Below are 64,247 nucleotides of genomic sequence, written 5' to 3'. Positions count from 1 at the left end.
CATCCGTGTCGTGTTTAAGCTGGTTGCTAAGCAGCATTCCAGACAGACACTGCACAGACCCCCCCAGGAAGCCTTCCCTAGGAAGAACTACTATGGTTTAAGGATGGCAAGATGTTAAAATCAAATCTGCCCTTGCAAATGAGGTACCAAATCTGTCCGGTTTTCCCCTCCAATTTCTTAGAGCTCTCCTCTCTCCCCTGCCTTCAGCGTCAGGACCAAGCTGGACCATCATGGCGGCTTTGGACATTCATTCTTTTTTCTTTAAATAAGTTTATTTGTTTATTTTTGGCTGCGTTGGGTCTTTGTTGCCACGCACAGGCTTTCTCTAGTTGCAGCACGCGGGGGCTACTCTTCGTTGCAGTGCGCAGCCTTCTCATTGCAGTGGCTTCTCTTGTTGTGGAGCACGGCTCTAGGCACGTGGGCTTCAGTAGTTGTGGCTCACGGGCTCTAGAGCGCAGCCTCAGTAGTTGTGGCTTGTGGGCTCTAGAGCGCAGGTTCAGTAGTTGTGGCGCACAGGCTTAGTTGCTCCGCGGCATGTGGGATCTTCCCGGACCAGGGCTTGAACCCGTGTCCCCTGCATTGGCAGGCAGATTCTTAACCACTGCGCCACCAGGGAAGTCCCTGGACATTCATTCTTGACTTCCGAATAAACACACTGAGGACAGAGTGATGACTGATTCCCTGCAGAGAAAATGCTCATCACTTTCTGTGGACCCTCCCCAGCTGTAGGCTTCACCCTAAGTAGCTGCTAAGACCAGTGAGCACAGAGCTGGGAGAGCACGCCAGGACTTGGGGGGCACCCAACGGGGTTGTTTCTGATAATGCTGGGGAGGGCCCCAGGCCTGAGCTAGCACACCTTCAACTAGCTGACTTGCAGGTTGCTGGTTGTCATGGCAACATGACTCCTCCCCCACCCCACAGGGTGGGGTCCCAAGAGGAGGAAGGCCTGGCAGCTGCTAAGCTTGCATGGGGTCAGGGTAGAGGGTATGGTGGGCCCAGCAGTTCCAAAGGACCTTCGAGCATCTGTAAGACTTACAGCATTTTTCTTCCTAATGAAGGGAAAAATCATAAAGTAGTGAGGATGAAAAATATTGCACAAATGGTGAAGAAAAGGAAAGCCAACAGGAAAACCTGAAAGGGACCAGGTGCCAGGCATTAAAAGCGAAGACCTGGGATAGTGAGAAAACCTCGGGGGCACAATTTAAATTCCTGCCCAAGGAGAAAAGGCAAAAGAAAAAAGGAACCTGGATCTCTTGGGCCAAAGGCAAAAGGAAATGAGAGTCCGAGGCAGCTCCCTCTGCCTGCAGCCCGGGGCAGCGTGTGACCGGGAGGGGCTGGAAGTGACCTTGGCGATGACAAAGCCAGGTCTGTGATGGAAATGAAAGGGCTGAGGCCACCGGCACCCAGGAGTTCGCCAACTGCTTTGTATCAGTGCTGGCGATGGCTGGAGATATTTGCACTGCCTTTAAACTTCAAGTATTGATATTTCTTCCTATGAAATCAGACCTTTCTTGCAATGTGAACATGGCTTTAATTTAAATGAAACTATTTAGTTTCAAATAGTCATCATAAATTATGCCAGGGTCAAAATGCAAAAAAAGGGTCAGACAATAAAGTTTTGCTTTATTGTCAGGTTAAGGCCAAATCTGCAGGAGTTCCTGTCTTTTATCAAATCTGTTCTCCAAGCCCTTATCCACCTGGTGAGAGATAAGATACTCCAGGGGGCCAACTGGGTGAGTAATTGGCTGTCACTGTTGAAGTAAGAGGACCCCTGGCCAGGCTGCTGGGCTTGCAGACCAGGCATTAGAGCCTGAGTGGGAAGGTCACCCCTGAGAAAGCCTCCAGCCTTCTTGACTCTCACACAGCCTAACCTGAAAGGCCTAACTCTTGAGTGACAATGGCCGGTAATTATAAATTCATCTGAGTGAACCCATGTGACTGTTTCCCAGACAGTGAGTCGATGCCAGGATTCTGCTTAGCGCCAGGTGGGGCTCATTTTAGAGCAAGTCGTTAGCCAGGTATGAAGCTTGCTTGTTTCGCCTATAGATCACGTGGACCACAGTTTGAGGGAATCCCTCATTCTAGAACTTGCTCTCAACACCGTGACTTTCTTTGGAAGATGAGACAAAAAAGTTTTCCAGTAAATCAGAGTCACATATTCCTTGGGTTGCTTTTAACTTACACCCTTGTTTCCTGGAAGTGACCCATACAATGGCGTTGGCACCTGAGGCTTTTTGAACCATAGTCCTGGGAAGGCCAGCTGCCGCTGAGTAAGAGCTTTACCATCTACGATTTTCTCCCTGAGGCTCTGTCTGCTCAAAGACATCGGTGTCTCTGGTATCAGGAGTTAGCATTTATAGCTTTACACGAATACTTCAGGAGAGTATCCAGGATATGTAGAGTGTCTACAAATCACTAAGTAAAAGGCGGACAACTTAATAGAAAAAATGGAAAAAAACCCATTAAAACCACAATGAAATAATACACCCATCAAAATGGACAAAATGAAAAAAGATGGGCAATTTCAAGTCGTTGGGCTGTACCTCACAGGCCTACAAACCCTCTGCTTGCCCAGCTTCAAGATCGAAGAAAGAGCCCAGAGTCAGTAAGACAGACGTAAGTGGTTTAATGGATGGGGGAGCTTACACATATGAAGCAGGGTCCTGGAGCGACACCCCACCGTGTGCAGTGGACAGGAGGCCGGACATAGTGGCAGTCTTCACTCCCGGGGGTGGGGGAAGGGGAGATTGCCAGTTACAGGGGAATTGACTCAGGTGGGCTCATTAGTTACCAGGGAAACCAGCAGAGGGGCACACCCCTCACCACCCACTTTGATAAGTATAATCACCTGCTGGGGCCTGGGGCAAGTACATAGGGAGGTCAGTCTTGTAAGTAGGGCGTAGGTGAAGCAGGCCCTGGTCGGGCAGGGGATGTCCAGAGAGCAAGAGAACAGCCATCTTGAGTGGCCTGACCATATACAATTGTTAAGAGATTCTATTAATATAATTATCATTAACAATTATATTTATTTATTTGATTATTTGAATAATCATAGTATTTTAAGATAATAGATTGTTATTATTACAGTAATATTAAATGCCAGTAGCTTAATTATAGAGCCACTGGTATTAAAATGGAGCAGAACCCTATGGTCCTTCCCCACCATGTCCTCCGCCTGCCTTTTGCCTGTAGAAAAACTTTAGTCAGAGAATAAGTTTAGGGACTTCCCTGGTGGTCCAGTGGGTAAGACTCTGGCTCCTAATGCAGGGGGCCTGGGTTTGATCCCTGGTCGGGGAACTAGATCCCACATGCATGCTGCAACTACAGATCCTGCATGCTGCAACTAAGACCCGGGTGCAGCCAAATAAATATTAAAAAAAAAAGAATAAGTTTAATTAGAGAAGTGGGAAAATGCAGAAGCAAAGGAAAACAGTCCCACAAGACTAAATAATAATAGTCATTAAGCACTGTCAAGGACCTTCAGTTCCTTCTCAAGGGCTATAGATAGATTCCGAGCCATCTCCTGTGAGCTGTCCTGTAGATACTGAAACCTCCACCAGGTGGAAGAAGTTAACTACATGATGACCAGACTGTAGCCATGACATAAGCTGCCACAATTCCGAGAACTGGCCTCAAGGAAGTGGGAACAAACCAACCCTGGAACTGAAGACTAACTGCACTTAAAACAATCAAGACGACGCTGGTCAGACCACCGATGGCCAATTTCAAGATGACGGTCAGAGCTGACTGTGCTGTTTCTGCATGTAGCCCCCTCCCTCCGACTATACACCCCTGAAACACCCCTCTGAAAGCTCTCGCCCACTGATGTCAGGGGGGAGTCAGCCTCTGGACAGGAGTCTGCCCTCTCTCTCAGTTGCCGGCCTCCGAAATGAAGCCAACTTTCCTTTCCACCAACCTTGCTCTTTATTGGCTTTTGAGCGGCGAGCAGCCAGACCCCACTTTCGGTAACAGGCTACACAGACACTGTAAATTGGTACCAGTCCTGTGGGAAACTTCTTCGTTGGTATCTATGAGTATATAAGCACACCCTATGACCCAGCAATCCTCCCCCTAGGTGTTCCCAACAGGGGTGCACACCTCTGTCCACCACATGACAGAGCGAGAATGTCCCTATCGGCCCTGTTCTGTGCAACAGAGCAACTCATTTACATACATTACAAACAACCCATTTACATAAAGTTCAACAGCCGCCAGACTAGGCTGTGGCGTTAGCAGTTAGGATGGTGCGTCAGAGGCAACTTCTGAGGTTTGGAGGCTACTCTTTCTTGTCCACTTTGAGAAAAACCTGTCCTCTGTACAACTTACGATTTGTGTCCTTTTCTTTATGTATACCGCCATAAAAATGACTGGAATAGCACAGAACAGAACCAAACCAGAAAATCTCCAGGAGAGCCTGCGGGCTGAGAAGCCCTGTTCCGGCCCAGTCCCCGGGACCCCCGCCCCCCTGGAACCCCCCTGGTCACCTGCTGCTGATGCCCTACTTTCAAAGAAACCAGGAGACAATGACCTTTCCTCAGCACCTGCTATTCCTCTCCTCTTTCTCCTGTTCACCCCTCCGTGGCCTCTCCAAGCACTCTCTCTGTCTAAACCCAACTGCCAAGGAGAGAAACCAGAGGGAAGTTCACATCCTCTGCTTACACTCTAAACTGAATCATTACCAAACACAATCCTGTAGCCAGAGGAGTCCTGTTTTACATCCTGCTGGTGTAAGTTAGATCATAACCCTCCAAAGGGATGCCGGCCAAGGGTTACATACTTACAAAATTCACGTTGGCGTCTCTTTTTCTCTTCCTCGGAGAAGATTTTGTACTTCTGGCCTCTTTGCTCCTCACGCTCTGACATTAATGTGTCCTCTTTAAACTCCTTCCCCAGGCTCACGGGGACTGTGCCGTGTGGCGGAAAACCGGTCCCTTGCTTCCCTCCCTTTCAGCCTTCTGTGGACTCCTTACCTGGCAGCACCCACTCCTTTCCTTAACTGGTCCTGCTATATATGCCCACAGCTGTGAGTCCTAATCTCTGAGTGTGGTCCGTGGTTACAATTTAAAAAGTAAACGCCAGGTAGATTTAGTGAATAAAATACATTTTTGTCTTCCTTCAGTGACAGATAAAAAGCAAACAATACATTTTACCAAAAGAATTATCTTTAAAACTCTTATTGTACTCTGTTTACCTCTAAAACATTTTTAGGCTTAAAAAAACTTCAGCGTTTGATTTAGGAAAATTCCCGAGTTCAAATCAAATTCATCAGGTCTGTTCAAAGTACTGTTAAAAAGTAGGGCGTAAGTTTTAAGATTCACATTCCCCTCCTAAATTATACCATATATTCAAATGATACCTTTAAATTATGTATGCCTTTTATACATAGGGGAAAACATGAAAATAATAAAGACTAATTGAGAAACAATTGTGCAATTTGCAAACGATGTTATTTTAACCTGCAGTATTTTTAGCATTAGTACTCTAGCTCCCCCTAATGGAAAGTTTGCATCATTGCAGAATTCCTTCAGAGATGATCCTTGCACCACTAAGATATTTCGTTGCATTATACAGTCCATGTGGCTTCCCAAGGGATTTTAGACGGGTTAATGAATACAGGCACTAGAGTAGAGTAAAAAAAAAAAAATAGAAATTCAGGCTAACAGTGCACTCAACCACATCCCTTCACTCAAGGTAAGCATGGGTTCCATGAGAGGTTTCCTGGGGTTGCTCCATGTTAGTTGAAGGCATGACATCAGGGCACAGTGCAGACAATTCCTGGAAGTGAAGACCACGGGTTCCTTACCCAGCTCTCCTATGAGCTGTCCCGACTTGGGGAATAACAAGAAAGAAGGGAATGGAGACTACGGCTTGTCCACTATGAGCTACGGCATTTTTGACAAAGTCGAGCAGCAGATATTTGAATTTAACAGCTTGGAGTATGGGTAACTGTGCAGCTGATGAAGCGCAGTCCGTATGTTTAAAAGCACCAAGCATATGGGAGGGGTGCCTTCAATCCTGATGGAAAATAAAAAGCCTAATGCAAGTGCTAGACCGACGGGGGGCTCCTCCAACATCGTTCTTGGCATCCAGTTTATGTGCAACCACTGCATCTTCTATCGGCTTTTCTAAAACAGGCTGCGGCAAGTTATTTTCGGATCAGTCCTGGGGGAGATGGAGAAGCGGTGACAAATAAGGGGGAGGGGCAGCCACCTTTGCTTTGCCATCTCGTTTATTAGTTCTAACAGTTTTCTTGTAAATTCTTTGTGAATTTCTATGTAGACAATCACACCATCTGCGAATAGAGAGCGTTTTGTTTATTTCCTTTTATTGTTTTTGCACTCTACTGCAGGCTAGGATCTCTAGTATGATGTTAAAGAACAAATATCCTTGCCTTATTCCTAATTTTAGAGGAAAAGTGATCATTCTTTCACCACCAAGTATGAGGTTAGCTGTGGGGTTTTGTAGGTGACCTTCAGCAGGTTGAGAAAATTTCCTGTTTCTTTCCTTTCCTAATGAGCTCTGGCAGTCTGTATTTTTCAAGACATTTGTTCATTTTATCTAGGCTGTTAAATTTATGTGCACAGAATAGTTTTATGGTGTTCCATGACCATTCTTTTGATGTCTTAAGTGCCTGTAATGATGTCCCTCTTTTATTCCAAATACGGGTAACTCGATCTTCTCTCTATATTCTTGATGAGCTTGGCTAGAGGTTTGTCAATTTTGTTGATCGTTTAAAAGATACCTTTCCCCCCACATTTCTTTAATGTTTTTTTTCATTGTGGTAAAATATACGTAACATAAAAGTTACCAGTTCAACCATTTGTAGATGTACAGCTCAGGGGCATCACATCCATTTCACATTACAGTGCAGCCATCACCACCATCCATTTCCAGAATTTTTCATCTTCCCAAATGGAAACTCTGCACCTGTTAAACACTTAACTCCCTATCCCCTGCCCCAGCCTCTGGCCACCATCGTTCTACTTTACGTCCCTGTGAGTTTGACTGCTCTAGGTCCCTCATACAAGTGGAATCACTCAGTATATCCTTTTGTGACTGACTTATCTCACCACAATGTCCCCAAGGTTCGTCCATTCTGTAGCACGTGGTGTCAGAATTTCCTTCCTTTTTAAGGCTAATACTCCATTGTAACTATATATCACAGAACACATTCTTTATTCATCCGTCAATAGGCACATGCGTTCCTTCCTTCCATCTTTCGGTTATTTTGAATAATGTTGCTACGAACATGGATGTACAAATATCGATTTGAACCTCTGCGCTCACTTCTTTGGGGCAGATACCCGGAAGCAGAATTGCCGCATCATACGGTAATTCTATGTTTAATATTTTGAGGAACTGCGTACCATTTTCCACAGTGGCTGTACCATTTTACATTCCCACCTTGCATAAAGGTTGCAAATTTTCCACGTCCCTGCCAACACTTATTTTGTTCTTTTGATAATAGCCATCCTCACCAGTGTGAAGTCATCTCATTTGTGGTTTTGAGTTGCATTTCCCTAATGACTAATTTTTACCCATTTAAAAATGAAGTCTTTCTTTAAATTGTTGTGTGGATACAGTTCTTGGTTTATTGACTATTATTTTTATGTTCTTAATTTCGTTTATTGATGCTTCATCTTTATTATTTCCTTCCTTCTGCTTGCATTGGACACATTTTCAATGGTCCCACGACAGGCCGCAGTAGGTGGCAACCACCCAAGAGCGCAGAGCGGCAGGGCCTGGGGGAGATGGTGGTGGGGTGAACGTCTGTAGTCTGTCCAGCCTGGCTGAGGAGAGAGCCAAATGGAAGTTGGCCCAGTTGCTTTTGGCCTCATTCTCTTTCTAAACCATTTTCTTACCTATTTTCATGATCCCCCTTCAGGTACCTAACACTCTCCTGCTCCATTCAACATCCAGTTATTGGTACTCGGCAACACCAGATTACTCTTTGATGGGGATTCAAACTAACAAGTTACTTATACTATAATCTTTTGGTTCGAATTATGGACTGAAAAGCTGTTTCCAGAGTTAAAGGGCATTTCAACAACTTGAGGTACATCTTTAATGGGCTGAGGGGCCCCTGAGCTAACCACGGGTTTAAGCAGCTGACCCTACAGGTAAAGATGATGACCCCCATAGGCCTGCTGGATCTGAGACACACCCTGAGGCCAGTCTCTTCCAGAGAGCTTTAGCCCCGGCAGCACCCCCTGTCTTTTAGAAAACGCACTCTTCCAATAAAATGCATTTTAATCGCAAGCATTTGCCGAGCTGTCTTTGGAAAGGTCTGCAATTTTTTTTAAAGAAAGAAACCCAGTACAATGTAGGGATTCTACTGTTGATCTTGCCCAACAGCCTTAAACCCCCAGGCCTGCATCAGTCAACAGGGGTGATGAAGTCCTCACTGCCCTGGGGCCCTGCTGTCTCTGCTAGGAGGGCACCTGGGAAATTCCACCCACTGGGCGTGTGCGCGGCTGAGTTCTCTGTCAATAGTGGGTGGATTGGGGCTGGTTTATCCTGTTCTCACATCGTCAAAAGGGTTACGGTTTAAGCCTATGGAAGAGCAGACCTGTTGGCAAATGGACCAAACTCATCAGCTCACAGGGGCAGATCTCCAGAACCATTTTCAGTAGTAACTGTCCATTTATGGGAATGAGACGTGCTCCAGGTTTTGCATGCAAACGGCTGGACTGCATTTCCAGTCACTGCCTCGTCTCTACCACGAGAACATTTCCAAGGAGCGGCCAAGTGTTCAGGAAGCGATAAGCCATGGGGATAGCAGTGCACGCTTTACTATGAGGTCTGCTTTTTCCAGAGGGTCCCTTTGGTTTCAAATCAACAGCTTGTGAATACACCATCCCTCTAGCCGCCGGTCAGTAGCCTACTCATTCCTGAAGGCCCAGGAAGAGCACCCCCACCTCCCTCCACCCCTTCTCCCCACACCGGCCATGCTTCTCCTCCTCCGCTTCCCAGACTCTGCACCCGTCCTTTCACGATGGAAGCTCTGCCCTGCATTCACTCCTGTTAGGGGTCCCTCTGTTGCACCTGATGAACTTATCCTTATGGGCAGGGTCTGTCTATGGTCTCTGTCATGTCCCTACAGCTCCAAGCACAGGGCCTGGCTTAACAGCAGCCATGCGATAAACATCACCTTTGTTCACCACGGGATCGTAGCATAAATACTAGCCCGTATATCATGTCCTGACCCACCCTTAGCTGCAGTCTGTGGCCTACTTACAACTTCTAGGCAATAAATAATCTGTAAGATAAGTACTTTCTCTCTCCCTGGTAACGCAAGTCATTTGTGGGGGGAAAATACCCACCAACTAAGTTTAGGTAGCTTTACAGCTTGAGACAAGCAAGACGAATCTCGTTTCATTGCGTCCTCAAACTCAGTGGCATGAGAGATCTTAGTTCCCCAACCAGGGATTGAATCCCCTGTGGCGCACGCGTGGAGTCCTAACCACTGGACCACCAGGGAAGTCCCACCCCTCAGTTTTAATAGTCAAAACTTTAATTAAAGTGTTAAATAAAACCACCTACCAACTTGAAACAGCACCTCAAGGATCCAGGAGGTAGAAAAAGGAAGACTTTGCAAGGAGCAGTGTAGCGGTGCCACTGCCCTGGCCTCTCTGGTGGGTGCAGCCAGGCTCAGCTGAGGGTCCGCAGGGAGCTGGAGCTGAAGGTCAGCTGTCTCTGCAGGGGAAAAGAGCGGGGGGGGGGGAAAATGGCAAGTCCCTTCCCCTCTCCTCCCATCCCCCCGAGTTCATCCCAGCAGCAGGTCTAACGGGAAGAGCAGGGGTGTTGGCAGGTGTCCTTCAGAGCTGGGGCCCTGGCATCACAGGGCAGAGCACAGGAGGGCCGTCGTGGAGGCGAGACAACAGGTAAATGATCGGCACGATCCGTGACTGGCTGTTGGACGGCAGAAGGCAGAGACATTAACCAGAACATTCTCTTGAGGATAAACAGAACGTTCTCTTGAGGACACTATCTGTAAACAGACATATATTTAACCATTTAAAGTGTGCAGCCCTGTGGCATGAAGTACATTGTTGTGCAACTATCACCACCGTCCACCTCCAAAAAGTTTTATCATCCTGCACTCAGACTCCGTATCCACTAAACAGTATCTCCTCATTCCTCTCTCCCCCCGGCCCCTGGCACCCACCAGGGCTGTGTCTGTGGATTGGACTAGCCTAGGCCCCTCGTGTGACTGGCTCATTTCACTCAGCATGACGTCCTCAAGGGCCATCCACGCTGCAGCCTGTGTCAGAATCCATCCCCCGCTGACGGACACTTGGGTTGCTTCCACTTTTTGGCTACTGCGAATAAAGTTGTGAACATTAGTGTATAGCATCTGTTTGTGCCCCAGCTTTTGATGTTTTGGGATGTAGACCCAGGAGTGGAATTGCTGGGTGGTATTGTAGTTCTATGCTTAAAACTCTTGAGAAACTATCAAAATGTTTTCCATGGAGGAGGAGGCTGCATTTTTCTTATCGAAGACACTCAAAAGATTAAGATGTGGAGTTTTGGAAGAATATTGTCAAACACGTAATTTGTAACTGCACAAATAAGTGTGGCAACTCAACTGTCATTCATAAATACAAAATTTTATTTGCATTTCATTAGTGTAGAAAGACCACAACGCTTCTCATATCACAACACTCAAGACACGCCAAGTTATTCAAATACATAATGACTTATTTACCTTGACTAAACAAACAGTGCAGTTTAAGAAAAGATATACCAAAGACAGAGTTCACAAATTCATTATCAGACCAGGGGGGAAAAAAAAGAACACAGTCTAGGCTTAATAGGAATAAGCTTCACCATCAAGGGGAGAAGTTTTATCATTACAAAGGTATATAGAATGTTTAGGCAAATACATGTACGTTCTTTGATATAGTAAAATGTATCTCTTTAAAACTCCTTTAAACAAGATTTGTTTAGGACAGCAGTGTTCTTTTTAAATCTTCTATAGTTTCAAAAACATTTCTTTATTGAATCTTTGTAGTTCTTAAAAGCACAGGGTATGTCCATCAGGAAACCAGAGAGATTCGGGCCTCGCGGCCAATTCAAGTCCTACCTTCTAACTAGTCATATTCTATCAGTAATACGTAATGTGAATAAATAACCTTCAAGACGGCTACGAATGGGCTTGCTTTGTGGGAAACACTCCAACACTTCAAAGATGCTACGGCTGGGAGAAATGTAAATAAAGAAAAAGCATTCAAGATCGCTTTCCCCCCTCCCCCAAAAGTCTTTAGTTTTGCAAATTTTCTTTAAAACAGTAAGCAAAGCACCACGTTCTTTCTTCTTATCAGAGTATCTCTGTCCTCATAATACAATTAACAAGGACAATTATTTATTTCAAGAAACATTATAGCTCTCATTTCTCCTGTTCTTCGTATTAGAAGTACTACGTTTCCCAGTGTACATACACTAGGCACCGGGATAATGCATGAAATATAACAATTTGGAGGGAAATATGTCATTTATAACCAAAACTTACCCAGGATTGCATATCTGCGTATTTACAAGTTAGTGTATAGCTCTGACTTGGATTACAAAGTGCGAAAGGAAATGGTCAAAATGATTGTAGTGCAGAATGGAAACTTTCCCCTCTCCAGGAATTGCTCCCACTTTGTCTCCAAAGTAGTGAATCAACAGCATCGGACGTGTGGTCTGGGTGGAGGCAGTTCTGGTGGGATCTCAGGCTCTGGTTGTAAGGAGAGGATGCTATTGGACAGCTCGTTCCTCAGCATGTCCAGAGGCATCTGAGGATAAAGAAAAAGACAAGTACCTTTTAACCCAACAATGTATATGTAAAGACTACAAATCATACCATTATAGAAGACCAAAGTATTTTGTATAGAAAGCTCTTCAATCATCAGAATTTAATTAGGCATGAAAACATTAAGCCAAAACCTAAGAACCAGGTTCAGGGAGCTTCAACCGTCACACAAATGCCGCGCAGCCTATTTCACACCCTACGGCAGAAGAGAGCCGACGGACCCCATAAACATTTATTTTCACAGTCCAGTATAATGGAAACTTAACGTACCAAAAAAGGAAAAAACAGTTCTGTGTTCTCCGGGGTTATACCATTACTAAAGAAAGAAGCACCTTCTCCTGGTAATTGTACAGACAGCCATTGTATTAGAAGCTTCTGAATTACGTTTGAACAGAGTCGATTATGTGTAACAGTAATACAAATACACTTAAAGATCTCACTAAGAAATCTTTGGATGCAAGTCCAAAGATGCCTGAACAAAGTGCTGCTGTCCAGTGAAGCCATCTTCCTGCCACCTGGCGCCACAAAAGGCCCCGGGACGGCCTCAGGTCCCGCCGGACAGCAGGGCCCCAAGGCGGGGCAAGACCTCCACTGTCTGTATCTAACTCAGTCCTTTGTCGGAAAACTCCGAGAGAGGAGCAAAAGTCAAATAACACAGCCCGCGGTCACACCCGCTCCCCAGACCACGTGTGAGGCTGAGCGAGGACGGGAACGTGGCACTAGGGACGTGGGGAGAGGCTGCCACGGCAGCGAGCTGGCTCCTTGGGCCGGGTCCTCGCCCCCTTGGTCTTCAGCCTGACGATGACCCCTGTGCTTCCCTTTCTACGTAAAAGTTTCCCAACCAAAAAATAGCAAAGGAAACAATGAACAGGTTTCAGATGAAACGCTTTCACGATGTACGATTCTCTCTTTTTACCTTTTTCAGGATGTCATCCACAAGCTTCAGGAATATTTCGTCCACGTTGAAGTTATCCTTGGCACTTGCTTCACAGAACCGCATCCCAGTTATCTGCTGTGCAAACTAAGGAAACAAATTATTTTTCTCTGCGGGGATGCAACACAATCTAATGTACGCGCACGGGGCCTGTGACGGGGGACGGACAGCTCTGGGGCTTCGGCTTTCAGGGAAGGGCTGGGACGAAAGGCCTGGAAAGTCCTGTTTACCCTCAAATGTAAAGTTCACAAGTGTAGCCAATTTCCTACATGACAAGAAAACAACAAAACAAAACCTGTAAGGTGACGCCAAGTCAAACTACATGCCCAAGTTTCTAAACTGTAGTGTATCTGACATTTAAAACGTGAGTATCACAGTTTCTCCACGGAAGGTCAGAGTGAGGGAAAAACCACGACGAAAGCGATTATATGGTTTAAAAGAATATTTCTCTGTATAAGATGTCAGGTGAGATACTAAATAATGCAGGATACACTAATGTGTGTTTCTCCCCTCCATTTCAAAATGAATTTAAAGGAGCAGGAAGTTAACAACAGCAAATGAATAAGAAGGATGCAACTGAGTGATTACTTTTTAAAAATTATGAAATAATTATAAAGTCATTTATTAAAAGGGAAAGCACACAGAGTGCTCACTGTACAGAGCGTGGGTGCTGACACCCCCTCTCTGCCCCCCTTTCCTCACCTTTTCACCTTGCTGTCTGCTGATTTCTCTGTCAGTTTCACAGTCCAACTTATTTCCAACTAAAAGAAGCTCTGCGTCTTCTGAAGCGTACTGTGGGATTGTAAAAGAAGCTGCATTTCAAAGACAGGCACATCACACACGACGGGAAACATCAACCAAGGCAACACGTCTCACCCTTCCGACCACCTGCTTCACGATCTCTGAGCATCTACTCTGTCCCGGGCAGGGTTCCTGCCGGGCTCACAGCACTGTGGTCACAGGCCTGACGAAGCACAATGTTCTCAACCCTTGACCCATGATTCCTAAGAATCTATCCTAGGGAAGTGACTCAAAATATAGGCAAAGTTTTACACTTAGTTGAAAAAAACCTAAAAATCCCACAAAGCAGGTGAAGAATGAAATAAAGTACACAAAAGAATGAAGCCATAAACAAAACAAAACAAAACAAAAACTTCGGAAGAACATTAAGCTGACACAGGAAGGCCCCTGTGACAATAGTTAGTTAAACAAGCAGGTGTAAAACGAAATAGAGCAGGGACCCAATCTAGTTTTTCTGGATGACAGAACTAAAGATTTTTAAAATTTACGTTTGTGCTTTTCTTGGTTTTCTAAATTTTCTATAATGGCAAGGTACCATTAATTTTAGAATGAGGAAAAGTTAAGCTCCATTTCTAAGTTTTAAAAGAACAGCAGCCCCTAACATGGAGGCCACTGCCTTCGGTTTTAGCTCCATCCCTCGGTTTCGTGCTGGCAGCTGGCAGCGAGGGCGCCCCTGTCTGAGGTCCTTAGGAGCACACTCCGGGGCTTCAGCAGGGGAGGACATCACATCCCGAGACTCGCCATCCCAGAGCCCAGACCCGCCCTGGGTCCCGACATCTCCGTAACCCTGGCAACCCTGGTCCCTAACACACTTTAAAGAGGCACGCGTTGAAAATGTGCTTAGTAAGACCTGCAAAGGAACATTCTCCAACATCATCTAACAGATGGGTTTAATACAATTTGTAAACAAAATCCAATTTATAATATACTAAGTGTGCTTGTTACACAAAGGAACATTCTCCAACATCATCTAACAGATGGGTTTAATACAATTTGTAAACAAAATCCAATTTATAATATACTAAGTGTGCTTGTTATACAAAGGAACTAAACATCAAATTACTGAATAAGGGGGAAAAAAACTCTCAAAATGTGGCCACTGTTGACCACCACATCTCACCCTCAGCGGCTGTGTCGTCTACATGTGTATTTTGGGTCCCCGTTTCTCAGAGGGGAACCCACAGATTACATGATTCATATAGACTTGGGTTGTCTCCATATAGTCAAGTGTGGTCCAAAGGATAAACTCTTCTTTAGTTCAAAGTGAGGAGGTGAAGGCCATCTCTCATTTGAGGGCAGAGGTCCCGTGGTGACCAAGGCCCTTGGCGTCTCCCACGGGCACAGTGGAGACGGCTGTCCCTGGGAGGCTGTCACTCTGTGGACACTCACAAAGTGCGCGTCCAAGTGAACTTTCTGCAGAAAAAAGGAGTCCTGAATCTGATTCCAGGGATGCAGCTGGACAGTGTGCAATGAGCGTGTCTGGGCTTTGAAGTCACACAGCCCAGGTACCAGAATAAAAATCCTGGCTCTATTATTTATAACGGGATCCTGGGGACATGTTAGTTCTTCTCTGCCTCATCTATGATGCAGGGCTATATACCTACTCTGAACGCTGTCATCTGGATTAAATGACATTCAGGATGGAAAAACATGCTCCATAAATGTTTCCCTTCTTCCTTTTGTAATGATTAACACCTACAAGCAAAGAGTTCACACCTGAGAGAGAAACGCAACACCTACCTTATCAATCATCTTCATCCATTTTGGCAAATCATCGAATGTCTCCTTCTTTGTGATATCATATACTAATATGATCCCCTTGGCACTTCTGTAATAAGCTGAGGTAATGCTGTTGAATCTCTCCTGACCTGCTGTGTCCCTAAGAAACAGCAGCAAAAATTAGTTCTGAACAACAACAGGGAGAGCCTCAGCCCAACTGTGAGCAACTCCTCACACATCTGTGCATATTCACTCTTAGTGGGGGTAGCTTTTCTGAGCTAAGTACATCCAAACAAAATCATAAGGAAGCCCCAATTTCTTTCAAACCAAGATTTTGAAGAGAAGCAAATGCCGTGTAAAATGGTGGAAAGTATAACACACCATAAACTAGGTGGTTATCAACAATGACAAAATGCATGGATGATAACTGAAAACATTTAAGCCTAGAACTCTTTTAACTGAACTCGACGGTGAATATCTGATTTTGCTGATGGAGTCCCCACTAATGAAAAACGCTACAGAATTGGTCTTGTTATCTTCTTAATCCCTCCAGAGTAGTGGTCAAAGGCAAAGGGAGAAGAGGTACCAAATGGCTTTGCAAACCACCAAGCTCATCACTCTCTGACTGCTGCCCTGAAATCTAAAGCTTTATTTCCCTCCAGGAAAAGTTGTCCGTTTCCACATGAAGATACACGCACACTAATAGTGCACAGAAGCTGGCTGAAACCCATTTTCTAAACCTAAGAAGCCAAGAAACTGCTTGAGAATCATCACAAATTTACAACCGAGGCTCAACAGAGCGGGCCTTCTGATCAGGAAAAGAATCTTTAGTTACAAACTACCGTTGTAGACAATCTATAATTAAAGACAATCTACAGACTGTCTTTAAAGACCACCTATAATTTAGTTTTTCCTGAAGAACCCTAACTCACGGCATACTCCCAGGGCCATGTGACATGGGTGGCTCGTGGCAGAGGAAGCGAAGGGGCGGTGGGGTACACAGAAAACGGGGTTCTCCCCTGCAAGGCATCCACAGCCTCTCACAGGACAGCATGTGAGCTTCTGAAATGGGGAGATGATGTGACACCTCTTCCCAACGCATTGGATGGGGTGAAACTTGTGGGGCCGTGTCCCTAGAACACATACGGCAAAGGTGCTGTAACTTACAGCTTTGATCAGACTAGACTTGCCACCAAATTAGCTCCGCTTAGGGATATGTCATCATGCCCAAACAAACGACGAAGCTCGCTGGCAAATTCATTTTCTGGTAAAACAAGGCTACTTGCTTTGCTCCAGAGGCTGTAAGACTGCCCTGTGCCCTTGGCTGGAAGGCCCAGGACCTGAGGCCGGTCTGTTTTGTCCACCAGGGTCCAGTGGGTGCCTGGCCCACTGCGGGCCCTCGATCCACAGGTGTTGAACAAAAGGTTACATGGGTAAAATACAGAAAGTGGATGTCACTTCAAGGCAAACAAACTTTATTTTATTTTTTTTAAGATTTTTTTTTTGATGTGGACCATTTTTTTTTTTTTTTTTGCGGTACGCGGGCCTCTCACTGTTGTGGCCTCTCCCGTTGCGGAGCACAGGCTCCGGACGCGCAGGCTCAGCGGCCACGGCTCACGGGCCCAGCCGCTCCATGGCATGTGGGATCTTCCCGGACCGGGGCACGAACCCGTGTCCCCTGCATCGGCAGGCAGACTCTCAACCACTGCACCACCAGGGAAGCCCCTGATGTGGACCATTTTTAAAGTCTTTATTGAATTGGTTACAATATTGCTTCTGTTTTTTGTTTTGGTTTTTTGGCTGCGAGGCATGTGGGGTCTTAGCTCCTCCACCAGGGATTGAACCCTCACCCCCTGCACTGGAAGGCGAGGTCTTAACCACTGGACCGCCAGGTAAGTCCCCTGAACTTTATTTTTTGACCCAGAACTGCCCCAAAATTGGAACACTGAAAATGATGGGAACTGCATTCTTCAGGATTCCTAAAACCAACTTAGAGACACAAAAATGCACCTTCAAATCAGGTGAGAAGGAATTGATTTAGATACCATTCATTTATATAAGGAATCATTGAACAATTTTATTTCCAGGATCCTAGACATTTAGGGGCATAATTAATACTTTCAAACCAAAAAAGAGTGAAATCTTTCAGACTGTGGTTTCTCTTCCTATCACAAGTGCTGGCTTGTTCAAGTTGGGATTTGATAAAACATTTCTCACTCATTTCTTTAAAAAGCAAAAATAGGGCTTCCCTGGTGGCGCAATGGTTGAGAGTCCGCCTGCCGATGCAGGGGACGCGTGTTCGTGCCCCGGTCCGGGAAGATCCCACATGCCGTGGAGCGGTTGGGCCCGTAAGCCATGGCTGCTGGGCCTGCGCGTCTGGAGCCTGTTGCTCCGCAGTGGGAGAGGCCACAACAGTGAGAGGCCCACGTATTGCAAAAAAAAAAAAAAAAAAAGCAAACATAACACACATTTTTCTACTCTGAAATCTGTGGTTAGCACATGATAGCTGCACCACAAATTCAAACGGCAATCGGATACAAGGTCTTCACTGAGCATTTTGGGAATTACGGACTTTCATGAATCTTTATGTTAAGTAGTTTTAAGCTGACTTTTAGCTTAAATCAATTTCACATTCGTTTCTATACATATTCACTGAATCAGGATCAGAAACTGGGGGCACAGGAACAGAGAAATTAGAAATAATACAAGTTTTTGAAAAATTATTTTGATTGTATTGTGGTAAGAACACTTAACATGAGATCTGCCCTCTGAAGGCAGACTTTTTTGAGTGTACAATACAGCACTGTAACCTACAGGCACGACATGCGACAGCAGATCCCTAGAAGTTCTAATAAAAACCCAACAATCAAGGAATCAAGATAGTAACGGGCATTTTCTTTTTTTTTCTTTTGCGGTACGCGGGCCTCTCACTGTTGTGGCCTCTCCCGTTGCGGAGCACAGGCTCCGGACGCGCAGGCTCAGCGGCCATGGCTCACGGGTCCAGCCGTTCTGCGGCATGTGGAATCTTCCCGGACCGGGGCACGAACCCGTGTCCTCTGCATCGGCAGGCGGACTCTCAACCACTGCGCCACCAGGGGAGCCCGTAACGGGCATTTTTGATACAGTTTCAAAAAACCCGCTACATGAGTAGCACACTTAGGGATCTTAGAAACATTGTGAAGTTAGCTGACTCTCTCCGCTTTAAGTCAGACACACAGAAAGAGGGCGGAGACCTCGAGAGGCAAACTCTGAGGCGACCTGTAACACAAATAAGTCCAAATAAGGCCAGCTCACAAGACCCCAGAGAGGAGACATTAAGGCCATTCCTTTGACTCCGTCTCTTTGTGCCTCATTCACACTGCTTGCGGCAGAAAAGCGTCTTCCCTTGAGAGACTATTCCACATTTCCAAAATGTCTGGGTTGCAAAAGTTAAGTGTATATTAAATACCTACGCTGAGCCAGTACCACAAAAATTCCACAGTACTCTCCACTTTTCACACAGCTAGATGATAACACGATACCAATGCCCGGATCCTGGTTTATCTACCTATGAAGATGAAGAATCCTAGTATTTCCCATCTTTATCTCAATGAACCTGAATTTTCACTGTAATGACTGAGAGCTGATTCTTACAGATTTACAGCTTATTACTGTCAGCCAAATCATCATTTATTACCGGTGGCCTGTGATCTCATTATTATTTCTCTCTCTGCTTTTGGTGCAAATTGAAAACTTCCTGCTATCCTGTTTCCACAGTTGGGTAATGCAACCATGCTTTGAGAATTCAAAGACTGTCATTTTAAAAATTTAATATATCAGTTTAAATGACACAATTCTTAATTTGTAGGAACCAAAGTCAGTGTATGAAGCGTTCTACCTCTTCAAGCAGAGAATGAAAGGAAACAAACTTGATGTCAACGTAAGAACGCTGGTGAAGACCAAATTCCCTGCCAGTGAGCACTGGACAGAACAAGAGGCCTTCATAGGAAGCATCTTAATTCTGTGTTTGCCTAAAGGTGGGAGGCTAAGTTCTCAGCTTCAAGTCCATCTCAACACAACAGACCTAAGTCTCTGTGAATAATTTCCAGACAGCATGTGGATACAAATTCATGAAACTACATTCTGGTCGACATCTTATTTTAGCTATACTTTCACCAAGTTCTATATACACACACTTGGAAACGCTTCAAGCAGAGATGGGAAAATGGTCCTTTTCCTAACCACAGATAATCAAGGGACTTAAAAAATGTGGCAATGACATAAAGTGTGACCTAAAAATATGACAATGACATCTGCAGCTTTTGCTACCTTAAACCTTTAGGAAGCTGTAGTAAATAATACTTTCTTAGATTGGCTACATCCAGAAATCATCAAGAAAAAATGCATGTCTACTAACACAACCTCCTTGTGAAAACCGGCCAGCAGTGAAGCTTCCATGGATTGAGTCTAGGTCAGAGCACAGGGTCTCTGAAGAGCTCTTTCCAACACATCGGCTCCCCCTACGCCCTCGACCGGGACAGAGTAAAGTGATGACAGCACACCCGGGACACAGCAGGTCACAACAGCCACAGCTTCAGGACGGCTCCCGGGGGGAAAGAAGCCCCGCGTCCCTTTACCGGCTGGGCCGCGACTCCAGTGCTTCCTTCCTACCTACGGGATCACAGTGATGGAAAGAAGGTTTTTCCTTCCTTAAATAATATACTCCAGAAGATAAAAATCCTATTTCAGATAAGAATCCTATTTCAAGTATTAAGGGACTAGCAGGTAGCTGGCGTCAGTAGGTACATTATTCACTGGTGAAAACCCCCCTGGAAAAGACAAACTCTACTTCCTCACTGAATCCCTGGGACACTCCCTGTAGAAAACTGGCAATCAACCTCTCAAAAAATTCAATGACGGGCTTCCCTGGTGGCGCAGTGGTTGAGAGTCCGCCTGCCGATGCAGGGGACACGGGTTCGTGTCCTGGTCTGGGAAGATCCCACATGCCGCGGAGCGGCTGCGCCCGTGAGCCATGGCCGCTGAGCCTGCGCATCTGGAGCCTGTGCTCCGCAACGGGAGAGGCCGCAGCAGTGAGAGGCCCGCGTACCACAAAAAAAAAAAAAAAAAATTCAATGAATCTGACGGCCCCTCCCTCAGTTATACTTTCCACCAACATTGTGCAGTTTTAAAAATTCCGGGAATGAAGTGCGAAGGGTGAGGAGCAGCAGAGGAGTGACGTGGAGGCAGCTTTCACATCCCAGAGAGCCGTGGTGTCGGGGCGTGCGTGCATCTCCCATAGCTGCACGCTCACACTCTACCCCCCAGAGCGGGATTCACAAGGTTGGGCCCTCTTAGCTCAGATTCAAAGGAAGGCAGCTGGATTCCAGAAGGATCCAATGTCACCGGCACAGAAGGCCTGTAGTGAGCAGAGTTCCAGGGCACAGGACACCTGGATGTGAATACCTCTGTAAATCAGATTACTCCTGCCTGAGACGGAACCCAAGTATTAACACATCACCTAGGATGTGCCTCTTTGGACAGGTGACAGTGTCATCATTGGGACACTGCTGTCACCCACTGTGCGTCACAAACGTTCTCACAACAGCTGTGTCTCCTTTGTGAGGCAACCTTCACAGGTGCCAGGTACAGAGGTGGACACACCCCTAGAATCCTTTTTTTTAAAAAAATAAATTTTTTTATTTTTATTTTTATTTATTTTTGGCTGTGTTGGGTCTTCGTTGCTGCGCGCAGGCTTTCTCTAGTTGCGGCGAGCAGGGGCTGCTCTTGGTTGCGGTGCGCGGGCTTCTCTTGCTGCGGAGCACCGGCTCTAGGCACGTGGGCTTCAGTAGTTATGGCGCATGGGCTCAGCAGTTGTGGCTCACTGGCTCTAGAGCGCAGGCTCCGTAGTTGTGGCGCACGGGCTTAGTTGCTCCGCGCCGTGTGGGATCCTTCTGGACCAGGGATCGAACCCGTGTCCCCTGCGTTGGCAGGCAGATTCTCAACCACTGCGCCACCAGGGAAGCCTCCGAGAATCCTTTTGAAGACCGTCTTTTTTTTTTTAATTTGGCCACGCCACGTGGCCTGTGGGGTCCTAGCTCCCTGACCAGGGATTGAACCTGTGCCCCCTGCAGTAGAAGCGCAGAGTCTTAACCACTGGACCACCAGGGAAGTCCCTAAAGACTGTCTTTACCTTAAAGAGTGTACGGTTAGAAACAGCGGCTCACGTGAAAGGTACTCTGCTGCTATTTCCAGAATTCAAAACCTGGGCAGCAATGCACACACACAGCCTGATGCCTTCTTCAGTCATGGGCTAACAGAGTAAGAAATACCCATTTTCTATTACCAAGTATTTAGGCAAGACCATAAACGTCTCATAGTCAAGCCCCAAACAAAAATACGAAAAACAAAAACACAAAACAGAAAAGCAACACTTCCCCACCCCAATCCTTCAAGTGGGTTAAACAGTCAGCAGTCACCAATGCAGACATTACCTGACGGCCGGCGAGCTCCTCCGCTGGTTCGGGGGCAGTGGCGCCCCAGACAGGGACACGGGTGAGGATGAGGCATGGCACTAACACGCAAGCGTTAGGTGACGATGGAGCTACCGACGTGGCAGCAATGAACGCGGATGAAAGCAACACACACACGGCGGACAAACACTCAGAGCTGAGGTCTACCTGCGGGAGGAGTTAGTGGCTGAGATGCTGCCGCGCGACCGTGTTAACAGCAAGGGCGACTTGGGACACCCCCGGCAGGGCCGCCCCCACTGCCGCCGCCCCCGGGCCCTCCTCCAGAGGGGCTCCGGGGGTCCCCGCGGTGCCGAGTGCTGAGCGGTCCGCACATGGCTGGTTTAGTCTCTCACACGCTCCTGACGTGCAGGGAGCCCAGTCTCTCCGGGCTCCCCTCCATGGGGCACAGAGGGCCTCAGGGCACATGGCTCCGGCAATGGAGCTGGAAGGGCATGCGTGTCCCACGGTGGCCCCCACGCGGTGCCACCAGGGACACAGCCTGTGGGGGACTTGCCAGGAGACAGCGCAACTCCGGGGAGGAACACACTGGCCTTTCTCTGAATGCTCGCAAAGCAATGTGAAAAACATGCAGACGAGCAGCGGAGCCATCGTTTTAGTGATGACGGTTTTGTCAAATGATGTGAAACTAGAGACTAAAGGCTCCAAACTAGTTGCCATAAAAGTCACATTCTTCTCCCCACAACTCCTATGTGCAAATGGGATCTGAGACAAGTGGACTCTTTCCTGAACTCTCCCTTGACAAGTGAACTCTCCCCTGAAGGAAGGTCCGTTCATTCCACTTGAATGTGAGCAAAGGAGCGGAGACATAGGAGCGACAGACCAGCTTGAACGGTTAATTGTATTAGACAAGCATGTGGACTGGTAAACACACGTGGCAGGACTGGGTGTAGATGCCCACTTACCAGATTTGTAACCTAATTTTCTTTCCTCTTAGCTCTACGGTTTTGATTTTAAAGTCAACACCTGTAAATAAAACAGACGAAGATGAAGCAAAAACAATGCAATTCGTCAGAAAAATAATACTACTTGTACATTTTTATGCCATTATCAGAAAAACCAAAAAAACTGATCACACTAAATCCTAAAAGGAGAAAGCAGAAGTTTGCCAGTATGCGTAACGACCATCACTCTGTGCTTCCCGGCACAACTGAAGAGCCAAGGTATGTTCGGTTTTACCCTGAACTTGAGATGCAGCATATTCATAATAGAGTTTATGACTACTAGAGATGTAGCATAAAAACCATTAATTACAACTAATCACTACATGAAAAATGAATGGTTTTATAAGCATGCTATCTCGGGGAAAATTCTTACATGTTACACTGGAAACTCAGTCTTGATTTCAAACAGCCTTAGTCTGAATTTAGAAATTATTGTATTAAATTTTTTAGCATTCACAAAAGTGACATTATTATATTGTCAATAGTGTGGAAGAGGAATTATTTTTTAAAAATTTACTCATACAACTTAATTTCATTTTTTATTTACTTAAACGGTAACAAGTAAACCAGCATGAATCATCAACCATTTCCAATTCAGCCCTTAAAGCTTCAGATAATTTTTTAAACCAAATTTTCATCTGTGGATGTTACCTTATATACTTCTCACTTATAGAAAACTTCAAGATTTCAAAACAATATTTTTTACACAATTTTCACAGCTAAGAAAAAATAAACCAAAGGGATGCCAGCTAAATTTGGGAACTGGAAACATAATCTCTACAGGAACTATATCGTGACTGCTTCATGGATCCAGGGTCCCGATGCTGCGGGGTCTCTACCGGGGCGGGGCTGGGGGGTGGGGCAGTGATGCAGCTCTTCAAAGTCAGATGATGTTCTTGAGGTGAAGCCCAAGGCATGCGGCTGACTTTTATAATTAGTAACACACTGCAGACACCAGTGCAAACAAAACACATGTTTACAACCCTGGGTGGGACCAGGGTCTGTACAACAAAGAAAAGTGGCAGGAATATAAAATGTCACAGCTGGAGAATAGGCTACTGCATCTTGGTTCTTAATCTCTTGCACCTGCCCTGATTTCAAAGGTCACAGCAAACGGTGGTTAAGCCAATTTCACTTGCAGTTCTGGAAAAGCTTTGCTTTCCCGAGTCAACTGACTCGCAGACAGCCTTGAAACAGGAAGCATGTCTGTACACGACGAACATCCTCAAATAGAGACCAAGCAGAATCCTTCATGACTCAACCACAAGGTAAGAGCAGAGCCTAACGTGATATTCTACAGGCCTGGAAACCAGCCTGGACCTACATGCTACGTTCTGATTTTAAAAAGGCACAGCTCAGACAAAACCCTCTCTTCCTGATATTAGCATAAAATTAGGGCCTCACCGTGTTACTCTGTGATAGCAATTTACAAATCAAATTCATATTCTGCCATGACTACTATTCTGTTTTGCTTTTGTTTCTAGTTCCTTTTTTTTTTTTTTTTAAATTTTACTTAAGGGAGCTGCAACTTGTTGAGACTTGTTGCAGTGCCAGCTACATTTTATTGAAAAGAACTGGCCGATGATACTTCGTGAGCTCTGTTTCACGTCAACTACAAGAATCCCTCGAAACAGCCAGCACAAACAATTTTTGTTTTGATTAGGCCGTTTTCTCTGCTAAGAACCGTTCTGAGCCTGAACATGTCAGGACTTTTTGTCAACCGACTTGAACAACTTTCCCACTTCAGCAGTCCTGCACTGTGGCTATTTTGTAACCACAAAGTTTAATGAGTAAAAATAAAAGGAAAGGGCATTAATAGTCAAAATCAGGAATAAGTGGTAATGTTATCACTGTGTGATTATAAATACACTACTAATTTCAATAGAACATAGCAAAGATGAGCGAACAGCGAATAGGATTAAGAATCTGTTTAGCCGAAACTACCTAGTTTTAGTGAGTAGGTTAATGACATCACTAACAACAACAGAAAAATACCCAGTGGCTAAATCTTCCACAGAAGAAAACAGATCATTAAAATAGTCCCTTCTCTTAAATGAAATTTCCTTTACCATATCCAACAGCCACTAAGTAGCTGGTAATGGTTGGAAACTTACTCCATTTATAGCTTAGAAACAAATCCTTGAAGTATACAACTACACATCTTTTAAAAGCCTTTTTACATCAAGTCAAAAATATCTTGGCGCTATTTTTAACATTTACATGTCATAGAAATTATATATGATCCTTAACAAAAGGTAACAAGTCACCAATAGCCTCAAATAGGGGATTCGTTTTGAGAAAAGTCAGCACAGAGACTCCTGACTGAGCAGGGCCGCCCAGGACCAATGTTTATAAACAAATAAGGGACAAAAAAAAAGTGGCAACTTCTGCTGAAAACGAAGTTTCCTATAGTGTCAATTTTTTTTTTTTTTTTTTTTTTTGGCTGCACCGCGTGGCATGTCCGTTCCGACCAGGGATCGAGCCCCTGCCCCCTGTGTTGGAAGTGAGGAGTCTTAACCACTGGACCGCCAGGAAAGTCCCCTCCTATAGCGTCTTAAGCAATGGGAAGCAGCCAGCCTACCACTCCACCAGGTGGTGGAGACAGTCCTGCCCCTAAAGAGTTGAGTCATCCAGACCGAAATCAACAGCCCAGGCACTTGGCAAAGTGCCTTCCTCTGCTCTTCTCTCTTGGAGACCCTCCCTTTCTGCCCAGGAACCTTTTCGGTCCTAGGTGCTTCCCATCTGAGCCTCCCGACAGCCCCATGCCTTACCCGCGTTCCTCATCCATGTTACCAGTTCTGCCCCCTCCAGCCCTGCCCCGTGGCTCCGTGGGTCTCCCCCATGTGACAGGAACACTCACCTTTGGCTCCCTGGAGCCTAGAACACTGCCTGGCCCACCACAGCGACCCAGTAAACCTGGTGAATGGAAACCTGCCCCTCTTCTCCATCAAACGCTGGTGAGTAAGGAGAAATGCTGACTCTTCTTGGAAATAAGAGGAAATTGAGGACTGATGATGAAACACACACACACACACACACACACACACACACACACACACACACACACTTAAACCGTAGGAAGGAAGGGCGGATGTTCTGTCCTGAGTGTGCCTGGTGGACAGAGTGGTGGAATTCAGGGCGCCTAGCTCACACACATCACCCTGGAAATGGAGCATTTCATTTCTCCTACAATTCCTGTTACTGATGGTAAAACCTGAGAGGATGGTCAGTCTTAATACGTCCAGATCCTCTCCCTACACGCGCCCCTCCCAGCGGATTATTACGGTATCAGTTTACTCAGTCACATAGACAGGAAATGGTCCACTAAGTGAATGTCCTGCCACGTGACAGGGGCCTACCCTTCTTTAAGCTTAACCAATGTATGAAGTCTTCCTAAAAATATTTTGATCAGAAAGGACACAGGTAATCCCTCTGTCAATGGGTGTAGCTATGTATTCTATTCAAGTCGGCTTGATCTTAATTTCCTTTAATAACAATGAGAGTGGGCATCTGTCAGACCCCCTGTGCCTGACATGCAGCACGTGGGCTCCTTCAGAGCCCAGTGAGCCAGGCACTACTATACTCAGCGAGGCCAAGGTCATTTGCTTGAAAGTCATGATCACTTCTGCCAGTTGAGGGGCAGAGCCTAGATTCAAAATTGTAACACTGCCCACAACCAAAGGTTGTTAACATAAAAGTCAGATGCGTGGAAACAAGGAAAAGCGCAAAATCTGCAAATGGCCCAGAGTCACTGTTAAAGGGCTGTTAAGGGGCTGTTAAAGAACAACGTTTACCCTTGCGCTGTCATCTTTGTATTTATCTTTCATAAATCTCAGCAAGAGCATAAAGAATTGTTGCACTTGGTGCTGATTAGATTTCTAAGTTCCCTTGAAGGCAAAACATTTACAAAAAAAAAACTGCCGTGTTACGTTTTGCTGGGGCATAAAAAGTTACAAAAATGAAAATAGCAAAAATAAACAGAAGCTTCTTTCTTCACATTCCCTTCCAGCAAGAAGCAAAATAAAAGCAAAAATAACACGGCGGCCCATGCCTGCGATGACAGCTGAGCGTCCCTCCTCCACTCGCACACCCGCCCCCAACAACGAGGACCTGCAGTTGGCACCAGACTACGATTCTAGTTTACTTAACATGGATGATTTCACAGACTCTGAAATAGGTCTCAATTCAAGCAGTGGTTACGATGTTATTGCCAATTTATAATAACTATCTTAGGTGCACACACTGGCTTTTCTTCCAAGGACATCTATCCTTGACGGTGTCGCCCAATCCTGGACTACTGATGGAGAGGATTCCCAGCATTTCCACTGAGTTGACAGTGAGAAAATAAACTAGGAAATGTGTCAAGGTCACACAGATAGAGGCAAATTTAACATTAGGAAACCCTCTCTTGAACATGAGGCCAGCCTTCTGCCTGACCACCGCCTTTCAGGGAGAGCGCCCGTTAAAGGGCAGGCAATGCAGACCACCTTCCTGTAGTACTGACCCCAGGAGGCCCCCGAACCTCTGAAACCTTACCGTTTAATATTATGGGGGGCTTTTCCTACCTAAGCCGAGTTATGAGAATTCAACGAAATGGAAACTAAGTTACTGTAACTGTAAAATACTTTGATCATCTCAGAAGCAGGTACTATTAAAATAGTTTAAATGACTGCATGTCATTAAAAAATGCTCTCAGGTCTGAGGATATTAAATGTCCACCCCGAGTCTAACAAGACCTGCCCCTCTCAGTCCAGACTGGATGGCCTGCACCTCAGCAAAGACCACCCACCATCCCTGACCCGGACACACGCAGGAGATGGCCGTGCACTTGGCTGGAACAGACATGGACACACGTGAACTTCATCCGGCAAGGAGAGGGGAGTCTGAGGTCACGCACTCCAGAGGGGGTGCGTGTTCGTTGTCATGAAAGTTTCATGGGCAAGGATGTGCTCCCCTTGCAGACAAAGAACAATGTCTCCCGGCTTTACTGCGTATAGTAACTCAATGCAGGGATCTTCTTGATGCTTTTATAGGTAGATACTGTCATTGTCCCCATTCTACAGATGAAACACTGAAGCTCGGGCAGCTGGTACCTTGCCCAAGGTCAACAGGTGGGTAAGTGTGAGAGCGCAGATTTGAACCCAGGCAGTCTGGCGCCTCCCAGGTCTCTGCACAGCCTCACCTGAAGGCAAGAATGGAGGCAACTACTGGGAGGGAGCTGTAAACATGTTTTTAACATCAAAAAAGGAATTCTGCGTTGCTAGGGAAATATATAAAAAAGCAAGAGTGAGGGACTGGCCGGCTCAGACTGCTTCCAAACGAGCAGGCCTGGCTCTATCCTCTGGCTACACACAGACCCCGGCTGAAAAGCAGGGAGTCATTTCAACCTCCTGGTCACCAGAGGAAGAGAATGTCGATGGGGGAGGAAGATCTGGAAAAGAAAAACCCCCAGATGATCAAATGGCAGATCAGTAACATTTTCTTCACTTGCTAAATACTAAGTTTACCACTGATCAGACGGGCCCATAAAATATGCCGGGAAATTCAAGGGCCTTTCTACTTTACCCAGGTCCTGTGCTTACACTTTGACACTTCATGCTCACCTGTATGTATTTCAGTACGCAGCCTTAAAGGATAACAATTATATTTTGGAGTGTTGCAGAGTTTTTGCATCTGTAGTATAATTTAGGAGGATAAGGGAACATCTATAGTTGCCTTTTCTGGTCCAGGTACATAAGCTATTTCGTTCCTGTAGCACCAGAGAGGAACAGAGTGTGAGTTCTATTTTTTCTTTTCATGAAGGAGGAAACTGAAGTTAAGGTGCTGCCTAAAGACAGTGACAGCTTGTGAGCAGAGCTGGGACTTAAATCCAGGACTGTCTGCCCCCCCCCCCCCCAAGCCCACACTCTTCCTCCCTCTCACCCCCACCCCCTGCCGGGAGCTTCGAGAATGACGGGAGTGGCCAAGGAGACAGTGCAGTGTCTTAAATGAAAAACCAAAAGTGAAAGTTTGGTTGCGGGTGCGTGATTGTGTAGCAGGCCTAGCTTCTGCGTTACATTACGCTGGAACAACGAGAAGACTTGCGATCCCGGGCAACCCCCATCACCAGCTTGCCGGAGGTGGGTCTGCAAGTTGTGCTTTGGTTTTGTAAACTAAGGCCTTAGGTCAGCACTAGACACCAAACAGAGGAGGCTGTCAGATTTGGGGGGAAAAGGTTTCCTGCGGCATACAATGTTCTGTTAAGCCTGTGTTGTATTTTCTGGTTTTAAAGTTCAAGGGTTTAAAAAAAAAAAAAAATCCCATCCAATTAAGGGCACTATTTTAGGCTTATAGTTCTGGCTTTCCAAATCCTTTCTGAATATCAAAGCTGTGCAACTAAAGGACAAAAGGAGAAGAATCCCCTTCCTCCTCTGTTAAAGTGTAGCTTTTTACATCCTCCCTAACATTTTTTTTTTTCACGGCCCTCTTCAGGACTCACTTCCCCTTCTGAAAAGGACAAGCCAGGTGAGCAGGTGTGCTTCCTGCACCATGAAATGGCCTGCGGAATGGAGTCTTACAGAAGTACGAGCAGCCTCTCATGAAAGACCTGCTGACTAGTGCACAAAACTATGCCTTCCTTACAAATTCAAGCAAATGCTTCACAAGAACGACGTTTCTGGCATACAAGGCTGGAGAATAATTTGGCCCTATCAGCTCTCGAAGGAACCCAGGCTGCCTCCTAAAGCTAGTCCACAGACCCTCGGCCGATGGTTCCGCAGAGCCCACAGCTGCAGGACAGGCAATCTTGAAGAACCTGGATCCCTATCATCGAGCATAAGCAGAACTTTCTTCTGCAGTGTGAGTGCACGACACTGAAAGAAAGGCTGAAGGCACATAAGCCAGGTCTTTAAATAGATTTTTATTCAACCTCAACAACCGGGATCGCCAACTTTCCACACTTATTTTGAAAGACAGCTACTTTATTTCCACAAATGCGCTCTGCACAGCCTATCAGCGTGCCCTGGGTGCATTAAATAAGCCAAATCACACACTGCACAGCATACGCTGGCATAGAAACTGACCGTTCCTCTTCCACTCCCTTCTCCCTGAGTCATCTTGTTACATCATCCCGGCAGGGGAGGGGCTGACACTGAGAGCTTCGGAGTCTGGGCTTCGGAGTGGGAATTCGGACGACTCTCCCTAACTCCCTCGTTGAGTGAAACACTCGGGCAGCTCAGCTATGGCTGAAAAGACTGCACACAATCACAGAAAAGCAGCACAAAACACACAGCTTATCATTTTAATCCAGTATGAAACGATCATTCTGGGTTTCTGAACAAAAATCTGTGACCTAAATTTCCAGAATAAAGTACAAGCAGTCGATTTCCCTTGACAGCAGCTCCACTGCTTGTAGGCAAAGCAGACCAGAACCTGACGGCCTGCATCTCATCCGTCTCGTCCCATAACATTCAAGGCCAATCCACAGACAGCCTGTCCTGCACAGCATTTACATCCACCTGTTCCTTGGACCTCTCGATTCTGCTTCCAGCTCTACTGCTGGCCCTGATGAACCAGTCACCTGCACCACGACGTTTCCCCGCCCTGGGAACAAGCTTCCCGAGTGCACATGGGACCCGAAGAGGTGCGCACTGAGAACAGAGACCACGGCACGTGACTGAGTGGGAACAGCGCTTCCAGCAAGTGCTATCAACCCTCTAAGACCACTTACTCTCAGGGGCCAGGCTGTGAAGTTTAATGCATGGATGCAAAATGAGAAAAATGAAGACAGAGCAGTGAGGTTCTCAAACTGAATTCAAAAGAACTTTTAAATTCTGATATTCTGTCTTTCCTAATTTTTTTGGTCTACCTCATGTTAAGTCTTTTTTTTTTAAAGTCGGTGGTAGTGGATTGTTAAAAAATGTCCTTACATGGCAAAGTAAAAGAAATGGCAATCCTATGTTGGCCTCCGGCACTTTGAAAGAAACTTTACTGCCCAGGAAATGAGAATTCTGGTCCAAACTGTCTTACTCCTCCTTTTCCTCTATTTAAATATATTTTAATAAATACGTAAAAGGCTTAAGATATTTGAATAATTGAATATTTAGGTAAGAAATGCAAGTTTCAGAGCAGTATTTTAATATCCAGAGGAAAGTGACAAATGATAGGGGCATAGTTAAAGAAAGTCAATGTCAATGATACCATAGATCGATGACATCACTACCTTCACAGGGCTCTCAGGGGGACCAAATTAGGCAGGTAGGAAAGGGTTTCATGGTGTCTGATTCTGAGCCATCCAAAATTTCAGAATAAAGTGAATTTAAATCTCGAAGTAAGCTAAGGAACAGACAGACAAAAGGAACTCACTTGCAGCCCTGGCCCTGACCACTTGCTGACTGCTGGGCCACTGTGGATGAATTGTCTACCCTCTGGGACTCTCTTCCTCATCTGTAAAATGGGGAAACTTTCAGGATTGTCGTGAGGTTTAGAAAGAGTATACTCTTGCTGGTACACAGTACATGCTCAAGAAATGTAGCTACCACTAATAGGCCGTAAACTTTTACATGCAACGACAATACATTACTTATCCAAAGTCACAAACTAGTTTATGGCAAAGCTTATATCAAGAGCCCAGGTTTTCTAGAATGTTTTTCTAGAAATTTAATGCTGCTGGGTGGGTGGAGGCAGGGTGCTGCCTGATAAAAATATTTCGATCCAAACAAACTTAACAGTTAGCTTCCAATCCTTAAAAAACAAAGGTTGACAGATACATAATTTTATGAGTTTTTTTTTTTAGAGACTTGTGAATTTCTAGTCAACTAGTTTTTTTTTCCATTTTTCAAACTTCAAAAAGCTGTTCCTGAGGCTTTCAAAGCCCGTCAAACCACGCCAGCCGTATCAGACCAAGTAACTCAATTCCATGAACACAAAATCCCATTTGAAAGTAATACTCCACCTAGACAATTTCCATTAACTAGGCCAATCATTTATTTATTTATCTATCTATTTTTCTATTTATTTATGGCTGCGTTGGGTCTTCGTTGCCGTGCACACACAGGCTTTCTCTAGTTGCACTGAGCGGGGGCTACTCTTTGTTGTGGTGCGCGGGCTTCTCATTGCGGTGGCTTCTCTTGTTGCAGAGCATGGGCTCTAGGGTGCTGTGGGCTTCAGTAGTTGTGGCATGTGGGCTCAGCAGTTGTGGCTCGCAGGCTCAGCAGTTGTGGCACATCGGCTTAGCTGCTCTGCGGCATGTGGGATCTTCCCAGACCAGGGCTCGAACCCATGTCCCCTGCCTTGGCAGGCGGATTCTTAACCACTGTGCCACCAGGGAAGTCCCAATACGTCAATTATTAAAAACAGTCTTTTCAGTTTCATACCCTGGTGAATTCTGTGTGTCTTGTAAACCAAATCAACTTTTGATTTGATTAATAATACAACAACAAAAAAATCATTTTGTTCATTTGTAACTTTACAAAATAGGTTTATTACCTCAAATTCCTCAGGATATCTGGTACGATCTTTTACAGAAAGTCCAGTGGGTCTGACTCACTGGAGATGCGTGCTTCCAGCCTGAGGTTGGCTGAGCCATTACTGGAGCGACCCTCCTGGGTCAGCACCTGTGCCGGGCTGCGGGGCACATGGTCTTTTCCAGACTCTGCCAGCCATACAGGGTGAGGGCAAGGGGCCCGCGGAGCAGGATCTGCAGAGCTGACTGTGCTCCGTGGACACGAAACTCAACAACTGGCCTCAGAAGGACCCTACAAGCCACCTGCGTGAGGCATTCAGGTGAGGCAACCCCAAGTGTACAGCACACCCAGCGCCACATTTAAATGCGCTTTTCTAAAGGAATGCGGGGAATGAACTTCATCTCTACAGCATTCCAGTGCAGAGGAAGCCTCCCCCTTCAGCCCTCATCCCACCCCAACTGGGGGGAATTCCTCCACGCTCCCCAGCCTGTACACATCTCTACATTCCCCTCATCACCCTGGAGCATCCCGAGCCCCACGGCTCTGAGCCACATCTGGACAGAGACTTTGTCCTCTTCACTCAAGCCCCCGTGGGTAGCACAGCACCAGCACACAGTAGGTGCTCAGTAAGTGATCTGATAAGTGGAAGGGAAAAGCAGCTCACAGGCAGAGATTGAAGGGGGGTTAACTTTCTTAAAGTGTTCTCACACTCTGGGTCAGACCAGAAGTTAGCATCTTTCTCTGAAGTTCCCACAACTAATAAACACTTATCAAGCTGAGCACTACAGGCTACTTATGGAGGAAACAAACATGAGCAAGACAAAGTCCAAGTTCACAGGGAGCCCCACAACAGCAGTGGTGTGGGGAGGCGTGTGCGTTAACGCTTGTTTGTTAAGAGGACAGAGAAACCGACTGCCTGGTCCCCTCGCCTCCCGGTTTCTTCCCGATTCCCAAATACCCGATGCAACCCTGCCAGGGCTGTACCCAGAGGCCTTTATGGCTCCTGCTGCTACAGGAGAAGGTGCACACTCCACGGCCTGGCAGCTAAGGTCCTGAGGCATTCATTCCCGATGTCCCCTAATGATGCCTCCCCAGACTGTGCGGGTGTTGCTCCACTGCGGCCCCGGCTTAAAAAACCCCTCCTCACCTCTCCTCTGCCCAGTTCTAAGCACACCTGTGCTCATCCCCCATCTCGCCCTCCAGCCACCCAAGCCCTGTTATCCACCCATTATTCCTGTGCTAGTTTCTCTTCACCTAGTACAGCTATGTTACTCTTCATTCTCACATATTTTTAAGCGTGGAGCCGTAAAAGATGGATAATTCTGAATTGCTTTTAGTTCTATTTCACTTATGCCAGGTACTAAAATAACAGTATAAACCCTCGCTGGATGGTTCAATAACTCCCTGTACTTTATATGATCCAAGATTGGATGTCTGAACCAGGTCTAAGGTACGCTACTGAACTTTAATGTCACGACTCCAAGGCCAAGATATTAAAAACACACAGGGTACAGAGAGCACAAATATGTCCAAAATGATCTATTATTAAAAAAAGCATGAAGGGAAACACATTCTCACAAACAAAACAAAATGACAATACAAAAACTGGGAGGTTAGTCTTCCAATAAGACATTTTAAATGTACTAGTGTTTTGTTACACGACAACTTAAAGCCAGTTCATCCCCAAATTGTATCACCTTGGAACTACCACTGGTTACAATACTAAATATTTGTACAAGTGTGTGGAATGATACTTTTAATTCTGAGTTTCATATTTTACATACCATTTATTCACTGTTTCTTGGACCTCCCCTAGGGGAATCCCTCCCTGTTACTGAAGGTGACTGATCTTCCTTTCGAAGAACTATCTCATCTGCGGGGTTCCCCTACCTTTGACAGCTTTTAAGGGGTTTTCCATAGAAGCAGCTGTTACCCACTGCGACCTGACAGACCTCAACGCCAAGGCCTGTACATGTGACTTCATCGGAAAACTTCCCTGCAGTTTCAATTTTACATCCTGAGGACACGATACTTCCTGACCCGGTTGGTTCTGTAATTACTTCGCTATACTTCACGCACCTGCCGGTGCCGGAGGCCTCCTCCCCACTTTCGGAGCCCCTGGGGGGTTATTTGAGGTCACGGACAAACATAGCTGAAGTCCTTCTGCCCCGCATTTACAGTTAAAAGAAACTTAGTGTAGCGTTAGTTTGAATATTCCCCGGAGATCCTCCACAGGGAATTTAAAACGTCATTATTTCAGCGCAACATAAAAGTGAGTTCAAAATTAGAAAATAAGCCGGGTTGACAGTGGAAATACCCCTACTCCTAGGACGGCAAAGTTAGGGCATCAAAATTCACCAGACATGACGCACTCTGGCCATCTAGCCAGGGCACAGCTCGAGTCCACCATGCTGCCCACCTGCCCCCCACCTGTCACCACCTTTTTCCTGGTAACGAGTGGGCCGGGGGTTTCCGGGGAGAGAAGCTCCGGGCTGGACGGGCCCCGCGCATCACCCGGCCTCGTGACGGCGCAGGGCGGGGGCGCAGGACGACTCTGCGTGGGGACGGGGGTCTCCACCCGGCGCGGGGCAGGGGAGGCAGGGGCTCCCCGGGGCCGACCCCGCATGCACGGCCTGGCCGGCCAGCCTTACCCACGGTGGACTTGCAGGCCTCGCAGAAGGTGTCGTCGGTAAAGCGCTCCATCAGGCTGGTCTTGCCCACGCCGCGGGAGCCGATGATGATGACCTGCAGCTTGAAGTCGGCCGGCCTGGGGGGCTGCTTCCTCCGCCGGGACTGGCCGCCCGACAGCGCCGGGGAGCCCGCGCCCAGGCCGCCGCCGCCCGCGGGCCGCCTCTGCAGCGCGGCGCCCGGATCCATGCACGCATGCGGCCCCCGCGCGGCCCGCCGCCCGCCGCGCGCCCCGGGCCCCGGCGCTCCCTCGGCCTCCGCCGCGCGCCGCGGGTCGGCCCCGGGCTGGGCGAGCGCGCGCTCAAGAGGCCCCGGCGGTCCGCGGGCTCCGCGCTGCAGCTGTGCCACCGGCCGGCCCCCAGCGCCCGTGTCCGCTCCGCCGCCGCCGCCGCCGCCGCCACCGCCGGGGGAAGAGGAAGGGAAGCAGCTACTCCGCAGCAGCGGCAGCAGCATCCCGGGCGAGGCGGAGCGACGGCGCAGGCGCGGCTGGCGGGGAGGGGGGGCGGGGCGCGGGGCTGCCGGGAGCGCGTCCCCTGCCGGCGGGAGGACCGCCCGCCCGCGCGCCTCCCCCGTGTTCTCGCCCCCTCTGCTCTGCCTGCCTCCACTGCCCTCTCTTCCCTGCCCTTTATTTCTGCGGCTTTCACCTTCCCTTCTCCTCCATCCCCATCCCCCCTTTCCTTTTTCCCTCCTCCTGTCCCTGCCGTCATTGAGCGCAGCCCCCAAACACCAGGCCAGTGTGTTAGCCGTCTCCCCCCTAACCTGTTGAACTCTGAGATATTCCCCAAGTCACTGCCACAAACTCGCACTGTCACCGGGCGCTGAGAGTCCCTGGCCGGTCCCCGTCTCGACCCCCGCCCCCTGGGAGTCCCGTGCAGACCCACCCTCGCTCAGGCCCAGACCCCACCTACCCAGCTTGGGAAGGAGACTGATCACCTCTGTCTTACATTTTCCGTAGGAAACTCGCGAAATCAGTTATTTTTAGCCCTGATTGCTGCCTAATTCAAAGTGCAGAAGTTTTCATTCCGTTTAACTTTTAAAATAAATAAATAGGCTGCTCCTTTGGGGAAGCGAGTGAGTTCAGATTCAAACAGTAAGAAACTCCAAGATTGACACTCCAAAAGTTTAGGAATTGTGGACTCGGGCAGTGTGTTTTGCCGTTTCTATTTGAAAGGATTTAAGGATACAGAAAACCACTGCTCTGACTCCTTGCCAGGGATTTGTTTAGCAAATTCCTCAGCGTGAACTTGAGCACCTCAGAACACAGGGTTCTAAACATGATAGGAGCTGGCACATTTGCCGAGAATGATCAGGTAACCCACCAAATTTCAGCTTTATTTAGCAGTGGATTTAGTAATGCGTAGCCCGTGTGGCTATTGCTCTATAAACGTGATTTGTAAAACTTTAGCGTTGCCCACAAAGTAAGTTGGAAGCTTACACCGATAAGAGAATTCTTAGCGTTCCAAAAGCAATCACAATAGGAGTCTTTTCATTAGTTAGCATGTTTAAAATATGGTCAGATCTCTATTATTTTAAGCACAGCTCCCTCACAATCAGGGAGCCTCTCTGAGCTGTGGATTTCTCTCATCTTATATAGGAATGAGAGCGACCCCTCTTGCCAATCAGCATCGTCAGGAAAACATCTACTAACAACCTATGCAGAGTCTGTTATTAACTCACGGTGTTTTTTTTAATAAATTTATTTTATTTACTTATTATTTTTGGCAGTGTTGGGTCTTCATTGCTGCATGCGGGCTTTCTCTAGTTGCAGCGAGCGGGGGCTATTCTTCGTTGCGGTGCGCAGGCTTCTCATTGTGGTGGCTTCTCTTGTTGAGGAGCACGGGCTCTACGCACGGGGGCTCAGTAGTTGTGGCTCACGGGCTTAGTTGCTCTGCTTAGTTGGCTGTGTTGGGTCTTCATTGCAGCGGACATAAACTGACATAAACTGTTTTGTGTCTTTGTAGAAAACTTATCAAGAATAGCTCGAACAGTGCTCATCTTGTCACGTGACTTAGGATAAGGAGTGGACATCCCTTCCATGCTGTGGTGAATTGATACACTCCTTCCTAAGTTTGGATCAGCTTCCAACATTTTGTTCTTTGCATGTTCAATGTTATGAATTATCTCCAAAAGTTCATTGACTGTTAAGTTTTTTGCTGGCATTCGTTCCTCTGGGCCGCTTCATCCTTTTCACCACAACCATTTTCCTCTGCTGTGTTGATAAGCAGGTCTTCACTGAGCTCCTCTGTCAGCACATCTAAGACCTCTCGAAAGGCAGCAGGGTCACTCATCCCACAGTCAGCCATTTTTTAAAAAATCTATTTTATTGAAGTATAGTTGATTTACAATGTTGTTAATTTCTGCTGTACAGCAAAGTGGCTCAGTTTTACATATATATTCCTTTTCATATTCTTTTCCATTATGGTTTATCCCAGGATATTGAATATAGTTCCCTGTGCTATACAGTAGGACCTTGTTGTTTATCCATTCTGTATGTAATAGTTTGCCTCTGCTAACCCCAAACTCCCAATCCACTCCTCCCCCGCCCCCAGCCATTTCTTCTCTAACTCCATTCCCGTAGATTGTTTCCCTTCCTGCATGAACACTTTTCATTTCTTTGATGCACCTTCCTTTTTGGTGACCAATTTCCTCTTCTGACTATCCATTTTTGTAAAATGTCATGTGGGTTTCGCACTGGGAGACAAGGAGGCAACACAATGACACACTTTGCTGTCAGGGGAAGGGGGCAGCACTGAATAACACACACAGCGACCAGTCACCAACAGACTTTGAAAGAAGTGACATTGTAACAGAGACTCTGACTCCATTTGTTCATGTTTGACTACTGACATCTTTTAAGCCTCACCCCTTCCTCTTCCCCTGCTGCCCCACATCTGGGCAAGTGAAAAGAAAGCCCAGGCACTCCCTCTCTTGGCTGCATTGGGTCTTCATTGCTGCACGGGCTTTCTCTAGTTGTGGTGAGCGGGGGCTACTCTTCGTTGTAGCGCACAGGTTTCTCATTGTGGTGGCTTCTCTTGTTGCAGAGCACGGGCTCTAGGTGCGCGGGCTTCAGCAGTTGTGGCTCACGGGCTCTAGAGCGCAGGCTCTGTAGTTGTGGTGCATGGGCTTAGTTGCTCCACGGCATGTGGGATCTTCCAGGACCAGGGATTGAACCCGTGTCCCCTGCATTGGCAGGCGGGTTCTTAACCACTGTGCCACCGGGGAAGCCCTCAGGTGAAGTTTTAAAATATTATCTTTCATTTGACCTGAATATTTTTACCTTTGTGAAATGGCTCAACCAAACAATATTTGTTTCCATTTTATTATTTAATAACGTATCATTGTAAGTTATGACACTTAAGCAAGTGACCCTTAGAATGTGTATCTGTGGTGGGTGTCATGTTCCTTCCTGTCAAAAAGATGGGAAATCTAGACATCTGGGAAGTAGCTGACACAAGGCAGTCTACATCAAAATCTTGCACTCTGCATTACGAAAAGAAAATGTATTTACACACACGTTTTTAAAGAAAATCCTATGTGGGTTCTTTCAAAGTAACCATCTTTGGGTCAAATGTTTTAAATGTAAGTCTTCTCCTTCAAAATAAATAAATAAGGATGAACCAATTCCAAGTTGGTTGATAATGAAGCTCAGCTCCACCCACGGAGTTTACAGCATCAGAATCCATTCCTTCACTTAATCAGAAGCTCCATAATCGTGTATTGTTTTTCTTTAATGACTGGCTTTTCTTTTTAAAATAATAAAACCTGTATGACTTACCTCCTTCCTCTTTCTAGCATCCCTGTCTCCTTGTCACATGGATGAGCCCAGGTGGACTTGGTATGTTGGCCCCAGAGTGTTAATTTCTTCTCTGCAGCTGAGAAGTGTCAACTCAAAAGTTTGCAGGAACCAAACTCAAATTTTTATACATTCTAAAAATTCTTGTACTGAATAGGATAAACCTTGACTCCCTTTTTTCATTTGTAGATTAAGTGGGATAGTGCCTAATTTTGGCATTTACACATAACACATAACCTAGCTGCTTTGGGATGGTCTTAGAATTTTTTCCTGGCAATTTTTTCCATTTCTTGACTCCTCCCTGCAAACAAAATGACAGTGACACTTCATCTTGACTTTTTCCCTTCTTTTTGGTTTATGCCTATTCTATTTTAATTAAAAATGTATACATAAAGTTAAATTTTAGGCTGTTAAAAATATTTTTTATACATTCAGCTGTTTTAAACATATGTCCAATAAGCAGATTTTTAGCCATTTAGAGCTTGCCTGCTTTGCATGCCCTGAGAAACTGTGCCTAACATCTGCTAACTAGAAAGATAAAGCTTCTAGGAGCTATAAAGACCCCAAGCTGCTGTGCCCTTTGGAGCTCTCTGATCCACAGACTCTCTGCCCAGAGACATCACCTACCATGTGAGCCCTGTATCCCTGGGGGAGGTCCCTTGCCGTCCTCCTCTTCCACGCTCTGGTCTCCTGCACAGAAGTCTCTGATGGTCCCAGCCCAGAGGGACTTCCCGGGGTGGAAACCTGTCAAAGCCCACCTGAGAAGCCTGTGTGTACTACTGCCACCTGGTGGTCACGTCTATTTCTTTGATCAACCCTGAAATCCCTAGAACCCCCTTAACGCTCCTCTATCCAAAAACTATCCTCTATTTTTCCTTGAGGAAGTCAAAATTCTAACCAGGACAGTGCATCTAACAGCCCCAAATTCAGAAAGTGAGAACCAGAGAGTGATTTCCAAGTGTCTGTGAAGATGCAGGAACACTCATGACAGCACCTTGGATTTGGCATCTTTGATGGAAGCCCAAAGGTAGATTTCAGCTGGAAGAAGATGCTTCAAGAAGTTGGCGCTCAGTTCAAAATCAGAACCGAGAGAGGGACTTGGAAGTTGTTGCTATTTAAGATTCATGTAGGGGGACTTCCCTGGTGGTGCAGTGGTTAAGAATCTGCCTGCCAATGCAGGGGACACGGGTTCGAGTCCTGGTCCAGGAAGATCCCACATGCCGTGGAGCAACTAAGCCCATGCGCCACAACTACTGAGCCCGCACTCTAGAGCCCACAAGCCACACTACTGAGCCTGCATGCCACAGTGTGCCACAACTACTGAAGCCCGCACACCTAGAGCCTGTGCTCTGCAACAAGAGAAGCCACTGCAATGAGAAGCCTGTGCACCGCAACGAAGAGTAGCCCCCGCTCGCTGCAACTAGAGAAAGCCCGCGCGCAGCAACGAAGATCCAATGCAACAAAAAATTAAGATAAATAAGTAAATTAATTAAAAAAATAAAATTCATGTATGAAGGCAGTAGTCACATTTCTGGTCCTCCCATTCTGGAAAACCACAGAGCAGTTTTTGCTGTACAAGACTAATTATTTTTGTCAGGAATTATGTGATCAGAAGGAGTCGAAATCTACTCCAATTATCACAGGTCAAAAGTTAGAATTTGTTACCTTGTGTCCCAAGCATAGGATGTACAGGCCCCAAGAGGCGCTACAGTCAGGAGCTGGAAAGTCAGACGGAGTGTTCTGGGTTGAATTGTGTCTCCCCACACCCCCCAGTGCATCCATGTGTTGAAGTCCTAACCCCCAGCACCTCAGAAGGCGACTGCATTTGGAGACAGGCCTTTAAAGAGGCAATTAAGGTAAATGAGGTCATGTGGGTGGACCCTAACCCAATATGATTGGTGTCTTTATAAGAGGAGACAAGAACACAGACAGGCACAGCGGGAGGACCACGTGAGGACACAGGGAAGAGATGGCCGTCTACATGCCAAGGAGAGAGGCCTCAGAAGGAACCAACCTGTTGATGGCTTGATCTCAGGCTTCCAGCCTCCAGAACTGTGAGAAACAAGTATCTGCTGTTTAATGCCCCTGGCCTGTGGTTCTTTGTTACTGCAGCCCTCACGAACTCACACAAGAGGTGTGAGGTCACGGGTCCCACCTCTGCGGAGCCCATAGTCTCTTCTCTGCTTTTTCGGCTCAGCTGCCTCATTCTTTGTATATACAGGCAGGTGGCTTTCTCTGAAGTGATGCACACACGACACAGGTGGTCTCACCAGCTTGATTCTGGGTGATGGCTCTCAGCTCCTGGGCCTCAAACCAGCTATCTGGAGTCTCCTAAAGAGGGCACCTGACCCACCCAGTTGGGTCAAATGTCCAGTTGGTGTAACAAGAGCTGTGGCTGGTGGGAGAGGAGAGTCACACGTGCAGGATGGGAACTGTGCCCTCCCGATCCACTTGAGATGTCCCTGAGGAGTGACCCTCAGATCTGGGGTCAGGGAGGCAGGCAGCCCTAGGAGCGAGCAAACCTTAGAGATTTAAGTGTAACTACCAGACAAGGCCAGCAAGATATGGGCCTCTGGGCTGGACCACACTTCCTGTCCCTACTCCTCTTGGCTGGCAAATGGACAGTGAAAATGTAATGGAAAGGACAGGGCTCCAGCAGCTTACCTCCAAAGCCTGGACACCACTAGACATAAAAGAAGTCGGTGGGGCTTCCCTGGTGGCGCAGTGGTTGGGAGTCCGCCTGCCGATGCAGGGGAAATGGGTTCGTGCCCTGGTCCGGGAAGATCCCACGTGCCGCGGAGCGGCTGGGCCCATGAGCCATGGCCGCTGAGCCTGCGCGTCCGGAGCCTGTGCTCTGCAACGGGAGAGACGGCAGCAGTGAGAGGCCCGCGTACCGCAAAAAAAAAAAAAAGAAGTCAGTGATGAGTTTAACTGTGACCAGGGAGAGAGCAGACAGACACACACAACCACACACATGTACATACACAATACACATGTGCATATGACCACACATGCACACACGCAACACAAGTACACACACAACCACACATGTACACAAACCACACAGTACACAGTGCAATACACATGCACACACATACACGATCACACGTGTACACATGCACACACATACACACACTACACACATGAGCATACAGATGTACACACAAGCACACATGTACACACACATACAACCACACACGTACACACAATCACACACACAAATGCACACATACATGCACACACACAGCCCCTCAGCTGTCATGTTGTGATTTTTCTTCCCTTTTTTCATACTGTTATTTTTATTTTAAGAATAGACAAAATGCACACACATGGGGGCAGAATGGAAAGGAAGCATCCAGTGTGCTTCTGCTGTGTCCCTAAGAGTGGACACAGATCCCACACGTAAATAAGGACAGTCTTAGGTCCCTGGAAAATTTTAGTTAAGCAAGTACACATGCTTCTTTTCAAAAAAAGGAAAATAAGAAAATGTAAAGATATTAAATAATGTACTTATTGATACTTTCAGATTACAGAAATGACAAGCTTTAGCAAAAAAGGGGAATTTAGTTTTCAGATATGGGCCCGTGACATGGAAACCACAGACAGAAAGGCCCCGTGGACCTTGGGGATGACTCCAACTCCATCAGGCCTCTCCCACCTCATCTACACCCCTTGAGCACCAGCTGTTGCTTTCGGTGCTTCTCTCTTATCTCACTCTGTTTCCCAGTTCCCAGAAGAGGAAAGAGCTGTTTATTCTATTGCCAAATTCACAGGGACGGCCTCTGACTGTTCTGGCTTGTTGGTGCTCCATCTTTAGACCATGAAGAGCCACAGAGAAAGTGGCGTCACGCGCAGCTCTGATGTAACCAGATTCACGGACAGAGGAGGCTGATTCCGGGAAAGTGCAGACAGGTGGTTGAGATGCCAGGGGCAGTGAGGTGGGGAGACAAAATTACAGCCGTCCACTTCCGCAAACAGGCAACAAAAGGGAAAACCTATCATTACACCATTAAAGATAATAGTTGGAACATTTGAATGCCATTTTTTTTTCCCACTGAGAAAGGGCACTTTCTCCAGACTTTAAAAAATAGGGATAGGAAATTGTGGGTATTTTAAAGTTTTCTTTTAATATTTTAATGTATTTTCTAAATTCTCATATGAGTCCACTTTTATAATTTGAAAAAATACCCTATATTTAAAAAGTAATGAGAGGTATTTCAGGAGACATCAAATTTTCCCAAGTTTTATTTCTGTTTTCTGAACACTTGTAACTTGTGCATCGAATGCATGATTCATGAGTTCCCATCGTGAAATAACTTTATCTGTCACTGTTCTTTTAAACTTATTCAGTGGAACTAGTTTCTCTCGGTGCCTGGGTGAAAGCTCCCGCAGCTGTCTGACTTCTGGAAGTCACTTACGTAATGCAAAGCGTCTCAATACAGAAAAGAGTGTCTCTAGTGCCCTGCAATTTTCTAAACTCAAACTTGATTTAATTGAGGTGTCTCTCCTCTACCAGGTGGGAAGTTTGCCGCTGGGAGAGGGTCTTTCTCTCATTGTCCAGTGTTCTATTTCTTCCCAAACCCTCCAGTTGGCTAACCTTGTTTCTGACACCTGCAGGGTTGGGGGTCACCTGGGGTCCTGGGGAGACAAGACAAGGAATGATCAGCATTGGGTTGCTTCTGCCATGAGTTGGCTTCTTGCTCTCTGGTGCTGGCAGAGGCTCAAGGCTGACTCTTTCTTTCGTGGGCATTTGTGCGAGTGCCTCAGAGACCTTCCTCTGCCCACCCACGCGAGCAGGTGTCGCCCACGTGCAGTTCCCTAATTGGAGGTAACCACTTCCTTCTGGTTCACTGTCTGTATTTCTCCCAGAGCCGTAGGAGTCTGGCATGACCTGTGGCTCTTTGCTCATCCAGGTGTCCCTCCTGGACAAGATCTAACCCACAATGGCTTTCTCTTAGGTGGCCCACGGTTGGCCCACAGGAAGCATCCGTGCCCCTTTGGGGGTGCCGGCTTCCCACACGACCACCCCTTCCTCCCTTCCGCTACCTGCAGGGCCGCTGCATCTCCCACCCTTCAGATTTGTCAGGTGGCAATCAAGACACTTCTTTCCGAGTCCCCCACCAGATGGAACATGAACCAGGCTCTCCTTGGGGTTCCCTTACTGCTTTTTCTGATTTCTGGCCAGTGCTGGGGGGAGGAGCCTTGGAGGCTTAAGGGCAGGGGAGTCACTTGATCCAATTGACCTCCTTATAGGATCCCTCTGACTGTTGTGTGGGAAACGGAAAGTTTTGGAGGAGCCTTAGAAGGACAGAGCTGGGTCTGGGGCCGAGAACATCTGGCTCCACTGCTGGATGATGACCTTGACACGTAGCTTAACCTCTCGGAGTCCCAGAGTTCTTGTCCGTAAGCTAGTGATAATAATAATGCCATTCACCGCATGGTGGTGTTGAACAATTCAACAATGATTTTTCAGGCAGCTCTTCTGTGCCGGCCACGCTGTGAGGCGCTGAGCACAGTGAGGGTGGTAAGGCTGTTTCAAGGCTGTTATCCTTGTGCTGCTTCAGTTCGTGGTCTGATGGAGGGAGCTGCTCTGGGTCTCACATCAAGGGCTGCAAAGAAACACGCTCCCAGTGTTGGAACCCATCTGGGTGTCTCACTCATTCCTGGAGACTCAGGCCAGGTGCTGTGACAACCTGGACAGCATCACTGCACCCTACTATTGCACTTTTTAAATTCTATAATGTTGAAGTAACTTGATTTCTTTGCCTTGTTTTGGTATAGCTTATCATTTGTATTATTAATCTTTTAGTGTTTGATTTTGACATTTTTTGGGTATACTAATGATAGCGTTGAGTCAAAATCTGCTCTCCCACGGCTTCCAACGTGTAGAAATACCAGCTGGTCGGCCTCAGTCTCCTCAATCCAAGGGTGGCGACAGGAGCATATTGTGTTGCATTATTGTTTATTGCTTTTATTTTTTTTTTAAAGATTTTTTTGATGTGGACCATTTTCAAAGTCTTTATTGAATTTGTTCCAATATTGCTTCTGTTTTATATATTTCGGTTTTTTTGGCCGTGAGGCATGTGGGATCCTAGCTCCCCAACCAGGGATCAAACCCGCACCCCCTGCATTGGAAGGTGAAGTCTTAACCACTGGACCACCAGGGAAGTCCCTATTGGTTTGATTATTAATATGCTTTCAGACAAAATCTAGTTTAGAAGGAATATAACTTTTTTGCATTTTTTTTGTTGAAGTGTAGTTGACCTACAACGTTGTGTTAATTTCTGCTAAACAGCAAAGTGATTCAGTTATACATACATATATATATACACACACATATACTTTTTTTTTTCGGTACGCGGGCCTCTCACTGTTGTGGCCTCTCCCGTTGCGGAGGACAGGCTCCGGATGCGCAGGCTCAGCGGCCATGGCTCACGGGCCCAGCTGCCCCGCGGCATGTGGGATCCTCCCGGACCAGGGCACGAACCCATTTCCCCTGCATCGGCAGGCAGACTCTCAACCACTGCGCCACCAGGGAAGCCCCACATATACATTTTTAAAAATTCTTTTCCATTATGGTTTATCACAGGATACTGAATATAGTTCCCTGCGCTATATACAGTAGGACCTTGTTGTAAGTCAGAAAGAGAAAGACAAATACCATATGATATCACTTACATGTGCAATCTAAAATATGACACAAATGAATCTATCTAGGAATATAACTTTTTAAATTTTATTTTTTTCTTTTTGACCACGCTGCACAGCTTGCAGGATCTTTGTTCCCCGACCAAGAATTGAACCCGAGCCCTCGGCAGTGAAAGCGCTGAGTCCTAACCACTGGACTGCCAGGGAATTCTCTTATTTTTAGTTTTGATTGTGATGAGATACACATAACGTAAATGTTATCATCTTAACCATTTTTAAGTGTAGAGTTCGATGGCATTAATTACATTCACATTGTCGGGCAACCATCACCACCATCCTCTCCAGAACTCTTTCATCTTCCCAAACTGAAACTGTTCTCATTAAACAATAACTCCCTATCTCCCTCTCCCCAGCCCCTGGCCCTCACCATCCTACTTTCTATCGCTATGATTTGATACTCTAGGGATCTCACATAAATGGAATCATACAGTATTTGTCCTTCTGTGACGGGGTTCATTTCACTTAGCATGGTGGCCTTAAGGGTCATGCATGTGGTAGCATGTGTCAGAGTTTCCTTCCTTTTTATTTTTGATTTTTAAGCTTTACTGAGGTATAATTGGCAAATAAAATGGTAAGATATTTAAAGGGTACAATGAAATGATTTAATATATTTATACATTATGAAAGAATTCCCACCATTGAGTTAAATAACACACTCATCACCGCATATATTTACCTTTCATTTGTTTTGGTGAGAACACTTGTGTTAAGACGTAGAGATGCAACTGAGCTTTGCCTGTTGACTTCATATCTGGCAACTTTGCTGAGTTGCTTATTCGTTCTAACCGGGTGTTTTGTGTGTGCGTGTGTGTGCGTGTGTGTGTGTGTGTGTAATGGATTGTAACTTTTTGAATGGTTTCAAAACCACACTCTCTTTACCTATTAGAAGGCTGTGCACAAACACTCTTTGTAACACATTCTGAACACTGATGTGTACAGAATCCTGACCACTCTATGCTGGTGCCTGTGTGGATAGAAAAAGCAGACCTTAATGACTGCCAAGTGGGCTCTGAGTCTGTCAGTTACACAAAATCAAGTGTAAATGGTTGCTATGCCAGGTGGAACATGAAGAGGGGATATTCAAGAGATCTTTTCAGACATTTTCAATTTTCTTAGTGTTAAATATGGCCTCTGAATACATTTAAATTGTGCTAATCCCAGCATGTCAGAATTGTCACCGAAAATGGTAAATAATGTTTAGTAGAAAATCGCTTTGCTTTGTGGGATCTCCTATCTCACCATAAATGAGGTGTAAATAGTTTTCTAATTTAGGAAAAACAGTGAGAAGATTTTCCTGCTTGAGAAAGGCAGTTTCATCTACTCTTGAAGTAACTGCAATGCTTTACAGAAAACATCCTAACAGGAGAATACAGAGTTCAGAGAATTTCTGGAATGTCAAAACAGAGCTACCAGGAGAGGATGGACTGGGCTGTACATATAACTGTAAGGAAGAGGGTGTGACTAAAAAAATGAAGTCACTTGCAGCTGCTTCCACCATTTAGGGGGATGTCCTGGGATCAACTCTCCCTCTGCTAGGACCAGCCCTCTGCAGTGACAGGAGAGAGGGGCATACCTGCATTGCTCTGGACCCAGGACGGTTTCATCTGGGCCCCCCGGAGCGTGCACTTTGACCTTAACCCATTTCCCTTGAGATGGCGAGGCCAGGGATTAGAACAGGTGGGACCACGTGCATGTGCATCTCTGTAGCTCATAAGTCTGCAAAGAGCAGATCAGCAGAACCCAGTGGCTCTCTCTCAGTCGAATCCTTGGGGCAGGGTGTGGTGGGAGATAAATAGGAGTTTGGGATTAACACACACACACTACTATATATAAGATAGACAAACAAGCACCTACTGTATAGCACAGGGAACTATATTCAATATCTTGTAAAAAAACCTGTCATGGAAAAGAATCCGAAAAAAAAATATGTATAACTGAATCACTTTGCTGTGCACCTGAAAATAACACAACATTGTACATTAACTATACCTCAATTAAAAAAAAAAAAGTCAAATCCTTCCCCCTCCTTCACCTGAGGGACAGGCTACTACTGAACGCCTCCCCAGACGGGGTCCCTGGTGGGCTGAACTGGACCCAGCCGAGTGCCTGTGATCACTGTTTACTTGGGTCTCTGTGGCTCCCCTCATTGTGGTCCATTTCCATAATGAGAGGGCCCCGTAGTCAGGTCCAATTTAGACTCTGACTCACGGTGTTTCATTGGGTCAAACTCCAGTTGTGTCTGCTTCTGGTGGACCTGACCTCCATGGTCCCAAGAATGCAAACCACTCCTACTCCTGCCAGGTTCTCCCCTGCCCTTGTTCCCCCTTCTGCCACCTGCTCCCCTACCGCAAACTCTGGCGACCTATCCAGTCCTTCCCGAGCGTGCTGAGACGTCTCTTCTTGATTCTGCTCCTCAATCCTGGGGACTTTTCCTTTCTTTCTGCAGTAGCTTCCCCTCCCATCATACGGCCCATTACCATCTACTCTACACGGCTCGTGTGCCTTTCTAAATGTCTTTTTTCCCCTATGAAAAGCAACTGCTATTTTATTTTCCCTTAGCTGTTCATCCTGTTTCACTTCTTTTGTATAAGTATTTCATTTTCTCCTTGTACTATTCTGTATTATAAGAAAAGTATTGGGCTTCCCTGGTGGCGCAGTGGTTAAGAATCCTCCTGCCAACGCGGGGGACATGGGTTCGAGCCCTGGTCCGAGAAGATCCCACATGCCGTGGAGCAACTAAGCCCGTGTGCCACAACTACTGAGCCTGTGCTCTAGAGCCCGCGAGCCACAACTACTGAGCCTGCATGCCACAACTACTGAAGCCCGCGTGCCTAGAGCCTGGGCTCTGCAACAAGAGACGCCACCACAATGAGAAGCCTGCGCACCGCAACGAAGAGTAGCCTCCGCTCAGCGCAACTAGAGGAAGCCCGCGTGCAGCAACGAAGACCCAACGCAGCCAAAAAAATAAATAAATAAAAAAAATAAACAAATAAATTAAAGAAAAACAAAAAAGAAAAGTATTGATGCCCTCTACTATCACATATACAAGTCAGAGGGCCTTCTCCTTTCCAGTCACAAGGCACTTACCTGATCATAGCACTCACACCCCGTTGCACTTTGCTTGCCTCCATCTCTGCATGGGCCAAAGCGACCTCCGTGTGACCAGAACTTCTACAGCACGATGTCAGTCAAGTCTGATGCAGGGAGGGTGCCCAAAGTTTGGTCATTTGGGTGACCAAAATATAGGAAGCCATAGTAGACCGTCCAGCAGCCCGAGCCACAAAGGTTTGCTGAGAGGAAACACAAGGGCCAAACCTACTTCTCAATGCCCTCTGGTTTCCATCTGCACTCCCTGGAGTGCAGAAGATGTGCCCAATGACAGCAGGTTGCTTTTTGCATGTGTGCCTCTCTTGCCTGGGAGAAGATGGCTGAGTTACGGTAGAGTTAGATTACACTGAATGATTAAGAACCAGAAAATTTCAATTTCTTCCTGGCAGATGGAGTCTGGGGACCCTGGTATGTGGAGAAGAGGAGAAATAGGGAAGGGTCGGGAGAGAGGAAGGGTGATATTGGGGGAAGGGATATGGGGTAGACCTAGGAAGAAAAATGACTAGTGGACTTTAAGAGCAATGATGCTCAAGTAACAGAACATTTGTTAATATCTATATGCTGTAAGTCATGAGTATAAATCATCAAGACCTTCTTTAAGATAATTCTACATTAACATATATCACTGATACTTCAAAATTCTTCTTTTTTAAGAAGCAACTGCACCCTCTACATCAAAAGCGCACGACGGTGTCGGTTCCTGTAACAAATACCCGTAATCTCAAGATCCTCGCCGCGAGTCCTCGGGACTAGTTCAGCAAATCTTTCAGCAAAACAGCAACGCTCTTTGCTTTTTTAAGTAAACAGGTAAAAACTCAACGTTATGACGACAAGATAAAAAATCAGTATAGATTTAATTTCTATTTTATGGTAACTTGCATGTGATCCTTCCTAACCTTCTTATCTGTCTTTCAGAAGAAGAGATGATGAGTAATGTAGGGCTTTGCCGTCTCAGAATCACTTGGATCTATGGCTTTCCTGCTTAAAGTTCCTGCTTTAAACAAACAAATAAGCAAACAAAAACTTGGGGCCTCTTGGGTCAGCTACCCTTTTATTCCAGGCTGAATAAAAATCACTTGGAGGGTTTGTTTCAAATTTCTCCAAATATCTCCTGTGTTGCCCACATTAGGGCTGTGAGACCCATGGCAGGGGCATTAGCTGCAGAGATAAGGTGAGGTTTGGTTCAGTTTGGGGAAAGGGATGAGGCCTGAAGACTTACTGCTAGTGGGATGGCTCTCATTACAATGAGCGCTGGAACTGGAAACCCAGTTCTCCTGGCTTTTAATCCACTGGGTTGTCTAAAAGCCGAACTTCCAATTTGATGAGTCTGAGTATAAACCAGTTACATTCCCAAAGAGCTGCTACTTTTTTTCCCTTATATCTAAAAATATCTTTAAAAATTTACCTTTATATTAAACTCAGTGTATGCTAAATCTAACTTTGAAAGAAAGCAACCACAGGGGAAAATTTTAATTGACACTGATAATTTATAATTTTATTTCTAACAATATTGTTCATAATATTAATTGCTTTTAAGAGACTCCAGGGATCAGAGCCCAGAAATAAACCCACACACCTACGGTCAATTAATTTTCGACGAAGGAGGCAAGAATATACAACGGGAAAAAGACAGTCTCTTTGGCAAGTGGTGTTGGGAAAGTTGGACAGCCACATGTAAGTCAACGAAGTTAGAACACACCCTCACACCCTACACAAAAATAAACTCAAAATGGCTTAAAGACTTAAACATAAGACACAACACCATAAAACTACTAGCAGAGAGCACGGGCAAAACATTCTCTGACATAAATCGTACGAATGTTTTCTTAGGTCAATCTCCCAAAGCAATAGAAATAAAAATGAAAACAAACAAATGGGACCTAATCAAACTTGCAAGCTTTTGCACAGCAAAGGAAACCATAAAGAACACGAAAAGACAACCTACAGAATGGGAGAAAATATTTGCAAATGATGCGACCAACGAGGGCTTAATTTCCAAAATATACAAACAGCTCATACAACTCAACAACAACAAAAAACAAACAACCCAATCGAAAAATGGGGAGAAGACCTAAATAGACATTTTTCCAAAGAAGACATACAGAGCCAATAGGCACATGAAAAGATGCTCAACATCACTAATTTTTAGAGGAATGCAAATCAAAACTACAATGAGGTACCACCTCACGCTGGTCAGAATGGCCATCATTAAAAAGTCTACAAATAACAAATTCTGGAGAGGGTGTGGAGAAAAGGGAACCCTCCTACACTGTTGGTGGGAATGTAAATTGTTGCAGCCACTGTGGAAAACAGTATGGAGGTTCCTCAAAACACTAAAAATAGAATTGTCAGGACTTCCCTGGTGGCGCAGTGGTTAAGAATCCACCTGCCAAGTCAGGGTTCACGGGTTCAAGCCCTGGTCCAGGAAGATCCCACATGCTGTGGAGCAACTAAGCCCGTGCACCACTCTAAGCCCATGCACCACAACTACTGAAGCCTGCGCACCCTAGAGCCCGTGTTCTGCAACAAGAGAAGCCACCACAATGAGAAGTCCATGCACTGCAATGAAGACCCAATGCAGCCAAAAATAAAATAAATAAATTTAAACAACAACAACAACAATTGTCATATGATCCAGCAATCCCACTCCTGGGCATATGTCCAGACAAAACTATAATTCAAAAAGATACATGCACCCCTATGTTCATAGCAGCATTATTTATAATAGCCAAGACATGGAAACTACCTAAATGTCCATCGACATAACAAAGATGTGGTACATATGTACAATGGAATATTACTCAGCCATAAAAAGAATGAAATAATGCCATTTGCAGCAACAAATGGATGCAACTAGAGATTATCATACGAAGTGAAGTAAGTCAGAAAGAGAAAGACAAATATTATATGATACCACTTATATGTGGAATCTAAAATATGACACAAATGAATCTATCTATGAAACAGAAACAGAATCACGGACATAGAGAACAGACTGGGGGTTGCCAAGGTGGAGGGAGTTGGGGGAGGATGGAGTAGAAGGTTGCGGTGAGCAGATGTGAGCTTTTATAGACAGAATGGATAAACAACAAGGTCCTACTGTATAGCACAGGGGACTATATTCAGTATCCTGTGATAAACCATAATGGAAAAGAATATAAAAAATAGAATGTATATATATGTATAATGGAATTACTTCGCTGAATAGTAGTAATTAACACAACATTGTAAATCAACTATACTTCAATAATTAAAAAGAAGACTCCAGGGAATCAAATAACGATTTATTAGCAGATGTGATTATTTCTAGAATTAAGTTAAAAATTATTTCTATGTAAAATTCTGCTAAAGAAGTAAACACAGAAATAGAAAAATAGATGTTTCTTCTAAACATACAAAATATTTGTCCCCTTCTTTTAAAAAAGACATCTTAGTTTAGCTCAGCAAATTGTCTAATAGTGTTGGAAAGCAGGAGCGGGTGAGGATTTATGTGGTCTATACCACCTTTGACCCTGGCAGTTCCTTGGAGGTAGAGACCCTGCCCTGTGCAAAGGGAGAGAATTGATCTCAATTAAGAAACTTCAAGTTAAACAGCAGGGCACTCCCATAGCAAGATATGAAAGGCAAGAGATATTACTTCCATTCAGGAATCAGTGAATACAAGCAATACCTCAAAGACATTTCAGCTGCTACAAAAGCCACCAAAGCACAGCTTATTACCTTTGTAATAAGAAGCATTTGCTCTGGCTTCAGATGCATACTTTTCTGATACACTACATTTGAAACACAATATTGCAATTCTACTCAGATTTACACAGCTAGATCACCTTCATTTTCACCTCATTAAAATAGCAAAAAATTATTTTATAATTGACCAGAAGACTAAATTAGCCTAAAATCAACAAGAACAAAAGAGGCATGCCCCTCTTTTCATTCTTCCTCTAATAGAGTTGGAACCAAAAACAGGCATTAAATACGAATTTTCAAAAACCACTGTCCTGGAATGACACGTTGACACACTTTAAGAGCAGGTGTCTGTGTCTGCGGGTGAGTTCTGTGATTATTCAGTAGAGAAGGAGGCTACATTTATTTCACAGGACTTGTTTTGTAAACTTAGAGGTTATGCTTATAATACCCAAGAGCTGGTTGATTAAGTTAATTCTGAAAAAAAAAATCGATCTCCCAATTACACAATAAACAGACTACATTTTTATTACATTAACCCACTGTTTAAAAATAGGATGGTACAGCCTGTGTTCTGGCCCTAAAATAGCACAGCCTATAAAATCAGACAGGAAAAGCTGTTCATTTGCATCACTGTTATTCCCCATTTAACAGATACTTCCTCCTTCCCTAGTCCTTTTTCATTGGAGCTCGGCCCTAAATTTGCCTGAGTTGATCACCCCTGCCAGGTACCCCCCTCCCCCCGCCACAGACTCCTGGTGAGCTGAGTCTAGGCTTAGCTCTGGCCATGAGGACACTGTCCAGTGGCAGAATGCACCAGCCAGTTGCTGTGGTGTGAAATTTCTAGGAGAATCCAGGACTTGTGATAGACTTTAATCATTTGTCAAATGTTAACATTAAGAAAAAAACCATTAGTGGCCATCTTGTGGGAAAGCAGGTTTGAGGATGGTAAGGTGCGTGGCAGCTGAAGCCCATATAAGGAAGAGCATGATGTAGTCAAGCAGCAATATCTGTGAGCCGCTGTGGTACTGCACAGGAAATATCATGTATCTGCTTGATGAGAAATTCACTTTCATCTGGGTCCTACAATTAGGAGTAGTTGTTGCTATATATAATAGAAAACCCCCAAATAAAAAGTGGCTGTAAAAAGTTAGAGGTTTACTTTTGCTCTGGAGTTAAATAACTGGCACTGGTTTGACAGCTTCAAGTCATTAGGGACAAGGTTCCTTCTAGTTTGCCTTGAACTCATGGTACAACACGGCTGCTGGAGTTCCAGGCATCATATTCATAGTTCAGGCAACAGTATTGAGAAAGGGGGAACTCTCCCTTCTAAGAATTGTTCTGGAAGTCCCACACAACACTTCCTCCTATATCTCATTGACCCCTTAGTGATATCTTACTACGAAGGAGGCTGGCAAATGCAGTCTTTAGTTGCATATTAGCCCCCAGTGGTGTTCTGGTAAGCCAACTTTACATCCCCCTGCCTCTTTAAAGAAGAAAGAAAGAAAGAAAAAAAATCCTGCTTGTAGCATTTGCTGATTTCTGTGGTGTACATATTCCCACCATGGCCAATTTCAAGCTACTAAGCTTTAACAACTGGTTTACAAAACTCTTGAAAATCTAATCATTGGTCCTTGTGAGCTGGTACCAGCAGGCTCTAGTAGACCACTGCACTGCAAGTCATTCCAGGGCTGTTTACTATGGAGAAAGGGTAGAAGGAGGGATGAATAGACAACCAGTAGTCCACACTGCAGACCCCAAACAGAAAGGAACTGTTCTGACCAGAAGTAGGTTTAGAAACACTTGTCCTATTATTCCAGCGGAAAAAGAACAGAACTCTAATTTATGAAAAGGTGGGAGAGAATATCGGCTGGAGAAGACGTGGATGTTTAAAGAGGGTGCAGAGACAGAATTTTCCTCTTGCTTCTGCAGTGGACATGCGCTTCTCTCTTATCTCCTGGGAGGTGTACAACAGGAATCTTTGTGTCACCAGTGGATGGCCCTGGCCGGCTATGCTTCCTCTGATCCCCTAGCATGTCCATGTCGTGGTGGAGAGATGACAGCATTCCTGACCTCCGGGTCACGAGGGAGATGATGGGTGAGGGGGAGTTCCTATCCTTTGGGAAGAAGAGCTCCTCAGGCAATTATGTCTGAGTTTTTTTTAAAAAAATAAATTTATTTATTTGTTTTTATCTCTGGCTGTGTTGGGTCTTCGTTGCCGTGTGCGGGCTTTCTTTAGTTGCGGTGAGTGGGGATTACTCTTCACTGTGGTGCACAGGCTTCTCATTGTCATGGCTTCTCTTGCTGCGAAGCACGGGCTCCAGGCGCGCGGGCTTCAGTAGTTGTGGCACGTGGGCTCAGTAGTTGTGGACTGCGGGTTCTAGAACGTAGGCTCAGTAGTTGTGGCGCGTGGGCTTAGCTGCTCTGCAACATATGGGATCTTCCCGGACCAGGGCTTGAACCTCTGTCCCTTGCATTGGCAGGCAGATTCTTAACCACCGCACCACCAGGGAAGCCCTATGTCTGAGTTTTAAAGCAGCTAGTGATGGCTGCAGGGCTTTACAATGTCTTATCTGGCTGGGTATCATATACAGTAGAATTGGGCTGTTCTGTTCTCACCCTCCTCTCGCTCTGGCTTCCCAGAGCCTGAGCTGAAATGGCTCAAGCACACTTAGAATTCAGATTTGGAAGAAGAGGGAATGTCTTCTCATCATAGCTAACATCTCAAGATTCATCATCAGGCAAAATCTTGAAATTCAGAGACTTTCTTATTCTGCAAAGGGACTGTCTGGACTTCCAAGAATTCTTTAATGAAGTTTTTAGTAGCAGGGGAGCCCGAAGAGAGTCTGTTTTCCTTGCGAGGGCTGGTCAAGGGAAGATTAGGCCACCCTGTCTCTAATGAGGCAAACATACCACAGCTCAGATGTGCAGAGTTAACATATGCCACTGTTCCTCCAAAACAGCGTGCTGCTCTTGGCCAGCACTGATGGGAGCCAGGGCAGAGAAGTGGGTTAGTTTCCTATGGTTTCTGTGACAAATTACAACAAAATTACTGTCTTAAAACAACACAAATATATCCTCTTACAGTTCTGGAGGTCAGAGCCTGAAACACCAGGGTGTACTATTTTCTTTGGGCTGCTGTAAGAAATCACCATAAACTCAGTTGCTTGAAACAACAGAAGTTGTTCTCACTGTTCTGAAGTCTAGAAGTCTGAAATCAAGGTGCTGGTAGGGCCACACTCTCTCCAAAGGTTCTCGAGGACAACTGGTCCCTTGTTTCTTCAGCACCTGGTGGCCATCAGCATTGCTTGGTATCCATGGCTTGCAGACACATCACTCCATCTTTGCCTCTGTCCTTACCTTGTCTTTCCTTTGTGTGTGTCGCTCTCTCATTGCCCCTTCTCTTCCCTTATTAAAGACACTGGTCATTAGGTTTAGGGGTCATCTTAAATTAAGTAACCCAGAACGATCTCATCTTTAGATCCTTAATTTATTACATCTGCAAAGAACCTTTTTCCAAATAAGATCATATTCACAGGTTCTGAGGTCTAGGGTATGGACGTGTTGTTTTGGAAGGTCACCAGTCAACTCACTACACATGATTTATTTAGCCAGTCTCATACTGATGGACATTTGGTTTGTGAATTTTTTTCCAAATTTTGCTACTGTAAGAATAGTTACAATGCACATCTTTGTATGTGACATATTAAAATAGGTGCATGTGCATTAGTTAGAATTCAGGTTCAGCTGACGCCATGATAGTGGAACAAAACAGAAGCATCTTTTTCTCTCATATAACAGTATGAATGTAAAAAGTCTAGGGCTGATAGAGTCCCGTAGTACCTTCTTTCTTGTCTGAGTCCCTAAGGTGTGGTTCTCATGTGCATGGCCCGAGATGAATCATCCCGTGTCTGCATTCCAGCCAGCAGAGAGGGGGCAAAGGAGAAATCGAGGGCACACTCCTCCCCTTGGAGAGCATGTCCTAAAAACTGCAGTCTCTTCTCACATCCTACTGGCTGGACCTTGGTCACATGGTCACACTTAGCTTCATGAGCAGCTGGGAAATGTAGTCTTACCCAGGCAGCTAGAGATTCTGTTACTACATAAGCAGTAGGGAACACATATGGCGGAAACTGGCAACCTCTGCATAATAAGTGTTTCTTTAGGGTAAATTCCAAGAGTAGAATGGTTGGGCCATGAGGGCAGGCTCGTTTTAAGTGTAGTTCTGTCAAATTATCCTCCAATATTCTCATTTATGTTCCCACCAGCAATCATGGGACTATCGTTTCCCCACACCTTTCACCAACTATTAATTTTAGAAAACTTAATTTTTTTTTCATTATGATGGGGGAAAATGGTATCTCGTTTTGTACAGTTTCATTTCCACATTCCTAGTGAAGGTGAGTATTATTTAATACATTTATTGGCCATTTCACCCTCTCTGATTTTCCTTTTTTGTTCCTTCATTCATTTTTTTCTAGGAAATTGTTTGTCTTTTTCTGATTGACTGGAAGGCATTCTTTACATATCCTCAGTATTAATACATGTCTGTCATAACTGTTGCAAATATTTCCGTCAACGTGTCACTTGTCTTTCAATTTTGTTTTAGGATATATTTTGTTACAACAGAAGTTTTAAATATGTTTTACTTTTATATTCTAAAAAGTGCTAATCTTAAAAAAAGCAGATGCAGCTTCTAAGCTTTTTGTTCTATAAAGCTCAAAAATTCAGATGTGATTGACTGAAAAGAGTCACGTCCCCTAGTCTAAGTAATGGGGATACAGAAAGCAGTTCTTAACTCATGGCATTATCTTGCAAATCACAACTGCATCTGATTCTTCCATGTCATCTACACAAGGCTCTTGTCATCAATCCAGCAACAAGCTACAGAGCTTTCTGACGATCATGGGCATGCTCTGGCTCCTTGGAAACCTGAAGTATCTAATCAAGAGCGGAAGGGCTTCCACGTTACCTGTGAGAGTCTAGGAGGGCTGCCAGGGCACCCACAGACACAGAAAGACCCATCCAGGGGGCCTGAATTTGCTGTGCCAAGGTCATGGGTTTCTACAAGGTCCCAGTGTCAGAACAAAATTAGGCAGAGAAGAGCTGTATTAGTCTTAATCCCAGAAGCGACCTTACTGAAGACTCCTATTCACGATCTCTGAATCAGAGGGAGTGGAGGTCTTGGAGGGATTAGAAATTTTACACACTTCCAAAGGGACCACAGGGCACTCAGACCCTGCTTGAGATCTTCTTTAGAGAAGAGGTACCCAATCCACTTTGCTCTTTCTCAAGGAACCTTGGCTTTAAAGCTCCGAAGGACTTGTACTTGCACAGAAAAGGGAATGGCCCCAGGGCTCTCCCTCATGATTCTAAAGAGGGCACATCTCTTCAGCTGCTTCTCTACCACTTATCAGAATTTTAAGGCACATATTGTTTTGATAAAATATTGACTGTGATATTATCAATGTTATCACATATCTGGTTCACAGCACCATCTCCCTAATTCACTATGGACATTCACCACCACTTCCCCTAAGTAGAAAAACAAGTCAGGAACCTCTTTGAAAGGAAAAAAAAATCTGTTTTAAGAAAGGGCAACTCAGATCATACTCTCCATCAAAATCCTCCTCCCTATCTCTACCTTTTCTTTCCAGAGAAAGAGAAGTAGGTGTTTCCTGCTCTCTCAAGAATGCTAGAAATCCTCTCCTTGATGAAAACAATGAACCCAGGCTCTGATCCATGACCTCCCCAATTACAGAAATCTAGGGACAAAGCTATTCAGAATTAAGGTGAGCATACAATTTAACTTAATGTATTTATTGGCCATTTCTATTTCATCTTATCTGATTTTCCTTTTTCTCTCCTTTGTTCATTTTTTGCTGTTGTTCTATTAGATTGTTTCTCTTTTTCTGATTGACTGGAATTCTGCCCCAACTCCCCCCACCCCCAAACCTAGAAAGTAACTGACGTCCCCATGTCATCTGAGACACACTCCAGGGAGTTGGATGACGGAGAGGAGATACATACAGAGTGACACGCACAGGGCAAGAAACCAGAGGTGCAGGCTCTGGCCCCAGCGCCCTTGCTTACTAACTGGTCATTTTAATCCCCTTGGGGGGACCCTCCCTCATCTCCTTCCCATTGACCTTCAAAGACCAAGTGAATATGAGAACACCAACTGCTCTTCATAGCTTCAGGCATCAATTTGGATACTTGTTTCTAGACCTCTTCACAGACTGGTAAATTCTATTCTGTTCTGTTCCTCCTTCCCCTGAGGTTACAGAGCACAGAATTTTTTTTTTTTTTTTTTGCGGTACGGGGGCCTCTCACTGTTGTAGCCTCTTCCGTCCCGGAGCACAGGCTCCGGACGCGCAGGCTCAGCGGCCATGGCTCACGGGCCCAGCTGCTCCGCGGCAAGTGGGATCCTCCGGGACCGGGGCACGAACCCGCATCCCCTGAATCGGCAGGCGGACTCTCAACCACTGCGCCACCAGGGAAGCCCCAGAGCACAGAATTTTAAGGCAAGTCAACTCTCAGGGCAGCTCCAGACCCTGGCCCTCGTGGAGCCTGCCCTCCCCACACTTTCCTGCTTGCTCCAAGCTTGCTGCTAAGACTCTGCTCCTGTGCGGGCTCACAGCCTCACAGTGTTCACCAGCAGACGGTGATACAACCACACGCTCACCTCAATAGCGGACTGGTCCACTCTTCCCTTTCTAGAGAAACTCTAGATACTTTATAACAAATCTTTCCCTTATCCACCAATTGTCTTAGGAGGTTTACTCCTCCCTATGTCACCCCCACGCCACACTTGACGCCCAACAAACGAGCCTGGAGGATTCCATTCCCATTTGGAGAAGATGCCCCTGAAGCTGAAGTTCCCCACCCCACCCAAACCCCGTGGCACTCACCGTTTTCCAAATATGCAAACAGCTTCTTCAACGCTAAGCACCTGTGACTCTGCCGGAAGCCTTCTCAGGCTGCAGGAGGATGATGGCCATGGGGCAGGCTGGGCCTGCTGGGACTTACAAACCTGGGGAACAACCCTCAGGCAATGCCAGTGAGGAGTCCCTTGCCCTGTGGGTGGGACAATGCTGCAGTGAAGTCTCCACCAGGGTCAGCAAGCTTTCTTGTGAATTCAGGTGGTAAGTATTTTAGTCTGAGGGCCATATGGCTTCTATTGTAGCCACTGCCCCCTGCTGGTGTGGAGGACAAACAGCCATGGAAAGTATGTAAACAAATGGGTGTGGCTGTCTGCAGAGAAAACCATTTGTGGCCACTGACATGTGAATTTCAATAACTTCCATGTGTCATAAGCCATTTTTCTTCTTTCGATTATCTTTCAACCATTTAAAAATGTAAAGACTATTCTCAGCTCGTGGGCCATGTAAACACTTATTGGGCTAGGATTCTGCTGATCCCAAGTCTAACTGGCCACGCAGGGGACCCCAGTGAGAAGGTGCCCCCTGAGTCATCTGCTCCTTGGAGCCTCTACTAGCTTCTTTCCCTTCCTGGCTTCACTTCACCTACTTCCCTGGGGTGGCCTTCCAAATTAGCAACTTGCCCTCAAATCCCTCTCAGGCTCTGGCTCAGATCTTAGACCTCTTCCTGGACCAGAAAATTGGGATTTCTTCTCTCACCCCTTCCCCAAAGTTACAGACCACAGAAGCTTAGGGAAAGGCAACTCTAGCTCCCAGATCCTGGCCCTCCCGAGTCTGCCTTCCCTGCCCTCTTTCTCAGCCATCCTGCCTACCTCACTGATTAGAATTACGGGTTTACTCTCTGCCTGTCCCCAGGAGAATGAAAGTGCCATGGTATCAGAGAAGGACCATCTTATTCACTGAAGTGTCCTGGGGAAATGGAATATAGAGCTGAGAGATTCAGGAGCTGGGTAGACGTGATGGGCAGGAGGAAGGGCGGCAGGGGATGCCACGGACGTGATGGGCAGGAGGAAGGGTGGCAGGGGATGCCACGGACGTGATGGGCAGGAGGAAGGGCGGCAGGGGATGCCACGGACGTGATGGGCAGGAGGAAGGGTGGCAGGGGATGCCACGGACGTTATGGGCAGGAGGAAGGGTGGCAGGGGATGCCATGGACGTGATGGGCAGGAGGAAGTGTAGCAGGGGATGCCCTGGAGTGAGGGTGGACCTTGAGAACTTCCCCAAGCCTGATTTCCTCACCTGAAGAGGAGATCATCACAGCGCAGCCTTTATGAGCCTCTGAGAGGATGCAGTTGACATCAAACATCAATCATACGTTATAGTGTTGGGTGCATTGTTGGTGCTTAGTGATCGGAGATGACTGTTGTCATTAGTAGACAGCTACTGCTGTAGGAGCTCCCAACAGAGGGATCACAAGTGAAGGCCAGCATGGTCATAGGGGAGGCAGGACTGTGTGGGACAAGGCTCTGGGGAATGGGTGGGGTTCAGGTGGGGGGGGGGTTGGGAAGAGAGACATTTCACCTGGGAGCACATTGTGGGCAAAGACATGGGCCCCAAGAGCCCAACACAAGAGGCTTGAGTAACTATTCCAGCCTCCTCTCCCTGGAAACAGAGCAAAGGAGAAAGTGGCTCGTGCAGCTGGGATATTGCCTGTGTGCCTTTATCAAGTCTCTGCTTACACTGCAGGCAGTGTTCTAAGGGCTTAATAATCTCATTAAACTCTTGCAACATTCATTAGATAGGAATTAATATCATCCACATTTTACAGGGAAGATAGTGATGTTGCAGAGGGGTTAGGTGGCCAGTTTACAGCCTCTGTCCTTAACCCTCAATCTGTGATGATTCCGTAGCAGGTAGAAGGGAGGTGTTCAGGGAAGGCTTCTGCAGGAAGTGATGCCTCTGCTATCTCTGAAGAAAGAGCACAAGTTACCCTGGGGAGGGAGACAGAGAGCACATGTCCTAAGACTCAAAGGCCTGACAGGAGGCCCCAGAAATAGCTTTCTCTGCCAGAGCCTGAAGCCTGGAGCAACGTGCTGGGGATGAGAGATGAAGACACGGGCTGGAGGCTGGCTCAGGAAGAGCCCTAGGAATTCTGTTCAGGAGTCTGGACTTTGTCCTAAGGCAAGACAGAGCTTTTGAAGGGTTTTGAAGAATAAGAATTTTTTTCCTTCAGTTTTGTTTTTAAGCCAGCCTCTGGTTGGTGCAGAGAATGCACCAGAAAGAGGCAGGACAGGAAAGAGAGATGTCAGTTAGGGGGCTGGTGTGGTTTCCCAGGCAGGGGAAGAAGGTGGTCTGAACAAGGGGGAGGACATTGGGGAAGGTCTGAGAGGGACACAAGAGGTGGAATCGGTAAGACAGGGTGATTGATCGATTGGATGTGATAAGGGAGAGATGTGCTGGGGTCTCTGCCCTGAGCGGCTGCGTGGGTGACGGTGTCTTTCCCACTGGAGGAGGAGTCAGGGGCGCGTGGGAAGACAAGCGATTACGAAGTTAGGTTCTAGCAAGGCAGAGGGTTCATTCCTCCGTTCATCTGACCAATACTTACTGAGTGGTAAGTGCCGGGCACTGTTTAGAACGAGCGCATCTGGCGAGGTGTAACTCCAAGTCTAGGGAAATATGGGGGAGGGGGAAGAATTGTGTCTGGTGACCCAAGAGTCTAAAACAAGTAAATCCTTCCGCTTAGTACATGTGATGTGGCTTTAACGGAAAGAAGTGTACGGCGGCCATGTCAAAAACGTTATCGCAGCACTGCGCTACAAGCCTACCAGGGAAAAGACAAAAAAGTCCATCCCATCATGGCGACCTCTGGTACAAATACAGGAGTGAAGAAAATGGTGAGTAATGTTAAACACCTCTGATTTCAACCAAGCTGTTCAGCAGCCCTGGTGAATCTGGTGATGGAGGCAAAGGAGCCAGCAAAGCATCCCACTCACTACGTGTGTGTCCAAGGTCAGGCTCTCACGGCCATGGGCTGCTTCCCTCGTCAGCCACCCAAGATACCCGCGTCCTGAATGTCTGCATGTTGGTCCTTGCTGATGAGGCATGGCTAATGGTCACATTTCCACTTTAAGATGAACTTTTGGGCTTTTCAGGCCCTGGCGGTGGATGGGGAGCAATCATGCAATTACTAAAGGTCAGGGATTCGGCTTCCGTTGTCACTGTGCTCAGCAGAGCCGGGCTGAGCACGCCCCCGACACCTCCCGTGCGCGAGCGCTTTTCCACCGCCAATCACGCTTATCTTCTCAACAGGGATGTCCGACGTGTCTTCTGAGGAAGCTGCGTCTTTGGCTCTGAGGCAGTGTTCGGTGATGACATTTCCAACTCCGATCTTCACTTCCATGCAGAGGGTCTCTGGCCATGGAAGGATCTGGGCTTGTCACTGCTGTGGGGATCGCGATGTGAGAGTTGTTTGCAATGTAAGGCATTACCAATGTTCAACTAAGAACACTTGTTCTTTCTAGAATGCGCACTCTGGAACCGCTATGTCCTTTACAGAGTGCCATTTCCAAAGCTTCGTATTTACCTTTCGGTACAAAGGAGGGCTTGAATAGTCCTATTGCTAGGTTATCTAATTTTGGCATCTCATGAAATTTTCCCAAGGAAAATTTGCTGCCCTCTGTCCGTCTGAAGATGCAAAGGGAGGCAGTTAGCAGAACCCACAACAGGTAGCTTTGGACGAGTGCTGCCTGATAGGAGCTCTGCGTAAAGGGACCCAGCCAAACTCAGCAATTTGGTGGGGAATACATACCCTGTCCTTCCTTCCCTTGGCCCTCTGACCTGTGGTGACCTCCCTTTCTTGGCATGCTGGCTCCCAGATCAGCCCCTGAGACACAGAACCTCGTGGAGAAGGAGTGGAGTGCAGCTGGGGACAAATGGAAGAGTCGCATCTCCCGCAGAGATGATTAGGTGATTTTCTTTCTTTCTTTTTTTTTTTTGCAGTACGCGGGCCTCTCACTGTTGTGGCCTCTCCTGTTGCGGAGCACAGGCTCCGGACGCGCAGGCTCAGCGGCCATGGCTCACGGGCCCAGCCTCTCTGCGGCACGTGGGATCCTCCTGGACCGGGGTTACGAACCCACGTCCCCTACATTGGCAGGCGGACTCCCAACCACTGCTCCACCAGGGAAGCCCTAGGTGATTTTCTTGAGGCTGAGATAGGAAGGGGCAGACATATGATTAAAAACTCAGGTCTTAACACTCATTTAAATGCTCTTTCTGTTATGCCATGTGGAAGAGTGAATAAGTTCTAATCAGAGTGTGAATGTGGCAGTAGTGATTTCTCTTGCTTCAATTCTCTATGAAGATGGAAATTACAACACATTGCTAAGTTTTAGGAGTATCTCAACGTGGTCATTTAAACCTCAAGAATTCTAAAAGGAAAATGGCTTTAAGCAAGTGATAAAGGGAACAGACACACGTAGCACAATGAGCAGCTGACCCATTGTCTCACTTTTTCCTTTTAGGTTTCCATTAAAAAATTAAAATTTTAGAATTATTAGAAGGGAGTTTAACTGTATGTATGATTTTTATGGACAATGGAGGCAATAATTCTCTCTTAGCTGGGCTTGCATCTGGAGAATACAGACTGACCCAGACCCCTGAGTCTCCCTGAGTGGCCAAGGACAGAACGAAACCAAGGTCAGCTGCTCCAATTCCTGCCTCAATGTGACTGGGGGGGACTTACCTGAAAGTAAAGTGTTGGGAATGTGACTAAATTGACTGATTACTGAAAACTGAAGTTGAAGTTCCTTCTTTTAAAAGGGATTCCTATATATTTATATGGTCACATACTACAAATGACTTTGGGTGCAATTGTTATACCCAGATCAAGAGTGCCCATCGCCCGTGATTTTTAGGAGTCTCTTGGCAAGATCACTTAGACTCCTAGTGAAGGTAAGAAGTTGACAAGTGAGACTTTCCTTAACAAAACTCAAAGAGCATCAACTTAGACATAAAATTCACTGGAGAAAAATGTGAGAAACACGGAAACAGATTTGTGCTATTGTAGCAGACTGGATCCATGATTTTGGGGAGATGGTTGAGCCACTGGGTGGGTGGGGAGTGGGGAACAACATAAAACACTAGATTGGAAAGATACATTGGGAAATAAATACCACTGGGAAAGTGAGGAAAGATCAGATCTGCCGCTTCCTAGGTGAAGCTCCGGCAAGTCATTTAATGAATTAA

The 64,247-nt window shown here is 46.1% G+C and overlaps 1 protein-coding gene across 1 annotated transcript; it reads right to left on the bottom strand.

The window, feature by feature from the left end:
* Positions 1 to 10,589: 10,589 nt before the first annotated feature.
* Positions 10,590 to 35,283, bottom strand: RAB12 (RAB12, member RAS oncogene family). The gene is made up of 6 exons (XM_079942562.1): positions 34,793 to 35,283; positions 22,660 to 22,720; positions 15,270 to 15,408; positions 13,431 to 13,520; positions 12,711 to 12,815; positions 10,590 to 11,777 (listed from the first exon to the last, which is right to left on the bottom strand). The coding sequence occupies exons 1-6, from the start codon at positions 35,280 to 35,282 to the stop codon at positions 11,664 to 11,666; spliced, it is 999 nt and encodes a 332-aa protein (XP_079798688.1). The 5' UTR covers position 35,283; the 3' UTR covers positions 10,590 to 11,663.
* Positions 35,284 to 64,247: the final 28,964 nt, after the last annotated feature.

Source organism: Stenella coeruleoalba (assembly GCF_951394435.1).
Source record: "Stenella coeruleoalba genome assembly, chromosome: 14".
Lineage (NCBI taxonomy): Eukaryota > Metazoa > Chordata > Mammalia > Artiodactyla > Delphinidae > Stenella > Stenella coeruleoalba.
The sequence above is the reverse complement of the archived record's forward strand: the minus strand, read 5'-3'. Positions and strand labels throughout refer to the sequence as shown.

Coding starts and splice junctions, on each gene's coding strand:
- RAB12 (XM_079942562.1), bottom strand. CDS start 35,282: ATGCTGCTGCCGCTGCTGCGGAGTAGCTGCTTCCCTTCCTCTTCCCCC. Junction 22,721..34,792: donor GGCCTGCAAGTCCACCGTGG/GTAAGGCTGGCC, acceptor TTTTATTTACAG/GTGTTGACTTTAAAATCAAA. Junction 12,816..13,430: donor GCAGACAGCAAGGTGAAAAG/GTGAGGAAAGGG, acceptor TTGTTTCCTTAG/TTTGCACAGCAGATAACTGG.